This window comes from Glycine max, chromosome 7 (assembly GCF_000004515.6).
Source record: "Glycine max cultivar Williams 82 chromosome 7, Glycine_max_v4.0, whole genome shotgun sequence".
Classification (NCBI taxonomy): domain Eukaryota; kingdom Viridiplantae; phylum Streptophyta; class Magnoliopsida; order Fabales; family Fabaceae; genus Glycine; species Glycine max.
In genome coordinates this window covers 6769418-6841506 of record NC_038243.2, presented here as the reverse complement: position 1 = coordinate 6841506, position 72089 = coordinate 6769418, and the positions used below count along the sequence as shown (strand labels likewise).

The 72089-nt window shown below is 30.5% G+C and overlaps 4 protein-coding genes, 2 non-coding genes and 1 pseudogene across 7 annotated transcripts; 2 read left to right on the top strand and 5 right to left on the bottom strand.

Moving 5' to 3' along the window:
* The first annotated feature begins 3139 nt into the window (after window positions 1–3139).
* LOC100811873 (homeobox-leucine zipper protein ANTHOCYANINLESS 2) lies at window positions 3140–10978 on the top strand. Of its 2 annotated transcripts, none has more exons than XM_006583277.4 (9): window positions 3140–3984; window positions 4116–4333; window positions 4593–4710; window positions 4835–5515; window positions 5719–5820; window positions 5907–6119; window positions 8068–8242; window positions 9276–9643; window positions 10178–10978. In XM_006583277.4, exons 1-9 carry the CDS (start codon window positions 3769–3771, stop codon window positions 10571–10573), a joined length of 2487 nt encoding a protein of 828 aa, XP_006583340.1. In that variant the 5' UTR covers window positions 3140–3768; the 3' UTR covers window positions 10574–10978. The 2 variants fall into 2 exon arrangements, with proteins under 2 accessions (XP_006583340.1, XP_003528880.1); XM_003528832.5 differs by having other exon boundaries at window positions 4113–4333.
* A 21918-nt stretch (window positions 10979–32896) lies between these two features.
* Window positions 32897–37941, top strand: LOC100811346 (shaggy-related protein kinase theta). Its single transcript, XM_003528831.5, has 13 exons — window positions 32897–33249; window positions 34026–34280; window positions 34485–34577; window positions 34737–34796; window positions 34910–35182; window positions 35315–35389; window positions 35776–35832; window positions 35918–36058; window positions 36671–36721; window positions 36844–36939; window positions 37043–37126; window positions 37362–37464; window positions 37545–37941. Exons 1-13 carry the CDS (start codon window positions 33187–33189, stop codon window positions 37604–37606), a joined length of 1413 nt encoding a protein of 470 aa, XP_003528879.1. The 5' UTR covers window positions 32897–33186; the 3' UTR covers window positions 37607–37941.
* A 3301-nt stretch (window positions 37942–41242) lies between these two features.
* On the bottom strand, window positions 41243–41322 carry LOC113002218 (small nucleolar RNA snoR114). Its single transcript, XR_003267762.1, has one exon. It is a non-coding gene; the product is annotated as a small nucleolar RNA snoR114 (small nucleolar RNA).
* Window positions 41323–41331: 9 nt separating this feature from the next.
* Window positions 41332–41402, bottom strand: TRNAG-GCC (transfer RNA glycine (anticodon GCC)). Its single transcript has one exon. It is a non-coding gene; the product is annotated as a tRNA-Gly (tRNA).
* Window positions 41403–44086: 2684 nt separating this feature from the next.
* On the bottom strand, window positions 44087–44944 carry LOC100810797 (BON1-associated protein 2). Its single transcript, XM_003528830.4, has one exon. It carries the CDS (start codon window positions 44777–44779, stop codon window positions 44240–44242), a length of 540 nt encoding a protein of 179 aa, XP_003528878.1. The 5' UTR covers window positions 44780–44944; the 3' UTR covers window positions 44087–44239.
* A 5247-nt stretch (window positions 44945–50191) lies between these two features.
* LOC100795202 (BON1-associated protein 2-like) lies at window positions 50192–51422 on the bottom strand (annotated as a pseudogene).
* A 7331-nt stretch (window positions 51423–58753) lies between these two features.
* On the bottom strand, window positions 58754–59650 carry LOC100810274 (uncharacterized). Its single transcript, XM_014777547.2, has one exon. The coding sequence runs from the start codon at window positions 59558–59560 to the stop codon at window positions 58988–58990; it is 573 nt and encodes a 190-aa protein (XP_014633033.1). The 5' UTR covers window positions 59561–59650; the 3' UTR covers window positions 58754–58987.
* Between the last annotated feature and the right edge of the window lie 12439 nt (window positions 59651–72089).

Sequence of the window (72089 nt, the reverse complement as noted above, 5' to 3'; positions counted from 1 at the left end):
AACTCTTATATATGTCTAATTTCTCTCTAGATGGACTAATGGACTCAAATTATTGAAAAAAATCTGTAAGACAAATAATAATTTATATATAAAAATCAAAATCATTATTACTTAAAATGTGACACTGATGTAGATATAGACAAACTAAATTTTATAAAAGTCTAACATGTTTATATAAATTTATTACTTTCATGATAATTTAATTAAAATCTTATTTTGTAATAAGCTTTCTAAAAAGAGCATAAATTTATCATTCAATAAGATTATATATTTTTTTCCTTAGATCAACATGAATTAATTCACACAATTTTACCTTAATAAACATGAAATAATAATAGTTTATCATTTTAGAAATTTGTTACCTGTTAAGTTTAAGCTTGTTTAACTCTCTCTATAGATCGATTAATTAATATTAGCCAGCATATTTTACTTAATTTCTTTGGTTTAGTGGTACCTTCAAATGCAAAACTAATGACGACTTTTTGTGTTCACTAAAGAGTATATCATACTTAATCATTAGAAATTAATTTATATCAAAAAAATAATTATTTGAGTAAAATTTCTTTCAACAAAGTCTTTTTAACCTACATTGAACAAATTTGAAATGTTCACTGGAAAAAAAAATGTTACAAATGTAGTTCTATTCAACTTTCAAGGTGCTTAACAAACTCAACTATTTACTAATTGTATCGAAACTTGTTTAATAAAATTAATAATGAGTTGGAATGAGAACAATAACATTAAGATTTAACTAAGGGACTTTATATAAACTGTAATTCCTCAATAATGAACGTGAGTTACTGTTATTATTTATTGAACGGTTAGGTAAATAAATACAATTTATTTCACTGTCATCAACTCATCATGGATACTAATTAATAACTCTAGTAACTAAGCGTGACATAATATTAACCATACACTTCAATATTATTAATTTTTTATTTTGATGGAGAATATTTCTTCTTCTTCTTCATCAATTAGACTCGTGGGAAAAAAAGTATTCATGGCAGCATATATATATATATATATATATATATATATATATCTGCTGTGCACATAATGAATGGATGTAAATCTCCACCCCCTACGTATATTAATTAATGCCGTAAGAAAATATAATTAAAGTAAAAAAAAGCATCACATCAAATTCGTTAGTTTAAAAAGAACAAAAAAAATCATTATATATTCAATTGTAGTAACTTATATCTGTTTAAAATAATTATGACAGAAATCAATATTCTTATTATACATAAAAACCTATAATTGGATACTGGTATAATTTTTTTCACTCAATGCCTTCGAATTGAATTTATAATTTTTTTCACTCAATGCCTTCTAATTGAATTTATAATTTTTTTCACTCAATGCCTTCTAATTGAATTTATAAAATAGTACTAATTTGATTACCTAAATGATGATATTTTAGGTAATCAAGTTACTAGGCTCCCATCTTTGATGAATTTTAGTTTTAAGCTTTTAATTTTTTAAAAACCAAAATTAGTTTTCAATTTTTAGTTTGTAGTTATATTTTTTTAAAGTTTTAAAAACTTTTAAAAGTTTCTTTTAAGAAGTTTACGGGAAAATGTGGAATTTTCATATGAAGCTATGATGATATAATTTGGAGTAAAAAAATCCTTTATCGGCTTTAGTAACCTAAGCCTGGATTGGATCATAATTTAATCCGGTTAAAAAGATTTAGGTTTGATTTTAGTTCAACATTTAAAACCTAAGTTTTACATTTCATTGAGTAGGTTTGGCTAGTTAGTTATGAGTCATGTGGGTATAGTGGATTGAATCAAAAAGTTTATATTCAATTCGAGCTTTTTAAACAAGAGTCAAGCATGATAAAAGCTCAATATATATGAGATTTTGTAAGTTAAGTCCCGAATTTGGTTGTCAATGGATCAAGCTAAGAAAACTTGCATGTAATTTGTATTCAAAACTTGAAGTTTAAGTACTATATTTTGTTATTTATATTTAAATTAGTAGGTCATGTTTAAAGTAGATCGGAACAAAAAATTCATATTCAATTTAGATTTCTAGAAGGATGTTTAATTAAAGTGTAATTCTAATTTGCAAAGATTTTAGAAAAATTAGCTCAAATTATTTAAAAAGATTCATATTTAATTTGTGTTGAAAAATTTAAGTTCAAATTCAATATCTTATTGAGTGAGATTACCTCAAAAATCTCAAACTTGATACGAATTACAAACTACAATGGATTAATCTATTACAAAGTCAATTTTCAATTGTAACATCTAAAATGAGACCTATGTATGATGAAAGCCTATCTTCTACGAGTTGTTAAAACTAAAATCAAGTTAAGCTAAAATTTTCTAGGTTTAAACATCGTTAAATATAGTAAATTAAGTTCACTTAACGAAGCGACTAATATGCTTCATATTAATTATATTAGAAAACATTTTTTCCCAAAAAAAAAGTGCCTTTTATCAAAATTAATTTGGCGTGTATAAAAAAAAAATTGACAATCATTAAAAACAAAAAAACAAAGGAAAGGAAAAAGTGTAAAGTGGCGTGATGTTTGTCTCCTTAGGACTGATTAAAGCAAGCTTAGTCCAATTATTGAGAATCCCAAGGACGGTTTGGGAAGAAAGGTTGAGATTTCTGTAAAGGAGTCCCATCCCATGGATCTGATGCCGAAGCACCCTATCATTGTAACTTGGTTTACTTTCATCCTCTCACAAAAAGTCATCAAAAAGGTACTTTGCAATTTTCACAGTCATTCACAGGCTTTATAGGGTTACTGTGCAAAAAAAAAATAAAGAGCCAGAGAGCCATCACAATAAGAGTCAACCGATCCTTTTTGGATGCATCTATTTGTAAGGCTTCTAGTAGTCCACACGTTACGTTTTATCTTCACCTTTTTTCCCCACTCTCTCTCCATTGTGCCTAAATCTATAACCATTTCATTTTCCTAAATTCTAACCCTTTTCCTTAACATGCCCATAATACTAGTACTATATTGTTCTTTATAAAAGTCAAATACAATTCCTTAAATATTTTAAGTACATAGAGTTTCTTTTAATAACTTGAATATCAACAGATAGCCAAAATAAAACTCTATTAAAAAAAACAATTATTAAGAAAATTGCATTTTTTTTTTGTCCTTCTAAGCTTTACAAATTACAATAGTGAAGCATGCAGAGAACGAAAAACCAGCACACACACAAAGACAGAGAACGAAAAACCAACACACACACACACACAAAGACACTACTAGGGTTCTTGTATCCTTTTTCCATTTAACCCCAAGCGAATGGACTCTAGCTACCCCTGAACTGTGTCTGTGTGCAAAGGGATAGAGAACGAAGAGGCACAAGCTGTAGTTACAAAAGGGTTTTCTACACTAGGCTTCCCTTCTTTCTCTTTCTTTCTCTTCAAATAATAGAAGAAAAGAAAAAGACAGCATTTTTCCCCTTCCGCTACAGAGAGAAAGCTGAGACATTGGGGCTTTATCCTTTTGTCTCCTCTATCTCTCTGTCTCTATTCTTTTCCCCCTCTTTAACCTTGAAAGTTTCCTCTTTGATCGCTCTCAGGAGTATATAAGTCTGTTCCCAACCAACCCAGTTCATCTTTTGAGCCTCTCTTCGGTTTCAAACCTCTGGGGTTGGTAAATTCAACACTCAAATTGTCACAGATGAAGCAAATCAGTGCATAAGAAGAAGAAGTGGTGAGTTTAAGGGGTTTGAGTGACAAGATTTTTGGCTTGTTGGGGTGCTTTTGTTAAAGGGAAAAGTGGCTTCTTTGATGAGTTTTGGGGGTCTTTTAGACAACAAATCAGGTAGTGGCGGTGCCAGAAACAACGTTTCAGATATTCCTTACAACAACAACAACGTTACCAATACCACCACCACCAACAACGATAGAATGCCCTTTGGTGCAATCTCTCAGCCACGCCTCGTGACCACCACTCCCACTTTGGCCAAATCCATGTTCAACTCATCAGGGCTATCTCTGGCACTTGTGAGAGATCTCGTTACTTTAAAACTTGCAAAAAAAAAAAAAAGAATTGATGGTACTATGTTGTACTGTGTTTTCTTATTTCTCTCTCTTTTTTCTTTCTTTCTTGTTTGCAAAAAATGAATCAAAAGCAGCAAACCAATATAGATGGACAAGAAGATGTGAATAGAATGGCCGAGAATACCTCCGAACCGAACGGTTTGAGAAGAAGCCGAGAAGATGAACATGAAAGCAGATCTGGCAGTGACAACATGGACGGCGCTTCCGGCGACGAACACGACGCCGCCGACAACCCTCCGAGGAAAAAACGCTATCACCGACACACCCCTCAGCAGATACAAGAACTTGAAGCGTATTTCCATCTTCATCCACCATTTCACCCACTTTCTTTTCCTCTAGAACGTTTGAAATTAACTCATCAAGCACTTAAAAAATCCCATCTTTAGATGTGTAAAATTAAAACTAGCGTGTTTAGTTCAATGTAAAACATAATCTTAAGAAGTGAATTTTTTACTTCTTAATCAGTTTTTCACTAGACGTGTAACCAAACACACTCTATTATATGATTTGAATGGTGGATGATGTTTTTTTAATTTTTTGATGAATTTTAGGTTGTTCAAGGAGTGTCCTCATCCAGATGAAAAGCAAAGGCTTGAACTGAGTAGAAGGCTGTGTTTGGAAACTCGTCAAGTGAAGTTTTGGTTCCAAAATCGTCGAACCCAAATGAAGGCATAACACAGTCCAAACTCTCATCAAGTCATTTTCACACTCTTTTTTTTGAGGTTTCTCATGTAAAACTTTTTCTTTTTTCTTTTTTTCTGTGTGGTTTTGTTCGTACGATTTTGTACTACAGACCCAGTTGGAGCGACACGAGAATACGTTGCTGAGGCAAGAGAACGACAAGCTTCGAGCGGAGAACATGTCCATAAGGGACGCAATGAGGAACCCCATGTGCTCCAATTGCGGTGGCCCAGCCATCATCGGCGAGATTTCTCTGGAAGAGCAGCACCTCCGCATCGAGAACGCGCGCCTCAAGGATGAACTCGACCGCGTGTGTGTACTCGCGGGCAAGTTCTTGGGGCGCCCCGTTTCCTCATTACCGAGTTCCAGTTTGGAGCTCGGCATGAGAGGAAACGGGTTCGCAGGAATACCTGCGGCAACAACGTTGCCGCTGGGACAGGATTTTGACATGGGTATGTCTGTGTCAATGAATAATAATGCGTTGGCTATGGTGTCTCCACCGACGAGTGCTAGGGCGGCCGCGGCCGGATTCGATAGGTCGGTGGAGAGGTCGATGTTTCTTGAGCTTGCCTTGGCTGCTATGGATGAGTTGGTGAAGATAGCGCAGACTGGGGAGCCTCTTTGGATGAGGAATGTTGAAGGAGGGAGGGAAATTTTGAACAATGAGGAGTACGTGAGGACCTTCACTCCTTGCATTGGTTTAAGACCCAATGGGTTTGTGTCTGAGGCCTCTAGGGAAAATGGAATGGTCATCATTAACAGCTTGGCACTTGTTGAGACTCTTATGGACTCGGTAAACAATTGAACTTACAATTAAGCGTCTTCGTTCTCTAATTTAGGTTATCAAGTGAAACTCTAATTCTAATTAAAGAATAGTACGAGAAGCATGTAAAAAATTACATCTAAATTTCGTCCTTTGACTTAAAAGATAATGAAATATCCAAAATGTACTTAGCAATGGTATATGAAACTGAATTGTATTTTTTGCCTACACAGAATCGATGGGCAGAGATGTTTCCTTGTATCATTGCAAGAACCTCCACCACGGAAGTGATATCTAGTGGAATAAACGGAACAAGAAATGGGGCACTTCAATTAGTAAGTTTGCTACTATTTATTAGTTTTAGCAATGTAGAGACATTTGGTTTTTGATTTGACCCTTTTAAAATTTGGTGCTTGATCAGATGCATGCTGAACTTCAAGTTCTTTCCCCTTTGGTGCCGGTTCGTGAGGTGAATTTCCTGCGGTTTTGCAAGCAACACGCAGAAGGGGTGTGGGCTGTGGTGGATGTGTCCATAGATAGCATCCGAGAAAGTTCGGGAGCACCCACTTTTGTGAACTGTAGGAGGCTTCCTTCTGGTTGCGTGGTGCAAGATATGCCCAATGGTTACTCCAAGGTAAAATCCAAATACTCTTTCTAGTTTTTAGTTTGGGATTTGGCTACCTTTTCTGTCTTTAGAGAACAAGGGACAATAATAAATTAATAATTATTTCTGAAAAAAATCAAGATTATGATATAATTTACGTACTATATCTTCCGTAGCATAAAAAGGTTAGTGGAAGGACAATGGTGTAAAATTTGAGTGCGAATATAATATTTTTTAGGACAGTAAAAATAATTTACATTCTCAATATTGTGTTCCGAACATTTCTTCTATATATACGGAAGGAGAAATTGACCATGCAGCCACTAAACTCGCCAAACTATATACTACTAATCTTGCCTTCATGTTTTTCTTGAATTTATTATGATTTCCGAAGTGGGTATCTTTCACTTTGGTTTTTAATTACATTTGTTCATACAAGTAACTGGATTATATGAGCTGAGTACAGAATATTCAAGTGAAACAAAACACCATGTCAAGAAATCACGGGGCTTTGCTTTTCGAAGCTATTAAAGAGCTCCTACTTCGAAGAAACTTAGCTAGTCTAGTGACCACTTACTATATAACTATTCTGTCAGTGATAATTTCCATTTCCATAGAAAATACATTCCACTTTTCAAAGAATTTATATAATTGCATTGCACCTGAATAGGATGCTTCTCCTTGTTTCAATTAACAACCATATTCCAGCGTGGAGTTTTCAACAACTAGTCTTCAATCCCGTAAACTATTGGAATGATATTCCTAGGCATTTTTTAATTTAAATTATTTTAGAAATTCAAGACTTGTCGTTTTTTAATCATCTCTCATTCAACAATTGTGTAATTAATTCTTGTAAAACTATCTTAATTAAATGAAATATAAGGAGATTAAATATAGGGCTAAAGGTGTTTTAATCAAAATATACATCAATGAATAATTTTTTAATCTGTGTACAAATACCTTATAAGATTTTTGTTTTGGAAATAGAGTAATCCCAATGTAGTATAAAATCTAGATCAATCCATTAATTTATTCATGAAAGTCTCCATCTCTTAAATTAGATATCCATTTGTAACAAATCTGCCTTATAATCTTGCACGCACTTTTTGATTTTATAAACAATATATATGATGTTTCTATTCCAATACTGGACGCCATATTATAATCACCCTTGGCCATTATTTAATTCACGAGATCGAATGTGGCCTAGTTCCAGACCTATGATCTGATAGGGCTGTTACATATAATATTCAAGGGAGACCCTTGGAGTCAAAAATCAGAGACTGAGTACTTTGTCTGTTTCTTCTGAGTTTTTGTTTTGAGGGTAAATCTCGATGCTCATCACAGTGCCCATTGCTCCTGTAAATACTGCTTGACTTTATGTAGTACCCACCAATATTTTATGTACTTGTCGAGGTCCATGAGATACCTATGTCTGTCTCAGCCCAGTCTTCAGGCTTTTCCAAGATTTTCTATTACACATTTTTCTATCACTTGCTGATCAACTATATACTAATGAATTCTGAGCCCCAATTATTATGTAGTATTATATAATATGTATACATTTTAATTAGTCAACTTTATACATTTAATTAATCACTAGCTCACTTGTGCAAGTTACAAGTGGTAAGTTACACAAGATTGTAACACACTACAAAAGTAATAATAGTACTTTCAAGATGTTTTTTTTTTCTTCTTTTTCCTTGTATACAATAATCATACTAAGATTCGAACACAAGAACTCATACAACTATCTTAACCCATTACTCTTATACTAGTGAGTTAATTTTGGAAATGTTTTGTAACATGATAATTGATGGTGATAGACCCATAACACAATAGTAACATTTCAAAAATGTTTTTGGTAACTTGGGGAATGTGTTGCACAAAAGGGTATGGATTGAATGCAAAGTTTAGAATAGAACATAGTATATATAGCATGACATTTTGACATGGTTATGGTTTGATGAATTGGCAGGTGACATGGGTGGAGCATGCAGAATACGATGAAAGTCAAGTTCACCAGCTCTATAGACCTTTGTTGAGCTCAGGCATGGGGTTTGGTGCCCAACGTTGGGTCGCTACCCTTCAACGCCAATGCGAGTGCCTTGCCATTCTAATGTCCTCAGCAGCACCCTCTCGAGATCATTCCGGTACCATTCAAAACTAATCACACATTTTTATGCACTACGTGGTTTGGATAAGCTTACTTCAAAGTTTTAAAAAAATAATTAAAAGGTAAAGCACTTATTTCCAAAATCACGTGCAAACATAACAACAGTACTTGTTAATAATTTAACTAACTATTTTTTTTTTCATTTTGTATAAATCATTAAAAATACACTTTCTTACCAGTATTTTAGAATGTGTATTACACAAGAAAAAATATGTTTTTTATGATTAAAATTTATAATAATGAATAAATATTTTTTAAAATATAAAATATATTATAATTAAAATCTATTATAACAAATATCTTTAAATGTATAATTATATATTGTATTTCCAAAGAATAATTTAAATTATTACTGTATAAGAGTGTGAGAAAACATAGATGAAGAAGAGAAGACGAATGATAATAAGAATGACGAATTGAAATAAGGAGAAAAATAAAATATAAAACCATTCAATTGTATATTCTAATTAATTTATTAATTTATGACATACAAGTATTATTTTTTTTATTTGTCAAAGATTTATAAAGAAAAAGACTTTATCCTTACTAATATTTAGCAATATGCCAATATGTAATTTTATTTATTTATTTATTTACAAAATAAAAAACGAAAATTCAAGAAGCAAAAGCTACCAAAATATCCCTTCTTAAACATATGGTTTTGGATGTGAGTTGAGATTGATGAGTGTGTAACTGTAATTCTGAGACTAATGACATCCCCAGCGGCGAGGGCATATATACTCCACGATTAAAATTTATGAAGCACTGATACTTCAATTTTTTATTGTATGACATGCATCTGTATCAGTGTTTGACACAACACGATATTCGTATTACGTTCTATATGTTGGACATTATAAGTAAATAAGTGTTTCATAGGTTAAAATTAAAAATAAAAAAGACAAAATCTAATTTTGGCATTATTATTATTATTATTATTATTTGTTTAGATTTTTATTTTGAGAAGTAAATGAATGAGTGCATGTATGGTGTTGTGTATTATGGTGCAGCAATAACAGCAGGGGGAAGGCGGAGCATGATGAAGCTGGCGCAGCGGATGACGAACAACTTCTGCGCGGGGGTGTGCGCGTCAACGGTGCACAAGTGGAACAAGCTCAACGCCGGCAACGTCGACGAGGACGTCAGGGTCATGACTCGCAAGAGCGTCGACGATCCCGGGGAGCCACCGGGGATCGTCCTCAGCGCCGCCACCTCCGTCTGGCTACCCGTCTCCCCCCACCGCCTCTTCGATTTCCTCCGCGACGAGCGCCTCCGCAGCGAGTGGGACATCCTCTCCAACGGTGGCCCCATGCAGGAGATGGCCCACATCGCCAAGGGCCAAGACCACGGCAACGCAGTCTCTCTCCTTAGAGCCAGTGTATGTTCGCCCTTCTTATCACTATCATCATTTCTCTCTCTTTAAATAAATAAATGTTAAATGATACTATGTATATACAAATTAATTAATTAATTGAATTCTACTAAATTTCGGAATTTTGGATAGTGTTAAATCCTTAATTTGTTTTCACTTGTATTTAGATGGGAAATGTGGATGAGGTTGTTTGTCGTGTAGTGTTTGGATGAGAGCGGTTGAAACCTTGAGAAGGACAAGGATGGAAATTTTGGAAGTATCAATGAAGGCAGATTTTCATGAATCAGTAAAATAACAAGTCAAAATAAAAGGGGATTGTCACCTGCGTGGCTTTCTGACTTCATTGTTTTTTATTGAAACCTTTTTTTAAGAAAAAAAAAATGAAAAATATTTAAGCAAAACTGGGATCTGGGTTTGACTAGCTTTGCTCACTCTAACTTCACGAAAATGACAACACACTATTTTGAGTATTATTTTATTTTGTACTCAGTAGTACTATAATTAATAATTTGCGTAAAAAATTGTTTTTTTATTTCGCAGGCGATAAATTCCAACCAGAGTAGCATGCTGATACTGCAGGAGACATGCATAGACGCGGCGGGGTCGCTTGTGGTGTACGCGCCGGTGGATATCCCAGCAATGCACGTTGTAATGAACGGTGGCGATTCTGCTTACGTGGCGTTGTTACCTTCAGGGTTCGCTATCGTCCCCGATGGGCCCGGGTCTCGTGGGCCACCGAACGGGCCCACTTCCACAACAAACGGCGGCGATAACGGCGTGACGCGCGTGAGTGGGTCCCTTCTGACGGTGGCGTTTCAGATCCTTGTGAATAGTCTCCCTACGGCGAAGCTCACGGTAGAGTCGGTGGAAACCGTGAACAACCTCATCTCGTGCACGGTTCAGAAGATCAAAGCCGCGCTCCACTGCGAAAGTTAAACGTCACGTGATCGGTCACGTGAGTCTGGTTTTTTTTTGTTATTTTGTATTTATTGAGGTTCTTGTTGAAAATTTTAACGTTGTTGACGATGGATGGAAGGGTGGCGCGTGTGAAAGACGCGTGGGTTGGTTGAGTCAAGAACGAACCGCGCGTGGGGAAAAAAAGAGAAAACTCCTTGCATGGGTTATGTTCCTTAACACAAGGCAAGGGTCGTGGTTCGGGTATTGACTCGGGTCGACCTTTTTTGTTTGCTCGAGTACAAGAAAGCAATAGAGGAATGGAAAAAAAAAAAACAAGAAAAAAAAAGGTTTTGTTAGCTTTTATTAATTAAAGTGTTATAACTTGTATTGATTGGAGTCATTGGAGTTTTAGTTTGGTGTATGAAATGAAAGTCTTCTGTTAGATGTGGTTGATAGAGAAATTTTTGCATGGTTAGAAACTATCACGTGTCTATCATTTTGGTTACTTTTTACTAGTGAGGTGTGTATTTAACTTTTAACTAAAAAATAATAAATTTAACAATATATCATATAAAAATGGTGGTAGACTGTATAAGTAATTCCTTGTAGTAGATTTTAGGGTAAATTTAGTCACGAGTAAAAAACTAATCTTTTGAGATACTCTATTTAAATATAAGCAAAAAATAACTAATTTTACACTAATTCATTTAATTTTTTAATCTCAAGTAAAAAAATAAGGTTATTTTTAAAATATCATCCATTGAATCTTGTTATCATAAATAAAAATGAGTCATTGAAAATAAAATTAAAATTAAATGAATAGTATTTGAAAATAATAATATGAGAAAATTAGTTAAATTTGTTTATATTTAAGTCTAATCTATAATATCAATTTTTTCCGTTTATATTAGTCTAGAGGGAGTACTATTTAAGAAAATGATTTTTTTTTTCAGTGAATGAGTTTTTGATAATATAATCTTGTTAAATTTGATGCTTAAAATTTATTAAATATTACAAAATTATAAATAAAACTTGTTAAATATGAAGTAGAATCAATAATTTTTATAATTTCTGATAAATTTTAATCAATAGTAAAAAATATTTGAAAGAATGTATTAAAATTGTGTTACTCTATCTTTGCTCTTTTAAACAAATGTTCTTTGCTAGACAAACTTTGAAAAGGAGTGTTAAGTAACAAATTTTTTAAATACACATTAATTTATTAAAAAATATTCATTAGATAAGAAATGAAATCTATCAAGTTTATAAATTTTAATTAATAATAAAAAGTATTTCATCCATCCTATTATAATTGTCTTCTTAGAGTATTTTACACAGACAAAAATAATAACAAAATGATAATAGTAATTTTATAAAATTCATATTATTAATCATTAATTTTTTTAATTTGTATTGTTTATCATTAATATTATAAGAGATATAAGTGAAAAAATAATTAATATTATATTAAAAAACTAAAATATTAATTATTTTGAGACTTTTTTATTACACGATAGTTATTATGGGATGAAAAAAGATTAGAAAATGCATTAAAAACTATATTATTGAACTTTTATGCTCTGTTTGATAGAGATTAACAAAATAGAGTAGATAAAAATAAAAAAGAATAGTAGAAATAGATGAGAAATAAAAGTGAAAAGTAAACATGTTTGAGTGAAGATAAATAAAAAAAAAAAGATAAAGATAAGTTCAAATAAAAATAGATGAGAAATAATACAAATGAATCCTACTAATTTTTAAATTATTTTTCACTTATATCAAATATAATTAAGGCTTAATTGTAAAATTCATTCTCCTATTTTTCTTATTTACTAAATTGGTCCCCCTATTTTTTTTCACTATTTGATTTCCTTTATATTTCAAAATATAAAAACTCAAAAAAATACTTTAGGAGAGACTAAAACCATGGTCCTTAAAGTAAGAAATACATTCTTTTACTACTCTTAAAAAATAGAATTTAATCTTATATGTTATATTTTAAAAGATAATATATAAAATTATCAAAATATAATAAATTAAAAAAAAATTGAATTTTGAACTATTTTTACATAAAACTCAGATTAATATTATATTTTGTATCAAACATTCTAATGAGCATTTGGGCATAATGATATAAAAATCTATTTTTTACTTGAAGGACCATGATTCTAATCTTTCTTAAAACATTTTTTAAGTTCTTATTTTTTAAAAAAATATTGATCAATTTTCTAGTCTAATAAAAAAAATCGGATAAATTTTACAACCTATAATAAATAACCTTCACTCATTTTCATATTTACAAATTATTCCATTCTCTCAAAACAAACACAATGTCATATATAAACAAAATAATTAATTTTAAATTAATTAAGAAAATTAGTTCACGTTATTAGACTTTTATAATCTCAAATAAAAAATAAAATTATTTTAAAAATATCTTTTATTAAAATATATTATCATGAAGGAAAAAATTACTAAAAATAAAATTAAAATTAAAAAAAGATATTTAAGAATGATAAAATTAAATGAAATTAATTTTTATTTAAGTCTAATATAAAACAAATAATTTTTATTTATATATGAATATTAAGAGAGTAATACTTAGTTACTTAGCATTGTTGAAATAATGAGATTAGGGTGGTTGATAAGAGTTTTAGGAGCTGGTGTAGGGATGATGATGTTGGGTATCTGGCATAGCATTAAATGAGGGTCCAGAAGCTGTTGGGAGAAGCGTTGCGATCATTTAATGCAAAGGAGCATTATCTGACAAGGAAAGAAGAAGATAACGCCGTTTTGGCACCAAAGGAGGGCCTTGATTTGATGTTAATCCGTTAAGCTGTGTAGCATACCATTATGATAGTTGGAGCTTTGTGCTTTCCCTCATAAATTCATAATCCTACAATTTGGATCATTTCTTGCGCTTTGTACCTTCTTTTTTAGTGCTTTTCTACATTTTTTATGCTCAACTTGTTAGTTATATGCTACTAACAAAATTGTGTTCCTTCTTCGTTTGTCTATCTATCGTCATTTGCTCCTTAGAACAAATTTTAATATATCTAAGCTCATATAAATAAAATAATTATTTTTATACTGTTTTAAAAAATTAGTTAGAATTATTTAATTTTATTCATTTTGAATAAAAAATAAGATTATTTTTTCATTAAAATTTGATAGCATAAATAAGATAAAGTTTTTAAAAATAGAATTGTAATTAAATGAAGATTATTTTAAAAATAACATCATTAAATAATAATAAAATTAGTTAAATTTACTTATATTTAAGTTGTAGATATAAATCAACTTTTTTCTTAGATACAAGTTGAGAGGAAGTAAAAAAAAGTTAGCTTATGTGAAAGACTAGAAGCCTACAATATTTTTTTATATAACACATTCTATAGTTACTTAAAATTTATTAAAAATTATAAATAAAATTCATTAAATATAACATTAAGATTTAAGACCACAATATCATGTAACTTTTTAATAAATTTTAGTCAAGTCAATAATAAAAAAATATGTGGAAAAAATATTGTATTAGAAAGTATGTTGAGAGTTCTCTTAATTTGTTGATTCAATCATAAATTATAGTAGTATACATCCAATTTAATTATAGTCGTCTCTATTTCGAGTATTGGGTATTGGATATGTAGCTATAAATACCAGAACGAATTTTTTTTATCATTTATAATAGTCTTAGCTGGTTCAAATAAAATCATGAGGAGATCAATACCAAAAAAAAATATCATATACATTTATAGTTAACTTTTGGATGAGATATTTTAAATATTGAGAATAGGTGATGTAATTTGCATAAGATAAGTGTCACTTTTTTTATAATTCAAATTTCTTTTAGTTTTGTACTTTTTTTTTGGAGAGACAAGGAGAAAAAATTACAAAACGATGATAGGTTATGTAGTTTGCATAAGATAAGTGTAAAATTTATAACAAAATAAAAAAATTATATTCATTTAATATTAAAATTTATTCATGTACAAATTAAAAATAATATGTAGAATTATATTAGAATTTATTTGAAATACATGCACTTATGGTTGTCAAACTCTAGAATTAACTCGTAGACTCTTACGAGTTTAAGAGTTTACTTCAGTCCCACGAGTTGACTCGGAAGCAAACTCGTTTTTGAGTAAACTCGGAGCAGACTCGTGTAAACTCGTAAGAGTCTACGAGTTGACTCTAGAGTTTGACAACCATGCATAAGTGTTCAAAATTAAAGCATTTAAATAATTAAAAAAAGCACAAATGTCTTCAAAGAAGCATGTCCAATCCTCTAATAGGATCATCTCCATGAATATCATCACTTTCATCATCATCTCCATCTCCATTATCATCATCAAGGTCTTCCTCAGATTGTGCATCATCATTAGGTTCCACAAAAATTAAATTATCTAGATCAAAAGCTTAAAATAGATATCAAATATGCTATATTAGAAATAGTTAAAACTCAAAATAATACACAAGTAAATTTTAAATTTGAGAAAGTTCAGAAATTATACATTTTCTTGGTGTTATTAAAGTTTCATTTTATCTTCTCTTTTGCATTTTTCATCTCCTCACATATGAAAAGTATAATTCTATTGAATTTCAGTAACAAGATTGATCCAACTCCAACATTGTAGGGTCAGTTGTTGTATTTTGTAATAGACTAATATGAAGTATGAACTATGAATTATGAACTTATTGTCATCTGTTTGCAAATTGGTGCATTTTGAATATATTTACTTATTATCCATATATTTATTTTACAAAGTAGATTCTTACGAATTTACGAGTTGACTCATAGAAGCTCTCACGAGTCTGCGTAGACTCTCGATATTAATAACCTTACATGCACTTATCATTTAAAGATTTTCATACTATCATTCAATCACATATTATTATATATATGATAAAAAAGTATTTTACTTTTATATAACTGTAACAGAAACCATACCTAATATAATTTATGATTAATTGATAATGTAAATTCTTAACGAGCTGAATCAAATCAAATTCTTCTACTTATTTTCGATCCTACTTACAAATATGGTAGCCATGGACAATACACCTAATTTTCGTTCCCCATATGCATTGACTAATTGGTTGGACAAGTAAAAGCCTAACCTTAGATGCCATTTTAGGTCTAATTCATGCACATCGCAACCCATTCACTCAACATCGTCCTTAGCTTCAAAAATTATAATCGAAAAAAAATGGTAAAAGGAATCATAGGTATATATCATCTACGGTGGCTAAACCTGCTTAAAACCAGTAAAAATCACTTTTTAAAGTCTTCCAAGTATCTCTTGACAATTAAAGAATGATAAATATATATTTTCATCTTTAAAATTATTAACAGTTGACAGTTAGGTTCCTACCAAATAAAAATTTAAAATTTTATTTTTGAATTTGTAAAAAGTGTAATAAATTAATTATATCACTAGTTTCTTTTATTAACTCAAATGGTTGTTTCTACGTGTTACTTTTTCAATGATGACATGTCAATTGATTGTTGTTAGGTATCATTTATGTAGTTGTCAAATATAAAAAAGTTAATTTTTTTTAGATAGTTTATGAACTTAATAACTTTATTTCATTTTAGTCCTTGAATTTAAGTCCTTAAAATTACTTTTGACTTTTTAATTAAGTATCACACTATATATAAATTGCTAGCATAATAATAATAAATGAATTCGTTTATAGTGATAATAACTATTTATGATAATGAAAATTAAATAAAAAACAATTGTCAAATATAAAAGTTAGAAGTATTATATTTTATATTTGAAATCATTATTAATTTATTTATTATATTTTACTAAGTTAAAATTTTATCAAATAATATTATAATGGTGACAAACACCAATATAACTGAATTGAAAATAAATAAATATATGAAAATTAATTTATTTTTTCATAAGAATCAAATTAAAAAAGTGTATTATGTAAATATATGTGTGTTAATTTGTTTTCAAACGTTAGTATATTTATTTAATTAAGGACAAAATTAAAAGGTAAAGAGATATAAAACGAACCATTTTATTTGACCAAAGTTTAAGATGAAATTAAATATTTTTATTTTTCACCTTTTATTGTATTCTCTTTTATTTTGAATACTTCAACATGATTAATATAATGGATAAATTATATTTTATACTCAATTTTATATATTATATATATTGTATACTCCAACATGACGGATGACAATTACTTATTCCATTGAGAATATAATAAATGAACTATATTTTTTACTCAATTTTATAAGTGGTATATTTTTAACTTCTAATGGGTCATGTTCTTTAATACTCAATCATTGAACGATGTAAAAATTATAAAAGGGTATATAAGAAAATGATTCTTACACTTATACTTCTTATACTCAATCGTTACAATGGGTCGAGTTTTTTTCAATTGTTTTTTTTGTCATTAACATTATTTCATAAAATAGATTAATTAAATTAATTAATCTAACATTCTACATATATTAATATAGCATGTAAGATAATAACTTAATCTGGGTAGAATATCTAGATTGGTGCAACATCCCATTTTTCATAAAATAAATTTAAAAAGATTTTATTTAAAAATAAATAGAGTTTTAGGAAAATAATGAAATTTTTTGTAATTAAATAAATAAGAAGAAATGGTTTTATTAATTAAAATAATGGTTTTAAGGTAAAAAAATATTTTCTTAGAAATTAAAAAAAAAGATGTTTTATTCATTCATTTGATAGATAGTAAAATAAGATTTTTTTATAAAATAAAAAAATAAAAAAATAGAGTAAACAATAGATGTATGAGAGTATCATAACTATAAATAGAGACGTATTAGGTCAGTTTTTACATGATATGTCTTCTCTCTCTTTCTCTCAAATCCATTTTCTCTTCTCATTTTCCAAAATCCTCTATTTTTCCCGCATACATTCAAACATGTCTTAGTAAACCTATGATCCCAGACTCGTTAACCATTGGATCGTTATGAAATTTGAACACCAAATTCGAAACTTATTTTCGAACATCCAAACCGTTGGGATTTATGAAATAATATATGTTGTAAGAGAAATGTCCTTCAAACGTAGATCTTTTTCTACCACATATAACCAAACTTGTCCCAGTAAAACTATAATCTCGAACTCGTTAATTGTTGAACCGTCGTGAAATTTAAACATTATGTTTATAACTCATTTTAGAAGATTCCTACCGTTGGGATTTGTAAAATAATGTCAATAAAGAGATAAATGTCCCTCATGTGACACCCTCTACCCCTCACATATATATTAATAAAGGAATAAAAATTCAAATATTAATTAAAAGTATTTTTAAAACATTTTTAAATACAAGCTTTTCAAATGGGTAAAAGGCTCACATTCACTTTCTTCTACATCATATTCAAACTTGTCCAAATAAATAATAAAGTCATCTCGACTCAAAGAAAGTCATATAAGTCTCATACAATTAATATAGAACCTATATCCTAATGTCACATCCTATCAGAGCGTGGTGTTCCCGTGTCCTCTAGCATGAGGTTCTTCATAGTCATCCACCTATTCGTCTGCTCCCCCGAACACAAGTTCAAGATCATCACAGGATCCAAACACAACAACACACAGGGAGTGAGTTATCACATTCCTAGCTAATAGAGAAACAAGACAATTAAATATACATATTATATAAATGAGATACCACTTGCTTAAACATAGCTCACGTAACTTCACCACTTCGTCATTCAAAATTCACTTTTCAATTATCAATCACATTACACAAGAATCCCACACTTCGATCAAGATATAATAACACATCAATTAGCAAGCATATGCAATGGTTATGCTAAGACTCAATTCTATATGCAATGTGGTACCATGTCAGTGAAAAACCACCCTGGGGCGCTTAGGAGTACATAACAAGACACACCACACAATGAGTTTGTCAGGTCACTCTCACTAAGTAAGATCATAGGGAGACCAGTCAGGGTCACGATGTTTTGCGAGAATGCTCCAACCATATGAGATCAGCATAGGCTTAAAGGAGCACTCAAACCCGGTGACCCCCAAGGCCTACACTCCGAAGAGTCCGTCAGGGCCTCTCCCTCCTGATTCAGGTCCAACCCCTAAAATAATTTTTTTTACATGCAGACACTGCTCATGAATTATACAATACCCACGACCTTACACTCGTGTTTTAAACACGTTCAACACAATTGCGCTACGATTTAACACTGGTTCCTAAATAGGAAACCTACATTTTCTCTTTAACACTGCGCATCAACGCTTTTCTCAAGATAACGCTAGTCGGGTATTGTACAATTCATAGCTTACAACACAAGTAATTTCACATCAAGTGTTAACTACACACTTATCCACAACTAGAACTCATTCACAATTTCACATCTCATAGTGTCACAATCCACCATCACATGTTTACAAGTATCTCACAAATTAACACATGTTCAACTTTACACTTATACTCAATCTCAATAACAATATTATAATCTCAAAGCAACATGTTCTTCTACAATTCATCACATACTCACAATTTGAATCATCATTTCATATCCTCAATATAACAATTTATATAAAACACTATCACAACATTAGGACTAAAACCCCTTAACTAATATTACACAATTATATCAAAATCATAGGTCAAAATATACAAATATCAAGAGCACAATTTATCAAGCAATTTTCATTAGGACATCAATATTTTATTTATAATCATAAAGGAAAAATTGCAATTTAACAAACATCCCAAAATAAAATCCCAATTTAATCCTCTAAGGATCCCTACACATGTTCTCACTAATCCCCAACTGTGAATAACTCATCCCTTACCTCTAAGCGGGCTCACGTGTCTTCAGCCAGCGATAGCAACACCTCTAGCGGTTCCCGGAAATTCTTTCAATTATTCATCCGACTGCTCCGATAGAATTCCCAAACGTCAGAGAGACGGAGAAGAGATTGAAACCTCCACTTGTACTGTCTTCATACGATTCCTTTTTCTCCCTCCACGAATATTATCTTGCAAATCCCAACGGTGGAAGCGTGCGGAATCGAATTTCGAACAACATATCCAAATTTCACAATAATCCAACGGTTAACGAAAACGGGATCGTAGTTTTACCAAGACAGCTCTGGGTTTCTGCGGGAAAGAAAAAGGCTACAATGCGAAGGGTTTTTCTCTCATTTCAGACATGATATCAAAATTCCCAACGGTGAGAATGCTCGGAATTGTGTTGCGAACATGATACTCAAATTTCACGACGATCCAACGGTGAACGGGTTCGAGATCGTCGTTTTTCTGAGACTGGTTTGGTGGGCTGCGGGAAAAAGAAAGGGTTTTGAGAGGAGAAGGGGAAAAACGAAAATGAGGCCAAAAGGAGGCAGCTGACTTAACATAACTATTTATACCTAGGGTACTCAGCCTATTATTTGCTCTATATTTATTTATTTATTACTAAAAAGCTTTTTAAATTTATTTACGAAAAATTGGGATGTTACACCTCACACATAGAGAGTGAAATGGAGGCTCAAATCCTATCTCCTTCTCTCTAACCCTTGAAAATCCTAGCAGAACAACCAGAGGAAAAACTTGAGAAATCTTAGGAGTCATCAAAGATTCTGCTATCGTTCTTGAACTACACACGTGAGCTCGCTTAGAGGTAAGAGATGAGTTTATCATAATTGGGGTTATAATGAACATGTGTTAGGATCCTTAAAATATCAAATTGAGGTTTATTTTGGGATGTTTATTATATTGTAATTCTTTTTGTATGATTATAATTATGAGACTGTTGTGTTTGACGAATCAATTGATGTCTTGATGCGAATTGGTTGATAAAATTAAGTGCTTAGTGTTTTCGTGTTTTTTACCTATGACTTTGATTACTTTTTATTTTGATATGATTATGTGAAATTATTTGAGGGGTTTTACTCCCATATTGTGAGAAATATTTTTGTATAATTTGTTTGTGTTTTGGATAAGATTTACTAGATTAGCATGATAAATTATTATATTGGGATCATGAAATTGTGTGTAAGTGATAAATTGAATATGTGATCAATTGTAAGATAACATGTTGCTTTGAGATTATAACATTATTATTGAGATTGAGTATAAATGCAAAGTTAAACATGTGTTAATTTGTGAGATACGCGTAAACATGTGATGGTGGATTGTGACATTGTGAGATGTTAAATTAAGGACATGGGATATGATTGTGAATAAGTGTGTGGTTAATACTTGATGTGATAATACTTGTGTTATGAGTTGTGAATTATACAATAACTCAACTGGTATTTACCTTGAGAAAAGTGTTTATGCGCGAAGTGTTAAAAAGAAAGTGTAAAGTTCTAAGTTAAGAACCTGAAGTGTTAACTTGTAGCGCAATGTGCTAAACATGTTTGAAAACAAGTGAGGTCGTGGATATTATATAATTCATGAATAGTGTCTATATGCTAAATTTGTTTTAGGGGTTGAACCTGAATCAGGAAGGTGAGGTCCTAACGGATTCTTCGGAGTCTAGACCTTGAGGGTAAATACACTCGGCTTGAGTGCTCCTTTAAGCCTATGTTGATCCCAAATGATTAGAGCATTCTCATAAAATAGAGTGACACTATCTGGTTATTTTATGATTTTACTTAGTGAGAGTGACCTGACATACTTATTGTGTAGTGTGTCTTGTTATGTATTTCTAGGCGTCTTAGTGTGATTTTTCACTAACATGATACCACAATTGCATATAAACTTGAGTCTTAGTATAATTGTTGTATAACACCTATGAATTGTTTATTATGAAATTGGTGAGTGTTGTTACATCTTGACTCGAGTGTGTGATTTATGTGTAATGTGATTGATAATTGAAAAATGAATTTTAAATGATAAAGTGGTGAAGTGACGTGAATTGTATTAAATTGAGCTATATTATAAATATTTGATTAAATTACTCATTTGGTCCTTATAGTTTCACGATTTTTACCTTTTTAGTCCGTATAGTTTGAAAGTCATTTTTTTTAGTTCATATAATTTATATTTTAATTATCTTTTAGTCCTTATAGTTTAAAAGTGTTCTTTTTAGTCCTTGTAGTTTGTATTTTAATTCTCTTTTAGTCCCTATAGTTTGAAAGTGATCTTTTTAGTCCCTATAATTTATATTTGAATTACCTTTTAGTCCTTACTACAAAAAATACAAAAATAATTAGTTACAAATTAATTATAAATTATCAACAATTTTTTTATTACAAATTATCTTGCGATAAATTAGTTACGAACTACTTGCTAATATTTTTGTAATTAATTATAATTGATAATATTACTCATATTTAAAATATAAAGTATAGGGACTAAAAGGGAATTAAAATGCAAATTGTAAGGATTAAAAAATCACTTTCAAACTACAGGGACTAAAAGAGAATTAAAATGTAAACTATAAGGACTAAAAAAATCACTTTCAAACTATAGGGACTAATAAGGTAAGAATCTTGAAACTATAGGTACCAAATGAGTAATATAACCTAAATATTTCTATAATATATTTTGCTTATGTCTTTGTTTATCTTTATTTTATTTAGAAATATGATAACTCACTCTCTATGTGTTGTTTGTGTTTAGATCTTATGATGATCTCGAACCTTATGTTCGTGGGAACAAATGAATAGATGAATAACTTTAAATGCTAGAGGACACTATGACATAATGCTCTGATAGGATATGACATTGAGACATGAGTTTTTGTTTTAATTGCATGATGTTCCAAACATGTATTTTACTTTATTTTTTTATTCCGCTGCTTAACTTGAGTTCTTTTGTAAACTTGGACGACCTTGTTTTGAGCTGGGGATGTTTTTAATAACTTTTATTTGGTAACAGTGAAGCGAATATAAACCTACGTGAATTGGTTAAGTAATTTGAATAAAATTGATTTAATTAAATTTTAAATTTTTATATATTTTTCTTAATTATATGGATGTCTGGGTATATGGTGTCACATTTGGAACCTTACAGAATTTTATGTGAATAATGTCCTGAATTTAACACTTAACAACAGTTATTATTGTGATGTAGTCACTCATAATTAAGTTAGTTTCATATTTATAGTATAATTTAAGTGATAGAATTGCAGAAAGAAAAGAAGAGAGAATATGACAACATCTATACTAATAATTTCATGTAACATGAGACTTAATTAAAAATTTATAAGTGCTTTCTGGGATCAAAATATCAGTAAGTGATTAAGTTCAAAGACTAAAATGAAAATAAATTATTAAGTTTAGATAACAAATAAAAAAGTCACAATTTTTTGACATATGACAACCACATAGATGATACATGGCAACCGAGAACTCTCACGTCATTGCCGAAACTGTTACGTAGGCATATCTTTTTAATAGAGAAAACTAATGATAAAATTAATTTGTCACACTTTTGTAAATTCAAGAATAATATTTTAATTTTTTATCTTTTAAATACTTAATTATCAATGTCTAACAAATTCAATGATATTTACCCATTAAAGAATTAAGGAATTGAAGGTTTTAATTGAAAATTAGAAAATAGAAATGCATTTATAGCATGAAATGTTACACTACTTTGTAAAAGAATTTCATTTTTTATTTTTCTTAACCAGTATCCTTTTATATCAAAAGAGAATTAGTAGCATTTCTCCTCTAAGAATAAATGTCAGAACCAGAATTCTAATTCACATTGGTCCAAATTTATGGCAAAGTAATATAATCAGATGGGCAAGTTGAAATTTAAAGCTATATATGCTTCCAAGTTTCGAATATATGATATGATGTGATATGAATGGCTAGGATAATTATGCTTGCCCCTATTGGCTGTACAGATACTACTCTTAAGACCTAAGGTTGAAAAATGTTGCTTGAGTGATACCATATATAGTTAATAATCATCACAGATGAAATATACATGAAATTGATCTTCCACCATCAATTTCACCCATTCTTAAAAATTGCAATTATATTATAGTCATTTTCTTCTCACGGAAGCAAGAATTTTTCAGAAACAAAAATTGAACCTCATATGATGACTTAGCATAGCTAACTCTGGATAAGTTCAGAGGACATTTCCTAAGTAGTTACCAGTATATGAACTTGTTACTATTGGCAAACAGTGTCAACTTTGGAAGATTAGAATGATTTGCTAACTCGGAAAGTGACTCTTGCTTGAGGAAATTCATGTCCCATCTCCACTGATAATAACACTTCATATTTCCCAACAATGTCAATAATAGATATGAGTATCTTAACAGTCACCATGAATGTGTGGGTAAAAAGCTCTTTTGGCCACATCTAGTGCACCTACTCATTCAAGTTCCTTTGTGCAGTCAATTGCTTTCAATTGACAAATATGCATGTTACCACTCAATCAATGGCATGGACTTCATGCACGTTGCCAATATTATTGTAGACATTTCACCTTAATCCCAGAGCTCCCAAGAGTTGCAATTGTACATATTTGGACCCTCCCCCTCTGTGGAGCCCCTCCAACAAAACCCCAGAGATGTGCTTTTATATATATATATATATATATATATATATACTTTAAACATATTTGATTCTATTCCTCTCCCTATGAGGTTTAATTGTAGGACCTTTTTTGTTCATGTGTCACTGGATATATATATATAGAATCTGACCCATTTTAATATATACATGTAGTAGGACTAATAATAATAAACTAAAAATATGAGTTAGTGATATGCTGAAAGTGACAATAATGAATTTCCTCCCTCCATTTATGATTAATCTACCGGTACATATATAGGACCCCACTTTGCAATTTATAACTCAATCCAACAATTGATTGAACCCAGGTCATATATTTTTTCCCCACCAAGATATCTCTTAGACATATTATATTGGGCTAATTTCTTTTGGTGGGTAGAAATTATTGAAGCAAATTTTGTTTCTATTCCAATAAAAAAAATTATATACATGATCAGAAATCAAATTTCTAATAATATGTTTAAAAAATTTGACTATCTATCAATTATATTGGATCTTATTGATAACCAAGGTCATATATATGTATATATTCATGTATAGCTGATGATAACTATATATATATACGAATAACATTTTCTCTTTTAATTAGTTTTCATGCATGCAAATTCATAAATAACGAGGATACACGTGAGGTGTGATCCATCAAATCCCAATACTATTAGGTGTGGACGAAGGTAATAAAGTCAAGAAAATGAAAGGCTATCAGAAAGAGGGAATGGCAGTTGGCCTTTTTAGTTTTGCTGGCATTAGGACATTATCTTATGGGCTTATTTCTTTCTATGTTGGATCAGCTACCTCACCACCCTTTCTTTGGCATTCTTGTAATCCCAAAGTCCCCTTCTCCTTGTGTTATGATTTGTTCTTAGCCACCTTCTTTCTAACACATGGTGGTGGGTGCCACCATTCCCCACATCCTTGAAACATTATGTTAAGACAATGATGGCAACATTTGGATGTATTAGATGGAATTAGAAAACTACATCTTAGACATTATTAGCTCCCCCTATCTACAGAAGCCTTTGAGAAACTGTCAATGTGAAGTATGAGGTGACTTTGATGGGATTGTCCTAAAACTACAACTTGAAAGCTTTACCCATTAATTATGATGCCCTTTTAGGTGGTCCATTGATTATTATTCTAAGTAATCCAAACAGAAAAATAAAAGTCTTGCTTAACATTTTACTAACTGTAGCCTGAATTGATCTTTAAGAAGTTGGCTAAATGTTTGTGTGGATTTAGAAATACAAGAGGACAATGCTACAAAATCATGTGGCTTAGCTATAATGTTAGGTGATTGCTTACATGCTTTATCGGCCATCTATTTTTATCCATAATTTGAATAAACATTAAAGCATACAGAAAATAGCAACCGAAGAAATTCTAAGAGTAGAAAAACAGCGGAAAAAGAATTATTCAAAATTTTTAAGGTGTTCATGAGTATAAGATGCAAAGCTTTCATTGCAAAGATGGGAATTGATGAGTATAAGATGCAAAGCTAAGTAGTAAAAAGATACAAAGATTCAAAAATTTCAAGAGTAGCAACCGAAAATTATCTAAGCTAACTACTAAAAAGATGGGAATTGATGAGTATAAGATGCAAAGCTTCCATTCCAAAAAACAAAACAAAAAAATGATGAGGGAAAGGGAACGAACGGTGCCTGTAAGCAGCCTTCGTGCATTTCGCACATAAATATTTTTAATTTAATTTATTTGTTTAAAATAAAATGCTATATTAACATAAACATAATGTCTAAATAAACTCTTACTTTTTTTATTTGTTTTTATAATATTATATGACTTTTTAATCTAATTTATCCTCTGTTTCCTTTTCCTCCAAAACCTTATTACCACTCCCTTAGAGAACAACTTACATGTATATATCTTGAAAAAATAGAACTACAGATTTAATTTGTACATTCATGGGGTGTTTGGAGTTTTCTAAAATGGAATAAAGATAAAAGTACGTGTTAACCGGAAACAAAATGCTAGAGTGTTCTTGTATACAAATGATAAGCATGATATAACTAAAGGAAAATTCATTATGTCTGACTTCTATTATCATTTGCTGAATCTAATGATTATAACTTGGGTAAAAGTTATAGCTCCTAGTTGAAAGAAGGATTTAACCGGAAATAACATTTTATAGAAGTGTTCCTATATAGAATGCAGGACTTGAAATGATTAAAACAAAATTCGTAATGTTTAACTTCCTTGTACCAGTTGTTCAATTTAACATTTATAACTTTGTTTTAAAAAAGCCTGGTCAGGGTTCAATATGTACTTTGATAAATTAGTTTTAAACTTTTAAATGAGAAATGACTAAAATAATAACTTTGTTAAAAGTTACAGCTATTAATTAAACACACAAAATTCTTTTGAAATTTTCTCAATCATATATTTATATTCTTGTTTATAAACTTGCAAGTAATTGAAAATTAGTGTTACTTCCGTTAATTTTATTTTTCAGTGTTTCGAATTTCTTTTATGGGTCTTACGTTTTCAACCCACAAATACACAAATTCTAGAAGGATAGATATATCTTACTGAACATGCACATGTACAAACGGCAAAAAAGAATGTTATTACACACAACACAATCATATCAAGAGATTGGGTGGCATCCACACCCTGGTAAGAAACAAAAGACACACCCTTCTATTACAACATACACACTAGTGGAATGTGTTGCACCTTGCGGTTAGTGGAGGTTTCAACTCAGAAGAACACATTTATGGTAAAATATTAAAGATCTCACCTAAGGTTGGAAGTTAATACAATTATTACAGATGAGTTGTTTCACAACATATTGATTGATTTCATTTAATCTATATTTGAAGCTATGATTTCGGCTCTACATGGTCAAAACTAATTCTAGCATGTACAAATGACTGCATACAAACAAAGGGCAAGTAACTAATTCTAGCATCTACAAATCTGACTGCAACTGTGAATGAGAATTATTTTGAACATAATCCCTTGCTCACATAATCATTATAGGAGGTTAAATCATAAAAATCATTACTTAAAATTGTTTAATGATTCTTCAGGATAATTACCAAATGCAATTTTTTTTCAGTTCATAGTAATCATACTCAAGTCACTAAATTGTCTCCCTCGTTTTGTTAAAAAAATATTTTATTTATTTATTTATCGTTCTAAATTATTTTTTAGGACTTTTTTTTTTAAACATTGAGGACTTCTTTTTCCGTCAAGGACTTTTCTTCTAAATCAATTGCATGTGCTACTGTTTGATTTTTGTGTTGAACACATAAAAAGTAATCGAAATTGTAAAGGGCCAAGACTTTTACTGGCTGGCTAAAGTTCATGGACAATAGCCCATGAGGATAGTGGCCATAAGAAAGTTACTAATACTGAGCTCCATTCAGTGATTCAGGAATATTTTCCGCTCTATTTGGGGCATTGCTTTGTGCACCCAACATAATTGTTGGTACACCTAGCAAAGCGCAATTCCAATTTTTTTATAAAAAAATATATTTTTCGAATTAATTTAAAATTAATGATCCATACAGGAATTGAATATGTGACTTTCATATTATTAGCATGATGCTCTAACCAACTAAATTAATAGACCAGTTATGTTATAAAATAATTAATTTTACTGTATATAATACTAAAATTTTAAGTATACTTAATGCACATGTAAGCCTCATACGGATTGGGCCACTTACGGATTGACCAATCCGTAAGCCTCATACGGATTGTGTTGTTGTGATGGGTATACCAGCAATTGTGCTAATGAAACTGTTTATTAGCAAGGCCTAATTTTTGTGAGCTTAAGATACAATTGTACGTGAATTGCTATTCTCACTCCACTTTTGCTATACCACCCACATGCTTTGATTTCTTTTATTCCTAAAATATCCTTTTAATGAAAATATGTTTTCATTATATATACTATACAATGAAAACATGTTTTTTGTTGTATAAGAGGGGTGCAAAAAAATACACAATAAAAATATGTTTCCATTATATATTTTTATATAATGAAAACGTATTTTTGTTGTGTATTTTTTCGCACTCCCTCTTACAAATAAGTAAATATATTTTTATTTAAGAGAGAAAGGAAGAAGAGAAAGGTTGTAGTTCGATATCCCTAACTAAAAAAACTAACATTCTAACAAACTAACATTTACATAAAAAATATTTTATTTTGTTAATTTTTTGTGAAAAAAATTGTAATTAATTATAGATATAAGTTTTTCTTAAAACTAATAATATAAGTTACCTTCTTAATTGTTCTTGAATTTATTGTGATACAAATTATCTTAATGATGACACAGTTATCTTTGTTAATGGTAATATAATTAAATTATGCTAATAAATAGATAAAAGATAATAGTGGTTTTATAAAGTAGTGAGAATACACACTAGCGGGAATAATAGAATTGATAGATAAGTAGAGAAGTAGTGGGGTAGTGGATATTAGTAAATAGAGTATAGTAGTATTTTTACACAATAATTCAGATTCTCACCACACGGGAATCAACATTCCCACTCTTCTTTCATGAGAATCAAATCAATACAAAGACAAAATAAAAATGAAAATCTCATTTTGCTAGAAATAAAACATGTTTAAATTTCTATATTCATAGAAATTCAATAAGATTTTGTGAAATAAATGTCCCCTTAAAGGTATTAGTGGAAAAAATAATTAATGTTATATTAAAAAGTTAAATGTGTCACTTATTAGAAGTATTATTAATAAATTAATGGGTTTAAAATCATAAAATTTTATTTATTAATGATTAATGCAAATATTTCTTAATTATGCACCATTAATCACATAATAAATGTCACAATTTAAATGCACAGTTAATAATAAGTCATATATTCATAAACATTTAATAAATTATATTAATTGGTGCATTTTATTATTGGATGAAGGATAATGAATTTTAATGGTGTTATTAATAAATACTTTGTCAGTATCTAAATATAAGCAACAAAAAATTCTTACCCTATTTAATGCAGGGGGATGAATTGGCCGGCCCGGTCCTGCGAGTTACGCGAGAAAAATGGGTTAGATTGAGTTAGCTCACATTTTATATGGGCCTTATTTTTTGAACTCCAGTCAGGTCTGGTGGCCCATTGGATCGGTCCATTATTGGTCTGTTTTACTTTTTTTTTTTGTCTAAATGTATCAAATTTAAAACAAAAATATAAAATATCATGCCAAAATAGGTTTGATTATTCTAACGTATATTTCTTAAGTTCATTCTAACTCGACAAACCTATCAGGTCAACCCAAATAGACACATGTTTTTATTTAGACCAACATTTCCATAGTGGAGCTCAGTTCGATCCGACTCATTTTGTCAACTCTAATTTAATGACACTATCTCAAAAATACCTTGTAATTAATTGAGATTTTATTTCTAATGTTTTTTTGTATTTTTATATCAAATTTCAAAGGACATTTCAGAAAGTAATATTTTTTTTAAAGAGTGAAATTAAATGATATTAATTAACTTTTTTAATTAGCATACAAGTTGGTTAATTTTAGGTTAAAATATGTTTTAGCTCTTTGTTAAATAACTGAATTTTGACATCTAGAGAAACAGATCGAGAGAATAATAAATTTATAAAAGTGGATTGACAACTTTGGAGAGAAAAGATCATCGAGTTCCTTAAGATTTGTTTTTTCTTTTTCTTTTTAAACTAATTCTGGTGGTTTTAATTGACTTCACGCATTTATTAATTAGTTTTAATGTATCTATTTATTATATGATATAAAATTTTAAATAGTGTTATTAAAAAATAGAGGATTTAAAATCATATCACTCCAAATATAAATATAGCAAAAATAATTAACTTTACGTTAATTAATAAAGTTGGTTAATGTTATTTAATTCGACTAATCATATTAAAAAAAATTCCTCAAAGTGTTATTTATTGGAATTTAATATCAAAAATAAAAATGAATCATTAGAACTAAAATAACAATTAATTGAAGGGTATTTTTAAAATGGTATTATTAAAAACAGTCAAAGTAATTAAAATTTACTTATTATATTTAAGTTTAAAAATATTTTTTCTTATATTTAGGTCCAGCAGACTTCCTTTTTTATTAATGAATAATGCAAATATTTATTAATTGATCACCATTAATAACACAATAAATGTCACATTTTAAATGCACAACTAGTAATAAGTGAAATATTCATAAACATTTATTAAATCATATTAATTAGTGGAATTTATTATGGGAGAAAGGATCATTAGTTTTAATTGCATTATTAATGAATATTTGACTTCATGTATTCATTAAATAATACTTCCCTTGATCCCATTTCTTTAGTTATTTATGATTAATGCATATAGATTAAGAAATATTTAATGAAAGTAAAACATTGTTATATTTAGACAAAAATATCCTTAATTAATAACATGATCTTTGGTGTCTTAACCATTTTTAGTGAGTATTAAATATGAGTATATTTGAAAATATATATTAATTAGACTTTAAAATTCTAAATAAAAATTTGTTTTGGGAAAAATTATTATATAATTAATTGTAATTGTTTCAACTTAACATTTATAAAAGAAAAAATAGTAATATATATATATATATATATATATATATATATATATATATATATATATATATCATATCTTTTATAATATAAAGGAAGAAAGTTTGACACTTTTTCTTAAAGAAATAAGGGTATTTTAGAAAAAAATAGTTATTTTATTTTTTATTACTTAATAAATCATACTATTTTTAGGCTCGAATATAAGAAAAAAAAGACTCAAGTTTATTGGATTGAAATATAAGCAAACTAATTCAACCTATTTAATACTATTATTCCAAAAAAATCCTTGAAATTCAAATTTGAGGTCTATGTCCAACAAATTAATTAATGGTAGTTAAAAATGACACTCTCCCTGTCCTAAAATAAATGTTGTTTTAGGTTATTTTATACAAATAAAGAAAAACTAATCAATAAATAAAAGATAATAATAATTTTATAAAATTAACCCTAGTGTTAATATTATACTAAAAAGTTAAAGTAACACTTATTAGGGTACTAGTGAAAAACAATTAATATTATGTTGAAAAGTTAATGTGACACTTATTTTAAAATATTTTTTTCTTTCAAATTTGACACTTATTTTAGAATTGAGGGAGTAATTTTTTTTCCTATAAAATCAAGTAGATTAAATGAGCTTAACTGCTATCTTCATTCCTTTTTAATTGCCAGGTTTCTAGAGAATTTTTATTTCTATTTATCTGTAACTTGTAAAGTTTTTTTTTTTTTTTAAAGAGAGAGAGAAAAAGGGAGAAAGAGGTCATGGCCAGTGGGTTCTAATCCTTGTTACTAATAAAATTAACAAACTAACCATTAATATTAATATTGACTGATAAAAAACTTACTCTTTTATCAATTATATATTTACTTGTCTTTTAATCTTTAATTAATTTATACATGCATTTATTAGAAAGTGAAAAGAAAAGAGGATAAAACAGGAAACTCACAAATATTTTATTTAAATCAAGATAATTGATTGCATTTCTCCATTTTTACATAACAACCTTAAAAAATACCACTGTAACAATAGATAAAAAAGAATGAATTGAGTAACATTCTTAATTGGTGTAAAACTAGATATTTTTATTCTTGTTATATTTGAGTTTAGAGGTATTAATTGGTGAGACATTTAAGAAAAATGAATTTTAAATTTACATTTATTATTATATACTCTCTCAGAATTCATATATAGAAGTTAAAAAAGTGATATTGTAAATTGCACTTAAATATAAATAAATTTAACTAATAATTTTATGATGTTTAATGTTATTATTCCTAAAATACCATTCACTTAATTCTAATTTTAATTATTTTCATTGACTCCTTTTTATTCATGATAACAAGTTTTAATGAACGGTATTCTATAAATAACCTTATTTTTATTTGAAATTAAAAAAATTAAATGATATTTACTCACTTTTTTAATTAGTATAAAATTAATTATTTTTACTTATACATAAGTTTAAAGGAAATGTTGAAAAAATGATAATGAATTTTAATTGTATTATTAATTAACATCTGACTTTTTGCACTCATTAATTGGTTATAATGCATTTATTTATTTTTTGATATAAATAAATATTTTAAATGCACATTTACTATCAAGTATTGGAAGAATCATAATAAATTTTAACTGTATCATTAATGAATATTTGACTCATGCGCTTATTAATAAATATTTTCTTTTATGCTTTCTATATGATATTTTGTGTAATGTTTCTTAAATAATTAAAAGAGATTAATGTAATATATAAGGCGTTTGTTAAATTTTTTTTTGAAAACAATTAAAAGACTTAATATATAGATATATGGATAAGATATAAGAAAGGTATAGAAAGAAATTTGACAAAAAATTATGAGTGTCACTATAATACTCATTAAATTATTACATTTAAATTATTTGTTTTGAAAGAATTACATTGGAGTTGCTATGAAATATTTTCCTTTTATCTCATTGTTTACCCTTTGTGGTTATTGCCAAAAATGTTGCTTCCTTTTCTACATTATTGCCCCAATAAAACCTACCCATCCTAATTTAGAATTAGAACACAGTTTAACAGCTACTGGATGGATATTCCGTTTAAACTCGAACCTGCAATCCCATTTTCGTAAATAAACAACAAAGTCAAGGGCCTTTTCATACCCGCAAGCCACCAAACCCAACCTTTACTTTATCTCGAATCAGAAGATCAGGACCATGGATCTTCATCAATGGAAAAACCAACGGCCACAATTGCACGTTTGACTGAGGTACACATTTTGAAGGTGGAATGATTGGGTTTGACCATAGAAAATTCAGAATTTTTTTTCATTTTCATTAACATAAACTATAGAGACCACCTGGGAAGCTCTGTCTTTGAGTAAGAGAGAGAGAGAATCTAGAGAGAGAGAGAGATAGAGGGGTTTTTTTTTAATAAGATTGTTGTTGGGTTTGGTTCTTCATTTGTTTACTTTGAAGTGGAGGTGTGGGGAGAGAAAGTTGGGTTTCTCTCTCTCGTATCTGGAAAAAGTTTCGATTTTTGAGGTGGGGTTTGAGGGATTTAGGGTTTGGGTTGTTGGGTCGTGAGTGGAATCAGCAACTATGAATATGATGCGGAGGTTGAAGAGCATTGCTTCTGGGAGGACTTCCATTTCTTCAGATCCTGTAAGATATGCTTTTTTTTTTAGCTCAAAAAGTTTTTTTTTTTGTTTTGATCATTATTTTGTTTGGTGAACTGTTTTTGCTGGATAAATGGAAGAAGTTAAGTTAGGGAAAAAATGATCTAATTAATTGTTTTAGGTTTCTGGGATTTTTTTGGAACTATTGAGGATGCTGCTTGTCAGTTTTTTCCTCTATTTTCTTAAAAATATTTTCTGGGGTTTTCATTTTTATTTTTTTAGTTGGTTCTTATGTGATTTTATTATCTTACATGTATCCTTTATTCCGAGTACTGGTGATTGTGGATTTTTTTTTTTGTTTTTTTTGGAAGATTTAGGTGATGTTAGTAACGAGTTTTATGATCTTACCTTTTATATAGTCTACATCTGAGATATATTCTCATTTACTGTTTTTTCTATGTAACATGATCTAGACACAGGATGATTATGTGTGCCTATTTAAATGGAAGCTTTGCTTACATTTTATGCATTACCTAGATTAAGTGACAAATTGAACTTAAAGTTTGGTTGCATTGCTTGCTGGTGTTCCACCTTGAAGGAGTGAATTGGGATGTGTACCTAGTTGTTTGTTCTTGATTGGTTTTTGTAATCAAGCTTTGTATTTGATTATGATGAAACCTAAATGTAATTAACCTGACTTTTAAGTGGTTGAGTAATGAAATTTATGTGGAATATGATTTTTTTTCTCTCTTTCTCCACTAACACTCTTGGAATAATGCATGTCTGGAATATTTTAAGTGAACTTCAAGCTGTTTCTTTCAGGGAGGGGATTCTAACTCAAAAAGGGCCAAGTTTGAACCAGAAACTGAAGGGAAGGCCGATGAGAAAACAAATACCATTGAAACAATCTGCACAGATCAGGAACAACCTATAGACACATCAAAAGAAACTTCCAATGTAGGCACATCCGATGTATCTACAGTAGCTAGAACTGAGAAGTCAGGTTTCGATGAGCTTCCTAAAGAATTAAATGAAATGAAAATTAGAGATGAGAAAAGCAAAAACAACAATGAAAAGGTATTTAATGCCATTCATCTTTCCTTACTTTCCCAAGTTCAGTGCCTATTTTGGTGATTTGTTCATTGCTGTGCTACTCTATAAATGTGTAATCATTTCTAGATTTTTCTAATTTCTTATTCAATCATTATAAGTACATATATATGCAACTTCCTCTTATTAAATTCAATCAATTATTGATTTTACTAAAATTGCTGCTTGCAGGATATAGAAGCTACTGTAGTGAGTGGTAATGGAACAGAAACAGGACAAATAATTACAACTGCCATTGGTGGTCGAGATGGACAACCAAAGCAGGTGATTACTTTATTATTGTTGCATCTCTATTGGTTCCTTAACTCAACATTTTGTGCACTTTATTTGCACAAGTGCATATTAGTTTATAAACCTTAACAGTGGTTTGTTATGTAATATTGAACTTTAATAACTTATATAGTTAAATTTTGTTGGTCTCAGACAATCTCTTACATGGCTGAACGTGTGGTTGGGACTGGTTCTTTTGGTGTTGTTTTTCAGGTATTTATATTGTTTTTTGCAGTATTTTTATAAATGTAGTTGTTCTTTGCTTTACTGTTTTCAGGCTTGTTGATTACTTGTTTGCTTATTGCAATATTCTTTATTCATTCCAGGCTAAGTGCCTTGAAACTGGTGAATCTGTTGCCATAAAGAAGGTGTTGCAAGACAGGAGATATAAGAATAGGGAACTCCAGGTTATGCGCACAGTTGACCATCCTAATGTTGTCAAACTAAAGCACTACTTCTTTTCAACTACCGATAAAGATGAATTGTACCTTAACCTGGTTTTGGAGTATGTACCTGAAACTGTCTACAAAGTTTCAAAACACTATGTTAGGATGCACCAACACATGCCTATCATTTATGTGCAACTTTATACCTACCAGGTAAGTCTAGAAATTTTGAGTTGATTACAGTTTATTCTATTCAGAGTTTTCTGCAGGATTTCTATTGTTAATTGCTTTGTTCATTTTAGTTTTGTGTTTATATTGATTGGTCATGTTATGCCTATTTTGTAGATATGTCGTGCGTTAAATTATTTACATCAAGTGATTGGTGTTTGTCATCGTGACATCAAACCCCAGAACCTATTGGTAAGATTCTTTTGAACAGTTCAGCCTGAATGCTTTAAGTTACATGCTAACACTCAAGATTTTCCCTTTGGATGCTGCAATTGATCAGAATGATCTATGCATTGCTCAACTTCATTAAAATCTTTTTCTTTCTTTTGTTTTTTGGGAGGGGGGTGTTAACAATTTTGAGTGTAGACAATGTATTTTTTAGAAGGAAAGCAAGAGGCTGCTAACAGTGTTACATGCTTGTATAATATGTGATGTGATGTGATTAAGGCCACATGGGAAAGTTTATTTGATCTTTGTCTCTAGAAAAATGGACATGAGTAACTTGTAACTGTACACTGCTTAAAACTTTTCTCTATATTATGAAAGTGGATGGAACTGACTTGTGATGCATATGATAGGTAAATCCGCAGACACATCAGTTAAAGATATGTGATTTTGGGAGCGCAAAGGTGTTGGTAAGTTCCTTTACCTTCTGAATTTGAACTTTTGAAGATATTTTGATCGTATGCTCCTGCGTTTATGATATGATTGCATTTTCAGGTTCCTGGTGAACCCAACATATCGTACATTTGCTCTCGATATTATAGAGCTCCAGAACTTATATTTGGGGCTACTGAATACACAATTGCTATTGATATGTGGTCTGTTGGTTGTGTTTTAGCTGAACTACTCCTAGGACAGGTGAGCATATGCAAGACATTAAGCTGTTTCTTTTTCTTCTATCCACCCCTCTCTCTCACACACTAAATGGACTTTCTGAGGATTTGGTCCGTGGCATAATACAATGGTGTTTGATCCATGTAACTTAGGTGGAAAAGGCTTTTTTTTTTTTGTTGTTATCTCTCTTTCTCTCTCATGTTGAGGAGCTTTTATACCAGTTGTCAAAATTCAAAATTTCCATTAAGTTTGTTGTAAGATAATTTTGCATCAGTACTGCATTTATTTTGCTGATATTTTAAATTTAGCATGCTGCTCAGTTTTGGTGGAAATATATTTATGCCAAATTTGTCTCATTTTACTTTAGTAGTGAAGGACGGAAGCTGTCCAGTCTATCTTATTACTTGTACACTTTGGGTTTGATATGTTAGAGATTGACCTTGGAGAGCTGTAGCATAATAGATTTATTGTATAAGTGCTATGACTAATGACTTGCTGTTAGTTGGTCTAGACAACTTCCTTTAAGCATTTGAATTGGAATGAATTTGAAATGATTCCTATCTTTTAAGACATCTTCCTTGTTCCTATTTACTGGGTTTTTTAGATTGATAGTAATCTATGTTGTATTATTTGCAGCCATTGTTTCCTGGAGAGAGTGGGGTTGATCAGTTAGTTGAGATCATTAAGGTACATTTTTTTTGTGTTCTTCTGTATACTGTTCCCTTGTTTTGCTTTATGATCAGACTTTCCAAAGTTGTGTTCTGTCTACTTATTTCTTCAATCTGAGCTTTTATTATGTACTTCTATAGGTCTTGGGAACACCCACCAGAGAAGAAATAAGGTGCATGAATCCAAACTACAATGAATTTAAGTTTCCTCAGATTAAAGCTCACCCATGGCACAAGGTTAGCAGTTCTTTCTTCTGCTGCTATCTGCTAAAGTATTATATAATATAATCCATAAATGATAAATACTTCCATTCAGACCTGACTGAAAACTGGCTTCCAGGTTTTTCACAAGAGAATGCCGCCTGAAGCCGTGGATCTTGTGTCAAGGCTGCTGCAATATTCACCAAATCTACGTTGCACCGCTGTAAGTTGATTTGCTCTTGAAAATGTTACCTATTATATCTAGATTAAATAATACATATTCAATCAAACTACAGTTTTTGTATACACATACTCACCAAAGAAGAAAGATGAACCATTCTTAAATGTGATAGTTATTTATGTTTAAAATTATCCATTACCTACCGAAAGTACGTAGTTGGGAGAATTTTCAACACCATCATTAATTAATCTGTTGTCCTAATTGTTTGTTTTTTCAGTTGGCTGCATGTGCGCATCCCTTCTTCAATGATCTGCGGGACCCAAATGCATGCTTGCCTAATGGGCGACCTCTACCTCCTTTGTTCAACTTCACATCTCAAGGTAAGATGATTTGAACTTACATTTTGGTTAAGTGATACATTTCTTGCCTTAGGCATTGCTCATGTAAGAAAACAATGCAGAACTGGCTAATGCACCTGAAGAGTTGCGCCAACGCCTCATTCCTGAGCATGCAAGGAGTTGAATCAATTTGAAAGTTGAAACATCTCTAGGGCATTGTAAATGGGTTTTGAATGAATAGACACCCTCTCCGGCATCGCCACCCGCATGTCCAGGTCTGTTCTTCAGCCTCTTCTGCACAAGTCACAGCTGTGACTATACAAAGTGAGAAACACCTTATAAAGTTCTATCAAAGAACTTAAAAAGACCTGCAGGTGACTCAAATGGATAAAGTGGTACTACCTGGTGATAGGGTTGCAAGCCTTTTTTAAGTAGTTTATAAACTTGGTGCCTCAGTTGTGAACGATATTCTAACGATCGTGTAAGCATGTTTTCATATAGATCAAGTTCGTTTATTAATTATTACTTTATTCCTTGAAATGGACTAAGTGGAATCCTCAATTGAATAGGCTTCTTCGCTTCTCCACAATTCTTTATTCTATATTTTTCTCTATTTTTTTGTTTTAAATGAAAAAAGTCTTACATTTCTTTATTGCAAACCGCACCCAGATTTGACATAATGCACAGTAACTAAAATTACTGTTATTTAAAATAGCATGAAACTATTTGAACAATATGCGATATTATGCATGGACAAGTGGCGATTTAACAACGAAACTAACTTTATTTGATATCCACGAGCCACAAAATAAACGATGCCGATATTTAAGGCTCATTCATTGATCGCACTGGCTCATAACTGGGCAATAAAGCCTCTTGAATGTTGTTGTTCAGTGATTATTGTCATGTAATAAGTTGAATTGTCCATATCTACCTTCGCTGGTTCTAATTGAATTTAATGAAATGAAAACAATTTCCCTAGTCTAATGAGAAAAATGGTTGACAGTTGACACTTTTCTTTCCAATAATTTGTTGGGAAATCAATGGTTTCACAAATAAAATTATTCACATCTATAAAGGATCGTGAGAACATAAAAAAGATTATATCGTATGAAAACTAATAACAAACATAAAGAATTTAAGTGATTTGACCTTTTTTGTTTATGTCCACGAAATCGTTTCAAACAATATGTCACTACAATATGTCACTATCGCAAAAATGGTTACAAGATTGTAACCTATCCCAAAATAGTGTATCACTCTAGAAATCCAAGTATTTCACTCAATAGTTACAAGAAATGATAATACTCTCACACAAAGACACTTTTCTCCCAATAAAATGACTTTGTTTCATAATCTCTCTTCTCACACATTTTCTATTCATGGTTTCTCCACTAATTTTTTTCTCTATTTTATAGTGAACATGGTCACCAACTATAATAAATAAGCTCTCTTGAAAGTTGAAATAAAAATAACTTTCAATGCATCTATTCAACTAATATTCATCTAGTAAAATACAATATTTCACTTTGCATTTAAGCCACCTAAACCTTAGTGATAAAAATACAATTCTCAATATACATGCACCTTATTTTTTGACTTGAAACTCTACATAATTTTAGTGTCAATTGGTAAGATGCATTATCTCTTTTTGGAGGAATTTGTCATCCTTAAATCTTTTAAGGTTGTTGGTCATTCCAGCAAGGCTTCCAACATCAAGGAGGTTCGTTGGGATCTTCCTCTTTCAGGTTGGGTTAAATGTAACACGATGGTGTGGCGAGCAGCTCCCTCGGTGTTGCAGCTGGTGGAGGTATGTTTGGAGACTCAAGGTCAATGGGTAGCTCTATGGATTGTTTTTCTACTCATTTAGGTGTAACCATGATTTTCTGTACGGTACAAGCGGCTATGGAGGCACTAGAAATTGCTAAAGGAAGAGGATGGGATCAATTATGGTTGGAATGTTGATTCTTCTGTGGTTCCTTGGTGGCTAAGGACTCTTTGGCTTAATATTTCCCACATATTTCGCGAAGGAAACGAGTGTGTTGACCCACTTACAAACTTTGGTGTGGCATGTATCTTCTCATGGTGGGATACTCTTTTAGCTTTTGTCAGAGCCCTTTAGCATGGATAGATTTGGTTACCGAATTACAGATTTGGTTCATTTGTTTCTTGTTTTCTAGACCATTCTATTATACTTTTTTTCCTTTTTTTTTTTTAATATGTGGCTTGCCACAAATGTGAGGTTGAGCTTGGGGTGTCAACGTTGTTGGAATGTTAAGTTTCAACTTTGATGTTCGTTTGCCAGTGGTTTATTTTTTTAAATTATCCCTTTGTATTTAAATATAAGAAAAAATATATTTCATATTAAGAAAGTTAATTAATAACATTTAACTTCACCAATCTCAATTAAAAAAAATATAAAAATAAGTATTGCACTTTTTAAAAAGATTATCTCAAAATAAATGTTATATTAGCTTTTTAATGTTATTTTTTCACTAATATTTTTAATAAGTTTTACTTTAAATTTTTAATGTAATATTAATACTAAGGTTAATTTTGTAAGAATTATTATTCTTTTTTTATCTATTTATTAATTTTTTTAGTTTGTAAGTAAGTTATTTTTTATTAACATTTGATATCAAGAAGTAATTGAAATTAAGAACCCTGTTAAATAAAGAATATTATAGACATGATGTCATTAAATCAAATAAAATTAGTTAAAAATTATTTATATTATAAGTCAACCCTCAATGCACTTTTTTGCTTATATTTAAAATTGGAGTTGTAACTTCTAAATGTGGAACATAATAAGAGACAAAAAACATATGAATGGAGAATGGAGCTCAGACACACTTGTGTTTCATCCTATGGAATCAGGAGGGTGATGGACCCACCATCACAGTTTCTTTCCTCAAGGCTCACACATACAGCAGTGGCCCAGAATCGAACCTGGGTCTACAACGTGCTAGCATATATACTATTCTGCCACTAAACCACTGGTACTAGATATTTGTATTTTCCTAATTATTTTGTACATTTGTTCATATTTTTTAATGGTTGTGTTTAATGTGTATGCTTTCAATTCTATGCGCAACACAATTTTTATATTAAATCATAAGCATCCCAAGTGATGATGAATAACTAGCAAGATTCCTTATTAGCATAGAATCTCCTCTCCTTTAAGGTGTGCCTGGAACTATTTTTATCAACTTATCTCTAGAGGTAGTTTAATTGAATTGTAAATTGATAAAAGTTTACACTTTAATTAGTTATAATTGTTTAAACTAGGGACTAAAATTGGTGTTTCTCTGTCTGTATATACATGAAAAAAAGTTGAAGATATTTTTACTTGATTTGGAGCATGAGTGCATATGTTTTGGAAGTCATTTAAATTGGAAAAGACATTGCAGAAAATGGACTTGTTGGCTAATGTGTGTTTAAATGCTTAGTAGTGCATTTTAACATTGTTGAAAAGATGTAGCTACTCTTAACATTATGACAATAACTATATCTGCTAAGCAATTGAAGAAATCATCGGCTTGTTAAAACATGCATTTTCATAGAAAATCTCAAGTAATAACTAAGTAAAATGCAAGCAAAAAAGAAAAGTAAAAGAGAAAGTACTTAAAGTGATATACATGTGTAAGATGATTGACTACTGATTAACTCATCAATCAGACAAATTTTTCATCACAGCTCCCTGGAACAACAAATACTTAATATGAATATAACAGCACATTGACATAAATAAAATTTATAGAACTCATGATATTATCAAAGGATAAAGGAAGTACAAAATAGAAAGAAAAAAAAATAAAGAGATCTCAGATGCACATTTCATCTAACTTAAGAGATGATAGTGATTGACCCTACAATCACTGGCAATTATCATCACAGTTCCCTAAGAAATGCACCAGCCGGGAATCGAACCCGGGTCTGTACCGTGGCAGGGTACTATTCTACCACTAGACCACTGGTGCTTGTTGGTAGGTTTCTCTGACGTAACATATTTATATCTAATTTTTGCTTACATCTACCCTTGCATTTTTTATGACGTGGGTGTGAGAGAGATTTTGCTATGTTTTTATAGAATATCTTCTCAAATAACACACATTTTTTCTTTTAGTTTTTAAGCAAATATTTTCTTTCTTTTGTGTTTAGTAAAGTAAGACATTTTTATTTATTTAATAAGATGACATATACACTTAGGGATGAGAATAGGTCATGTCGGCTTACAGGGACCTACGACTTGACCTATTTAATTAAAAGATTAGGCTCATATTTTTTTAAAAGCTTAAGCTTGATAGGCCGACTTATATATATATATTTTAGGTACAATTAATTTTTTTTAAAACTTTGATTACTGCTTCATAACTTCTATTCCTATAATCAAGTAAGACTTTAATTATAATTTAGCTATGTGAGTCATGTGTCCCTTTATATTTCTCATTATTTTTATTGGTTTTCCTATTTCTGTTAACGTTTCTTTTTCCTTTAACTTTTCTATCAGAGAGGCTAAACTTTTAAAAAGGTCAGGCCGAACCAAAATAAAAGCTTTTGATAGACTATAAGCTAGGCCTAGGCATAAAAAATTCATCGTAGGCTAGACTGAGGCCTTTCAAAGCCTGGCTTGGCCTATTCCCACCCTTGTATACACTCCTCTTCTTTTTATGCTATTCAGGGAAGGTGAGAATTTTTTTAAAAGGAAAAAGAGCATTAGTCACCTTAAATTTTATCTCTTTATAAATAAATATATTAAACTTTAATTTGGTCTTAATTAATCCTGAAATTTTGTCTATTTTACAGATAGACACCATAAACTTTAATTTCATTTCAATCAATCTAGCCTTAAATTTTATCTCTTTTGTACCTAATTTCATTTTCATCTCAATTAATTCTTAAAATTGATCCCTCTCATAAACAATATCTTGTATTAAATTGGAGTTAAATTACTAACAAAAAAATCTCAATTATTTATTTATTTAATCTCAATTGTTTATTAATTTTATTTTTATAAATCATTTTTCAAACATATTAACATTTAGAATAAAAAATTAAATAATTTTTTTATTAATGCTATTATTTTCCCTTTATATATATATATATATATTCTAAATTTATATTCTTTATTATATTTTAAATATGAAAAAAATGAGCTGTAACAAAAAAAAATGAATGATTACCATTTAATATTAGTAAAGAGATAAATTTGAAATATCAATTGAAATCAAAATAAAGTTCAAGGTGTTTATTCAAAAAAAAGTTAAATTTTAAATATCACATAAATTTAAATTTCATGGTGTCCATATGCAATAGAGGTAAAATTTAAGGATTAATTGAGACAAAATTAAAGTTTAAGGGAACTTATTGCTGTTTTTTCTAAAATAAATAGAGAAGGTACGAGTGTCATGTGAAAAGATTTCAGTAGAGATAAGTGTCATTTTTTCTTTTAATATATCTATTACCACTTTTATTTTAATTTTTTATCCGAAATATTTTTTATAAAAAAAATTAATTGTAAAAATATATAAGATGGTACTAACAAACATTATCGTAATCTGGGAAGGAAGCAATTAAAGTTTTAAATATCAACCAACAGTAATCAGAAACACTAATGATCTTAATTGCACTTTTTTTTTATTTTAATAAATATGACAAGTTCTTTCATGAGAAAATAAACAATTAAGCAAATACCTAAACTGAGTCTGAGCCAAGTAACACATGACAAATCAGCTAAAACAAACTGAAGACAAACCCTGAAAGATTTATATATAATAAGTCACAATTAATATCTATTCAATTAATTAAATTAAATCTCTTAAATTGAATAAGTTAGTAAGGATATGAGAGATTATCCACATTTGGTTCTGCTTTGAGAAGCAATTACAATTAATAATATTAAAAGTGTGAAAGGTGATTCATTCCCACCGCCTCATTAGCTTCTGAGAAAATGTAGAATGTAGAAGCCAAACATATCGTTGAACCCTTGTTTAACAAGTCAAACAAATATCCGTACTTATGAACGTGTCTACAACTTTCCTGGTCAAATGGTCATAATGTTAATCGGTCTCACCAACGCGCTTTCTTAACGGCTCTACCAACAACTTTTCCAACTCAAGCTTACGTTAAGGATTCTCTTTTATTTTATTTTAAACAAAATGTTTATGGATTCTTGTTCATACTTCATACTCTTTCTTTCTTGAAACTTTATAGTGCATGGTAGCAAAACTAATTAACACGTTTCCACCACGTGGAACTTCAACCTATTTTGCTTCTGAAAATCAAACTAATGAAAAAGACAGACAGATCTTTCGCTACTTGTATAAACAACTTTAATTTTAACAGTGAAAAATGACAATGAACATATTGAACACGCGTTTTTGCATAAGGATGTGTATGCAGAAATCTACGTTGATATTCCATTATCAAATATATGTAGATATCTACGTCGATACTCAATTATTATAATAAAATATATAATTATCAATAACTCATTAGTTTAAGTGTGGAATTAAATTTATTTTTTTAAAACAAGATTTCAATTCTTTGATAAAAATATGTAATTAAAAAATTCATCAAAAATAATTTATCGGATTTGTCGATAAAGGATAATCAATAAAACAAATAAATATTTTACATAAATACCATGAATAAAAAAAACAAATTAAAAAAAGACAAGGATGACATTCAAGCTTTTTAGCAAAGTGTGTCAACTTTCTCACAATATCTATAATCTATAATTGAATTAAAACTGAACTTCTTCTATGATGCTTGACCGTTATAAAAAATAAATAATGTAAATTTAAAAAATTAATCTCTAAATAATGTTGGGGTAGTTCCACCATATCGGAACACCAACAGCAACTTCATCGGACTTATTGCCACCGACATTGATTCGATCACCGCAACCCTTTCTCGGCACCACCGGTTCCACGGCGGGCTTCGAATTCAAACACTCCTCCGTCGACGACGACGTCGCCGCCACCCTCACGGCAAAATGAATGACCCCGTTCCGCCTCCCTTCCCAGTCCCTCAGCCCGTAACTCAGCACCTGCAAGCCATTTTCCGGCACGGCGCCGCCGAGGAAATCGGAGGCGGCGATTCGGGCCACCCCGAGCGGCCGAAAGCCCTTGAACCTGTTACATTGCACTTCGAAGGTTATGGACCTTGCATGCATGGGCATGTCCAAGAGGAACTTCTCGTTCCACGAGAGGAGTTTGGTGCCGTCGTCCTTGGCGGTTCTCGTGGTGCAGCAGTTTAAGGACTCCGCCCGAACGACGACGTACGCGTCCTCCGTTACGCGGAGGTTTTCGCCGGAGATAACGGTGATTTCTAGTGTACGTGTGTTTATTCCCATGTTTATGTTGTTCAAGGTTCGAATTCTCGTGCAGAAATAAACAAATAAGATTGTCTTTAAAAGAAGATTTGAGAAAAAGAAAAAGAACAAAGTAATGTATGTTCCTTGTGGGGAATTGTTTGGTTTGTTTTGGTTGTTGGGTTTTTGTGAAGTAGAAGAGAAGTGCTTATTGTGGTTATATATAGGATTTGTTTGGGTTTTGGAAAGGAGTGCGAAGGAGGGAAAGTGAAATTGGTTTGCAGTTTCAGTTTTTTGGGTTTGTAAATCTATCTTGACTTTTGACTTTGAAGTTTGAACTTCTCTCTACGCGAATGCGCGCTGTTTGGTTTCATATATTTTTCAGAAGAAGTTTTATGGAAACGAGGACGGATATCAATTATATGGTGTACGCGCGAAGGACGCGTGTTACCTTCTAGCAGGAAATAATAATGGAAGTTGCAATTTTATTTATTTATTTGGATTCAATTTTCAGTTTTCATTTTTAATATCCAATTAAACTGAAATGAACTGCAAACATTAATTCTGAATTTGTATTGGTTAATTTTCTTATTCTACCCTTCAGTAAAGTTGAGATTATTTTAACTTGAAATGTATAGTTTAGGCCGCCAAGTTATATTTTATCAAGAGACTTAATACTTTAAACTTTGAACAACAAGCTTTTTCATTTTTTCGTGTATTTGGTTTTTTATTTAATAATGTTGTTCTTTATGAAAAAATCTGCCATTAAAAATTAATGTATTGGTTTGAGACTAACTCTATTCTTTCTTTAGTTTATAAAGTTTCATATGTTGTTGGCTAACTAAATTATAAACTGTACGTTGTTCATGAAATTAAGATGCAAATAAAAACTAAAATAACCATTTAATCAAAATGCCAAAAGATCAGATCAGATTAGTTTGATCGAATTAGATACTATATATTTTAAGATTGATTCAAACGAAACTAAAAATAGCCGTAGCCTTTAAAATTTATCATTTACAAGTAGGGATCCTTATGGGTACGAGTCTTCTGTGAATTTGAATTGACTAGATTTATAAATTTGATTAAAATCAAATTGAACTAATCGAACTGATCAAAATAAATCAAAATATATAAGATTGTTTGATTTGAGTTTAAACACTATAAATATTGAAATTATAAGTGTTGAATCTATTAGTGTTAAATTTTTTTAAGATATTACTTTAAGATATATTATTATTTGTTTTTTTTTTTATATTTATTTTTTCTGTTATGTTTGTAATATTAATGGATCCTATTTTGTTCATTTGTTTCAACAAATTTGGTTGTAACAAAATTTATTTTAAAAAATTAGTTTGTAAGAAATAATTGTACTATTCATATTACTACAATAAAATTTGTTGAAGAAAATTTTATTTTAATCTGTATTAATTTATTTTAGAATAATATGTTGAAGATATTAAATGAATCAATTCTATTACTTTTAGACATTTGATAATATTATGTTAAGTGTCTTGCATGTTTGGATAAATTATGATATAAAATAGTAGTTTTAATAAAAAAGAGATTAAATTTATATGGATAACTCATTGGTCCAAATCAAACCAAACCATTTATGAATAGTTTGAGTTTAAAAAAATTATAAAAATCAAACCGTATCAAACCAAACAAATTTGATTGGATGAGTTTTGAATTTGACCAAAACCAATCTTCACACTCCTATTTTCAATAGTAGAAACTTTTTGGTGCAAATCAAATTTTACAATCCCATACACCAAAAATATACAAGTCATATAACTATTTTTTTTTATAGACAATGATGATAATAAGGTTTTAATTTAGAATTTTATACAAATTATCCAAAATTCTATCACCAGACCAAAAGAAAGCATTTATAAAAGAACCTAATTCGTCCCTACCAAGTAAGCAGGGGCAGTGCTAACCCCTAAAGAATTTTATTTTTTCTTTAAGTATAATACATAAATAGCTGAAGATTAAAAAGGAAAATGCAGGACCTAAGCTTTGCTCAGGTTAATTTTTTGTACGATGCTAAGTAATTTCTAATTTTCTAACAGAAAAGTAAACAAAAAACAAGTGCGCGTAATTATTTAAACAAGTTGAACGATTTAATTACAAAAGGAGGTTGCAAATCACAGAAGAACATACACTAGCAGCCAATCGTCATTACCCCTCAATTTACGTTTTGGAAAATTTCACTGACCCGCACCGTCTCATTTACTCAACACAAAATGAATACTGTGTGAATGAAAAATAAGGATGATATGTGCACGTTACCAAACCATTAGAAATTAGCTTCCCCCTAAATAATTAATTTTTCAAAGAATTCAATTGCAAAGTCACAGAAACTTTGTTTTATACTATAAGTCCAGTAGTCCACTGTAAAAATACAAAAAATACAAACTAAAATCATTAAATTTCCTGAAGGTAACGATGTTTTATATTTTAATTAATATACTGTTATGGTCTTTTTATATAGTTTAAGTTGGGAGTATAAGAAATTCTTTATTCAACCAGTCGATTTCTCATATGCCATTATGTCAAGCTAAATTGAAATATATGGGTGAAAATTACTCGTAATTTACAGAGAAACTTTTAGGTGGAGACCATCGACCAAACTCGGAATCAAGAAAGCTGATAATTAAAGAAACTTGGCATTAAAAATAGATTTTTAATATAAACAAAAATGTGTGAAGAGTATATGCGGGTTTTAACTCGAAAACAATGCATAAAGCTATCTTCAATACTGTGACCACTAAAAAATAATAATGCATGAATGCAGTGTAATTATTTGACAACAAAAATATACTGATAATTTATTTGTTAATTATGTAGTTTTTCATATTATCATAGCATATATTTTACAATTTTTAATGGCTTATTATATATATATATATATATATATATATATATATATATATATATATATATATATATATATAAAAAATAAGTTTTAACGCATATTATTTATTCTCATTTCAAGTAGATCGAGGACTAATTCCTTCAATTCTAGGTCTCCCTGTGTTAAAAAATAAATTATTTTTGAACAACAATACACTAATACATAGCTGCACAAAATTACATAATATATATTCGGATTATATATGATATTATACTAATTTAAAATATATTAATATATAAATATAAATATCTTTTTAGTCCTTATAATTTAATATTTTTTTTACTTTTCATCATTATAAAATTATTTTTTGTTTTTAATTATCATAAATTATGTTTATTTTATTTTTTTGTTTTTAAAACACTTTAAACAATATTTTGAACAGTAAAAAAACGCTATCTAAATTTTTATAAAAATAAAAAATAAGACAAACATAACTTGTAAGAACCAAAAATAAAAAAAAAATTTACAAGAAAAAAAACTAAATTATATAAATAAAAATATATTTAAATCTAATAGATATTTAGATTACATATGATATTAATAATTCAAATACATATTTAACTTACATATTCTACACTATTTTATGCGTACAGCCAATATTCGTTTTCTTTTTCTTCAAAAATAATTTGCATAAAAAGTAGGGCATGAGATCATATAATCAAAAGGATGATATATCCACGTTGTGGACTATAGCTAACGGGAATATATGTCTCTAATAAGCAGGACGGTGCGGCGGTGCCGACCACCAATAAAATTCATTTTATTTTTAAGTCCTATACGCGCGTATATATAATAATAATAATAACAATAATAATAATAATAATAATTGCGCCTTCAGGTATCTTGATGTACAAATCTGCAATTCTTTTTAAAAATATTTAGTGAACATGTAAATGAGCATGGTGCATGCAGTCAGTTTATTTATCCTGCTAAAGCCTAAACTAATTAAGGAATTTTTATCTTAAAACCTATTAGGGTTGTCAATAGAAGGGTTTAGATAGTTAAGCTCTAACTTTAATTAATGCTATTGTTGTAAAGGAAATATATATTTTTATATTTATATATAAAGAAAGATTTTTCGGTTATACCATACAAAGACAAAAAAAGAACTTCGCAAACTGTGCGATGTATTTACAAAAGGAAGCTGCAGAGAGGGACATGTAGCAGCAGCATCCTCACTTTTTCGTCATTTCGCGCGTGTTCGTAAACTTCACCAACCCGCACCGTTTCATCTAGGCAACGAAGCTTGAATGTTCAGAATTATGGAAAATGAAGATGATTTGCACGAATTAAAATGGATTCGTTTGTTTCTTTAAAATTATGATATTAAATAACATAAGAAGAATATAATAAGACAAAAAATACAAGTTATGAAACAATTTTTTTATTATCATTTGACAAATAATAAATAACACAAGTAAAATAATATAAAATTTATTAAAATATTTAATGTTAATTATCTTAATGATTAATATCAAATTTAATAAGTTTACTGAAATAAGAAAAAAGAAAAAGATTAGAATAAAAAAATTGATGTTTCCTTTTTAAGATGATAACATTAGTTAATTATTATTTTTTTCCTTTATTAAAGAGATATAAATAAATATATATGTATCTTTTTAATACTTTATATTTAAGATAAAAAAAATTATTCTATATCGTTTCCTGTTTCTATTTGTTTGATTTGTAATATTTTTTAATTTTTCAAATCAAACATAAAATAAAAATATTTATTTTATTCGGTATGATAATTTTTAACCAATCAAACCGAATTATAGAATTAAGTAGGAACACCTACCAAGTGTCCACGACTCACATTTATAAAAATACATGTAAGAGGATTGGATTTTCTTCACTTTTTTACTACATTTATAAAAAGTAGGATAAGAGGCGTGCAGGTACTGAACACAAAATAATTTCAAGAGACATGTTTTAAGGAGTCTGTGTGTGGATAGAGGCATGCTTCTGCTACATATACACTAGACTTTCACTTGCTATTCATATTTCCACTATCAACAGTAACTTACGTCAAAACATCAACTTTAACTAAAATCTTTTTGACAAAACTAGAATAACAGAGAAATTATACTTTCAAGAATCTTTTCTAATTGTGAGTATTACATGTCACAATCATATATAGTTATTCACTAGGCAGTCGAATTCTGTTGAATATTACATTCTTTTTATTTCACTATTTTTTTCATTTCTTATTAAATAAATATTTATTGCGTTATATCATTTGGCTAGTCATTTAAATAATACTACACTAGTTCCTATTTGTAAAACTCAATTGACTAATTCAAGATTAAGAAAAATAATTAATTTAGTTTATAACAACAAATTTATATATTTATTTAAAAATATCATTGTCATTAATATTTTTTTCTCTTTTCTAAATGTATGTTAATATAATATCTCTTTTATTTAATTAAAAATATTTTTAATTTAAAAATAATTAATGTATAAAATAATATGAATTAGGTCTTATATAAATGAATAAACAAATTTAAAAAGTTTAATTTTATAAATAAAAATAAAGTAATAATTATTTTTAGCTTATCCAAAAAAAATATATTATACAAACTATCCTTCACCTTCACCCTTAAACTATCATGACAATATTTCCATGAAATAACACGAACCTTATTTTGTCACAATATATAAGTGAATTCAACTTGACTTTCGAGTTTCCACGTACACTCCCTTGACCAACATACAACAAATAAATAAAATTAACAAAAAACAACACATATCTTTAAAGTTCCATCAAAATGGAACACCGCGAACCTTCATGGCTGTGAGAATATGTATTTATACCTTCTTATTTTTTAAAATTCATTAAATTTATAAATAAAATTTTATATTTTTATATTTTATTTTATTTATATTTATATAATTGAACCCAATCACTAGCTCTTTGATCCGTCACTCAAACACCAACAACAACTTCGTTACACTGGTCACCAACTTTGATTCCCACGAAACCATCACCAGAACCTTACTGACCACCGTCCCCTTCACCGGCGCCACCTCCACCCTCACCGCGAAATGAATCACCCCGTTTTCTTTCCCTTCCCAGTCCTTCAACCGGTAACTCCACGTGCATGAAATTTCCCGACACGCCGCCGCCGAGAAAATCCGACACGGCGATTCTGGCCACCCCAACCGATCGAAAACCCTTGAACCTTTTGCATTGCACCTCGAACGTGTGGACCATGCATGCATGGGCATGTTCAGCATCAACTTCTCGTTCCACGAAAACAAACTCGTTTTGTTGCTCCCACTATCCTTCGCCATCTTCGTGGTGCAACAGTTTAACGACTCTGCCCTAACGACAACGTACGGATCCTCCATCACACGAAGGTTTTCGCATGATATAACTGTGATCTCAAGTACTATACCCGAGCTTGCCCCCATATTAGAAAAAACTCAAAAAGTGTGATAGTGATTAGTGAAAGTGTTCAACTATGATGATTCTGTAAGTGTGCTTAAGTGTTTTGGTTTGTTTGTAAGGGGAGAAGAGCGGGTGAAGGGGTTTAGAAGAGCGAGAAAACGATGAGTTTGTTTCTGATTTTTCAGTGTTTTTCGTAACGTGTGTGTGGACTTTTTGACTTTGACTTACTATCAGAATGGATTACACCAGAGAATACGCTACTACGTGTTTGGTTAATTGGTATCTTTGGGAGGAAACTGCTATATAATTATTGGATGGTGTTTTGCTTGGAGAGTGCATTAACCTTTGGGAGCAAGTTTCCTATATGCATTTGTATACGTCATTTTTCTTATTTATTTGATAAGAAAATATATTAATAGAATAAATTGTTTTCAATAATAATTTTCACGTTATTAATATATCATACGATTTTTTCAGAACATAAATTATTGAGAAGGAAAAATTGATTATTTTAGAAAAAATTATGAGATGTAAAATAGATCATTTCACCACAAGGTAAACCTCCGAGTTTTTATAATTATTCATGATTAAAAAAATGAAAAGATATATATTTTTTCCTCAAAATTTAGTTAAAATTAATTTTAGTCGCCCTTATATTTTAAGTGATGGTTTTTGTTCTTGTATTTATAAACTATGGAGAATTTCATCTCTAGTCAAGTTGAAGTGAAGTATAATGCGAAAATTTTCACATTTCAAAAATATAAAAATCAAAATCACTATTTCAAAATATAGAAGCTAAAATCAACTTTGCATGAGCCTTCTGGCGCCAACGGTATGCTAGATTGCTAGTGATGTGAAAGCTTAATTACGCTCAACTACTACCAACCGATCACGTTCTATGCTTGTTTCAAATGAATTCTCAATTACAAAAATAAGATTTTATAACACTGAACCAACAACGATTTTATAAACCAGTCTTTGAAAAAAATACCGTGATAGTTTTGTAAATAATTGTAAATATTTAAAGATGATTTTATTTAAATTTCAAAGATAATTTCTTTAAAGCCGTCTTTGAAAATAATATTTGAAAGTGAATTTTTAAAAATCGTCTTTGAATATGATTTAATATTATGCTCCCTCTCTCTCACGCCCTCACACAGTCTCACTCGCTCTATCATTGCTTCTCTCTCGAACCCTAAACCCTTGACATTCTGCAGTTGCCTTCGTCTGCCATCGCCACCTTCGTCCGCCGTCGATGCTTCAAAGACAGCCAAGTCGTTGTAAGCAGCGGTGTAGGCATCGAGTGATAGTCTGGAGAAGAATTAATCGAGACTGACACCGTCGCCTTGAAAGTCATGTTGTGTGGGGTGCACAGTGGAATCATGGCGGTGTCTCATGTGTAAGTCTTCTTCCTCGCAATAGCATTGTTAGTTGAGGTGTGTGAGGCAATTGATGAGTCCATGGCTTGCTCTTGTTGCTTAATTTGTTTTTGTTTAATCACACAATTAGCCTTTGAAAATGTCTTAGTAAGTGGTTAGTATTTGTTGGAATTGTTGTGTATTTTATATTTATTTTTGTGAGCAACTTGTTTCTTATTGTAGGTGTTCCTGTATCTATATATGCATCTAGTTTTATAATTCATTAATTTGAGTTTGTATGCCTATTAGTGATGTTAATCATATCTAGTGTGCTTAACTACTGAAAATTTAAGTTCATGTGCTTGTTGAAACTAATGGTTTGTTGAATCTATTGTTGTTTACGCTCTCATAGCTTCAATGACTTTTATGTGATCTAGAATATTCTTTTGTGTGTGCCTTTTGATTTTGCATAGATCAATGACTCGTGTAACTTTTAAAGTCAAAATCGTGTAGTGGCAGCTGAAAGTGAATCAAACGGGTAAAAAGGATGATGCACTATTGTACTTACAAACTCTCAAAGTGATAACTGATAACTAATAATACAGTAATACTGTAGTCAGTTAATTTATTTATTTATTTATTTATTTTTAAGTCTCTTAGTCTCTGTACTGTTGTTAATTCAGTTAGTGAGTTAGTTACTCTTTCTATTCCTTGTCAGTAATGAGAGGAAACCCTTTCTTCTTCCATTGATGCTTTGTGCTTCTCTCATAATTCAAGTTCTGAAAGTTCTCATTCTGTGAAGGTTTCACCTTCTCGATTCAATTTTCACATGGTATCAGAGTTCCTTTCCTAGGGACTAGGGAGCTCTGCTACTGCTACAAAAGATTGTTAGTATCAGATTCTCAATGTTTTTTATTTGTTGTTTGATTATTGTATTCTTCATAATCAAGTGACCATGGTGAATCCAAATCCGATTCTGGATCCTTCAAGCCCTTTCTACATGCATTCAAACAAAAATATTATTACTCACTACATTTGTTCTTTATCTTAATGTGCCACTTGTCCATTGATAACACATTCTAAGTGGAGTTTCTGTCTATTCTTGATGTAGGTTAAGCTATTTATGGTAGAGAGGTGGTAATTGGAGTTTCATACATTGGGATGCCTATCCATATTGAAAGAACTGATCATTATCAAGAAGTAATAGCGAGAAATTTGAAATCCCCAATCTTATATTTATTTGGGTGTACTTGTATATCAAATTAGAAACATGGAGTTTTTTTTTCAATTTATTTTTTTAGATCACAATAGTGAATTTCATATACAAGGTGGTGTATATTTCATACTTTATTTAATTTTCTCTTCCTGTATACAATTAGAAACATGTATATTTCATAGTGTATACTGGGTAGTCACAATAGAGGGATTGACAAGACAACTATTGCCAAAGCCTTATGTTTGTGTTCTTCACTCTTTTGCAAACAATATTCCTACTATTAAATCACTCTGAATGATATTCTTATGAAATTAAATAGTCCTGCTATTTAATTAACCAGAATTTAAGCATGATATAGTGCTTAACTTATAGTTATATTTATAGTGTGATCGATGTAATATATTCCTTAATTTGTCAATTGTAATATATAACATTTTGGTATAAAGCCTTGACCATTTTTTGAATGAGCTTAACACTATAATTTAATATACTAGTTTACCCCTTCACTTGATCTTTGGGCTCTAAATGAAAATAACAGGAGATGTTCATTTATGTGAATGTTCACCCAGCCTTCATTAGCAGTTCTGCCAGTTAAATTACTTAAAAAGTCGTTAGCTTTTGCTTTTACTATGCTTATGATATGGTAGCCTTGGCAATTGGCATATGAATTATTAATTAATACATATAATATGCCAATCTTTTAATGGGCTTGGCAGCTATACTTATATTCTGTGGTCAAATAGTAAAAGAAAAATTGTTGTTGGAATCCCTCTTTTCCCAATTATACATTGTTCTAATTACAATAAAGAATAGACTTTTTATTAGATAATATCTTTTTTTCTCAATTTTGATAGTTGAGACTTAAGACTGAGGTCTCAGGATGGATTTTACCTTGTAGAATTCAGATTGTAAAAGAGATTTTTCACATTTCATCGAACTGTAATTAATGGGATTATAACTATTATCATGTTGAAGTGTGGACTTATTTCATGTGTGCATTAATTATCAACACTCAACTTCAACATCTTTGCTTTAAGAAAACCTATGCAGTAAAGGAAGTTGATGAACCTTTTGCCAGTACTAGTGTGAGCACAAAAAAAAAGTTGTGTAGTGACGGTTGCTTATCCCTCAGAGAAGGAGCCTTACACTGATGATATGAACCATCATGGGTTGTACATTGAAGATGAACATTGTACTGGCACGGTGACATTGGCAAAAATATATGAGGGGTCATTAACTATACATCACATAATTTTGACCAATGATGTGGTGAGTGTCTCAAAAGTTCTAAATGATGATGCATCAATTTCTTTTCCAACTTCAAAGGTTCAGTTTGTGAGGTAGGCCAAGAACACCTTTATTGCATGGCTTCGACGTCTTGTGAGACCTATTTCATAAGAGCTATTTGCTTGAGTTGTGTGTATTTGTAACAAAATGAATTTTACACAAATTACTAATATTAACTTATGTTTATTAATTGCATAGGATTTACATAGACCTCCAAAGAAATCAATCGTTGAACTTGTTGATAAGTTGATGTCGATTGATGATCCTTTAGTTGATTTGATTAAAGTTTCCTTTGACCTTTACTAACAGCTTTATTAGGTGGTGTGGGATGCAACTTTGTTTGGGGTAGACAATGATGATTTCTCCTTGTTCTTAGATTACAATGATGCACAACAAATAATCTTAGACAATCACTGTCTAAGCATCACTATTTTACAGTTTTGGACAACATAAGTATAATTTAGTATTATAGTTTCATTAAGTTGTATAGTTATAATATGATTAATAATTTATGTTTTTGTAAACAAAAATAGGGCAATGAATGACTTCAGTATAGAATTTGGCCATGGTTTTGTGTATGGGTTCTTTGAGTCTCAATCCATACACACACTACTACAAAAGGTTGTTTTTACGACGTCATTTTTAAGGCGGTTATAAAGGACCGTCTTAGATAAAAATGCGGTGGCATTTTTGTAATTCGGGGACCAAATATTCAAATTTACGAAGCACATTCTAAGACGGTTATAAATAACCATCTTAGAATGTAAAGGTCAAACAAGTCAACGATGGATAGCAAAATAGACCGTCTTTGTATTTTGGTTAATATTTTCGTCTCTCGCGTGCGCCCCTTAAATGTAGTTGCGAACATTTTCGAAGCCCAACCAGTCTACCCCGCTGTGCCCTAGCTGAAACCCCAAACACTCTACCTCGCCCCAAAAAGCAGTAACTCGTGAACCTTGTGGATCTCGCGCCGTGAAGATTGTTGGTGTGGAGCTCGCGCATTGAAGATTCCTCATACTAAGCTGCCGCCGTTTGGTCGTGGAAAGTGCGTCTGTGCAAGTCGTACAGGTAAGTCATTAAACAACTACACACATCTATTGATATTTATTTATTTGCTTCATAAGTGCGTCTGTTTCTGCTTTGTGTTGTGACTGGTGTCCCAACATTGGAGAGTCTTAACAGAGAAGATGAAAGGGTTTCATCACCTCTTTTACATTGGAGAGTCCCAACATTGTACAATGCAAAGGATAGACGTGATGAATGTCAAGGTTACATTACAAGATGATTGAATTAGTCACAAATAGAGATCTACCAAGGAACTTACGTGAATAAGGAAGTAAAAATTTACAAATAAATTTAGCTTATGTTTGTATTATAACTATTTATTTTTCAATGCAGTCAACATTGACAACTCCATGTTATTTGTCTTAAGAACAATGTTATTGTATGATTTTGTTCTTTGCATATGAAGGTCAACAAGGACATCAAAAGCATAGCTAACAAGTTAAGTCTCAATTTGTAACACATTTACTCTATTTTTAGTATTATACATCAATTTTTTGATCTTACAATGTACATGTATGCAACTTTCTTTTAACTAGTGCTTTGAAGGAATTCCATGGCAAGTCCCTTAAGAATAAATCTGATGTTGATTGGATTGAATTAAAAGTAAGTAATTTAACCAACAATATTTTAATATGATCAATGACATTTTGTGCATTTGTAAGTATGAAATATAACTAAATTTCATATTGAATTTAAAACCATTTTCAAGTCTAAGTCTCTGGGCGTGATTATTATCTAATGGATTGGATGCAGAACATAGTTGAGGGGACTTTGAAGAATCAATGAGACATGATAAACAACTTTATATATTCTATCAAGAATAATTTATCACACTTCTAATTATTTAATAAGTATTTTGTTGTTTTTAAAAAATATATGCTACTTTACTTTAACATGCTTCATTTATTAGAATTTTTCTTATCTAATATGTTTAACTTTAATGTGTGTTTATTATATGTTGTAGTGAGTTAGTGATGAAACATTATTAGAACCAGAGAGAATGGAAACAATTTGGACAAAATGGGTAAAATAGTTTTTAAAAGTTAGAAATGAAGCACTTAAGAATATTTGAGAATATTTAGGATAATTAAACTTAAATTTTAGAATATTTTTAGGTTGCATTTACATTGTGAACATGATAAATGTTGAATTTTCTTGTTTAATGTAGTTAATTTGATTATGTAGAATAATTTTATTATCATTTATTAGTATTTTTAAATTTATTATTTTCATTGATAATTAAATTTATTTGTTAAAAATTGACTGAGATTGGTTCTGCTTGAAATTACCGGTTGAATTTGTTATCAAAACAAAATGAATATTAAAAAATGATTAAAAGGCATAGATCTTTAACGATATTTATTTTAAAGATGATTAAAAACTGTCACATTTCAAAACCATGGTTAAAAAACATTTTTGTAGTAATGATTTGACCTACTTGCCCAATAAGTTTACTGTTTTAAACCCATAAAAGACGAAAAAGAGCTAATTAAACAATTTTAAGATATTCTTTAATCATGACCGTATTTTTGTTTGTAGAGTACTGCTAGGGAATTTTGGGCTTTACAACCATAAATGAATAAAATGAGTTAATTATAATATGTAAACTTGGAAGTCGAAGATGCAGCAATCAAACGAATTAATTTGAACGATGCACTTCCAAAGCAAAAAGGAGAACATATATAATAGGGGCCAGTTCGTCAGCTCAAAACTTACTTTACCTGTTAGAAAACTTCACTGACACGCGGACATGCATATATATGAATGCATGCACGTCATAAGCCACTAGGTACCATTTACAAATTAAAGAGCTTAGTAATTACGAAAGAACTAAGTGTCAAGATCAGAGAAACTTTGTTTTATATATAGACTCGGTCCATTAACAAAAATAATTAAAACCTTAACTTAATGAACATAAGGTAACTAGGTTTATTTTTTAATGCCGTGTAGTACGAGACTTTTTAGTTCAAGTTTGGAGAACAAAAATTATGTTCATAAATTAACTAGTCAACTTTTCATCATATGTCAAACTGAAATGAAAAATTATAGGGTAATTACTCATAATTTGCAAAGAAACTTTTAGGTGGAAATCATACAACTACCTAGAAATCAGATGCTATGACCTCAGCTGGGTCATTAAACATAGATCGCAAGTAACTTGCTTCACACTTACATTCGCATGGAACAGTACGTAGAAAGAGTAGATGGTTCCCATAGTTTTTAGAATCACCTCATTTTGGACAGAAAGGTTGGAGCTTGCTTTTGTAAGATAAAAATATCATATTTTCTTATATACATTAATATTGCTAAATGTCACAAAACGTTCAGTCAATCTTTTATTAATAATATATAAAAGGTTAGAAATGACCTTCAACCAAAAATAATTTATAAACAAAGATATAGTATATAAATAAAAAAATGTTTAGCAACTAATAAATTAAAAAAAAACATATATTTTCACGAAAGATTTTCTTAAAAAAAAATATTGTTTGATAAAAAAATATTAACATTTTCAAAGAAAATATAAAAATGGGGAAAAGTGTGGGAAAGAATAATATTTTAAATCTCTGAATGTAGGAAAGTAAGAGGATTTTTTTTTCTTAGTAATAACTTCTTTTAACAGATTTTTTTTATACGCGGATGAAAATCATGATCCCATGTTCAAGAAATAAAATCATCTACACTATGTTAATAAAGAATGTAGATTTTATTTTTAACATAAAAGGAGAAGAGTAATACTTGTATCATAGTGCAAAGAATTTATCGTAGTTACGTATTTAATTATCAGAAACTAGTAGCATTTTATTGGAAAATTTAAAAATGGAATAAAATGCTATATAGTCAATACTATTCTATCATAAGATACAATCACAAAAGATATTTAATTTAAAAGGCCATACATATTGTTCCCAACTTTTATAGCTGTATCAATTAAGCAACCATTATTCTTTTGGATACAAAGGGGAGGGGAATTCAATGAGAATTCAACCTCCATATAAAAAAAACCCCTTTAAATAACGTTTTGGTAACTCCACCAAACTGGAATGCCAATGGCAACATGAGTTGAATTTTTTGCTTCCACTTGAATCCCCATGACCTCATGCTCAATTCCTCTATAATTCACCGTCGTTATTTCCTTTTCTTGTTTTGTTTCTGAACACAAATTATCACCTGGTGCCACCATTCTCACGGAGAAATGAATAACCCCATTTCGTCGACCTTCCCAATTCCTCAACCCGTAACACAACATTTGAGGCACACTTTCGGACACAATCTTAGTATTGTTACTAAGTAAATCCGAAAGTGCTATCCTTGCTACCCCAATAGGGCGAACCCCTTTATAATTCATGCATTGCACCTCAAATGTAACTGACCTTGCATACGAAGGAATGCCTAACAAGAATTTCTCGTTCCATGCATGCACTCCCCCATCTCCATTCACCATTTTGGTTGTGCAAGAATTAAGAGATTCAGCACGAACAACAACGTACACGTTCGCCGCCACTGAACTTCGATCCACGCTAATGTTTTCTCCCGACATAACCGTGATTTCTAGGATTCGTGAATGTGATTTTGCCTCCATATCTATGAGAATTTTTTGTATACGTAATTGTAGATATGCACACAACTATGTAACAATTTTGTGTTTGTACGTGAAGGAAAGATTGTTTGAGACAATAGGGTAGGAAGAGCGTGAGGGGTTTAAGTAGAAGAATTTGGACATGAAAAGATTAGGAAAGAAAGGAAGAAACAACACGTAAATTGTTAAGTTTTTTGAATAGAGTATAGGCAGAAGAAGAATAAGAGGTGTATTGACGTTGACCATGTTATGTTTACATGGCATACTGGAAATTGACCTAATGGAAATTTAATTTTCGCTTGGATTTCATATGACGGTTCCGCGAAAAGATTTGCATGTTTAGGACGACTCGTTCGATGCGGAACTTTTAATGCACGCAATTACGTGTCCCTTGCTGCATGTGAACTACTTTAATTTCTAAACAAGTTTTCTTAAGTTTGAATAATTTGTGTAAATTAATGCATTGGAAAGTTTGATGCAACTGTAATTATGAGTTTATATTTTTTTAAGTAAAATGATCATTTTTACCCATATTTGCTTTTCATCTAAACTTTCTCATAATTATATTTTTTATTTTCAATTTGTAACAACTGTTTTAATTAAAAGGGAAGAGCATTGCCAAGAATAAACAAACCCAGATTCCTTATTTGATGGGTTTCTTTCACGTACTTCCAGTGTTTTAGCAGAACCAAGCAAAAGAAACAACGAAGCTACAGGAGAACAGAACATTTGTCACTTCAATCAAGCTCTGTTATGAGCATTGAACCCTAAAAAATGAAGAGAAGATGCCAAATCAGAATCTGGACGAATTTTGATAAATCTAAGTTAAGGTTGGAAATATTAGGGAGATTTTTTTTTTCCTCGTGCTGTCGCGCATATATTGTCATTTGAATAAAACCCCGTTAAAGGATATGAAATGTGTCAACAAATATAATTACTCATTAAATAACTGATTTAATTGAAGTATGGTGATCGATCTAATTTAAGTGGGATACATCATACTTTAAATTAAATTTTCTGCATAATGCTCTAGGACCTCTGCTACTAATTCAGTGTCACTTGACATTATAGAAATCTTTGATAGGCTACTTTCGGAACTACTTGTGCATTATTAGTCATTTTCAATAAATTTGTTTCTCCTTTTCCGATAAAAAAAATTGGTAGTAAATTGATGATTTTTTGCATGCGTTAATTGCATCACTTATTCACTTCATAAAATTTAAATTATTTATAAAAATAAAAGTGGAAACTAGTAGTAAAATACTTGAAAAGTGCATATTGTATGAGGAATTTTGTGTAGTTTTTTTCTTTTTTAAAAAATAGCAAGTAATGTGGCTTTTGGAGATTTTCCTGCGGATTCAAATCCGCTGGTAAAACCTTCCTGGATTACATGCTCCTACCGATTAAAAAATTTTCAGGAAATTAATTACAGATTTTATGCAGGAAATTTTCCTGCCAAAAAAAATTGCACGAAAATCTGCAGGTAATTTCCTGCAGATTTTAAATCTACAAAAAAATCCGCATGTAAATTTTTTAAGAGATTTTAAAAAATTATAAATTAAATTATAAATAATTTTTAAAAATTTCAAAATATTTACATAAATTAATTTTTGTTTATCTTGAAATATCCCGAGCCTCTCTATATAATTTATAGTGTTAATTAGATTATAAATTATATTATTATATTAATATAATAAACTATAACCATATTACTACATATTATATAAAAAAAAACTAACCAGTAAGAAGTATGGTAACATAATAAAAATAATTCCAGTATCACTTCTTGATAGATTTATGTTCTAATAAGTCCAAAGAGACTAAAAAAAGTTATCCAATTAACTCAAATTGATTTTAAATAATATGAAACTCAAACCAAACAATAACAGAAGAAATGAAACAAGCAACAAAACTCTCATCTTAACATCATCTAGAAATATTTGGCCTCAAACAATTTAGTAACATCTTAAGTCGAAACACAACTTCAAAGAGCTAGTGATTGGAGCTTCTTGAGGACACCAAAACTTGAGGGAATGTTTCTAATGAGACCAGGGTCTGATATAAAATCCAGTGATTTAAGCTGCTAGCTAAATTCTTCCAGTTTGCGGTGGGGATGCTAGTTTGAAACCTGTTTTGTGATTGAAAGTAATTTAAAAAGGATAGAGATTTAGATGCTTGAGCTCAACTAACTATGGTAGAAATTCCAAATCTTGAGCACAACTCAGAATTTTCACGGACAGGTAACATACCAAAATTCATTAAACAGGTCACAAGAGACCCCCGGCAGAAGAAAACAACACGAAAATCACAAATTAGCAAATAATTGATCACTATTTATAACTTTTGTATTGAATTAGAATTAAAATTACATGATTGAAGGTGCAATAAAGCAATTTTTATAATATAACAATTCCACTGATGCATTTGGAAGCTATTTTAAAAGCAAAAGGTTGAGATTCTGAACCCTTTCTGACTATTGATACATTTTCAAAATTAAAGCACATTTTTGAACCCTTTTGCTTTTATGAATTAATTCCTCTGCACTTTTAGAAACCTGCGCATGGAGGCCCAAAAATAAGGTTGATATCTGAATTCACAGGCAAGCCATTTATATAGAAGGGTGATTGTATGCAATATATATGTTTAGCCTAATATTGTCTAGAGTTCTGAACTTAATAAGCAAGAAGCTAATTTTCTTTTGAGATTAGAATCTCAATACTAAAATCGACCCTGGTGTTAACAAAAGCCAATTATAATTCAGCATACAACACATCCACCTTATTTAATTAACCTCTGAGAGTGAGAGAGCATTTAGTGCAACAAAATGAAATAGTAGATCAACATGTACGACAGAAAGCTGGGAACAGATGGGGGGAACTGAATAGAAACAACAGAGTAAAATTCAAAATTATTACCTTAGAATAATTGTTCATTCACATCTAATTGTAGCCCAATAGAAAAAGGCACGCAGGAAGGTAAACATCTACCAAAAGTGAAAATTGGGCATAAGTTCCAGAGAAATTAAAAAAAAAATAGAATGTGCCAAACTTAAAGATAAAAAATCATTTTAAAATAAAATTTTCCCTCAAGGATCCCTTGCACACAAAGTTTGCAAGACAAATTCACATATATCATCTTAGCTCTCACATTAACACCACATTCAAAAGTTGAATTCACTAACTAATTGGATGATCATCAATCTAGATTGAAACACGTTCACATTCAATTCACAAGCCATTCATAATGGCTCAGAATGCACTTCAAAGACAACATTAGTTCTTCTAGATAATGTCACACATATAGAGGGCACATAAGAAGACTAAGGTTGAAAGCATCTCACTTTTTATACGTTGTCACACACATAAAGGGCACATCAAAAAGTGAATGATAACTACATTAGAAGATGCACAAGTAGAAAGCTCAAAATGTCCTTAAGAAGACCTAGTGTGCAACATTAGAATGAAAACTAAAAAAGAGACTTTGTGAAATTTGAACCGAAGACAGAAAACTAACACAATAACAACAACTACAACCTTCACATGTTACTTATGCTGAAGTATGCTACTTCAGAATAATTTGTGCTATGATGAAGTGTTTGGATTGATAGAGTTGAACTATCTATAGTGTCATGTCATTTTATCTTAATCTACATCAGAATATGTCCTTTTTTCAAAACATGTCCTCTCAAAACATCTTAACGTGATTGTCAAGGACGAAGTCTCTCTTTATTCGTAATAGAAATAACAACAAGAAAGATTATCAAGCAGTTTAACTAGACATGATTGGAAGATGAGCAACTAATAACAAGATGAACACTCGATTGATTAGGAGATAATAATTTTTTAATAAAAAAATGATCACTTATTCAGAATCAACAACAATATTTCAATGAATTCTAGAAACAAAAACATGACCACAATGTACACCCATATGAAGACATTAACAATCACTTGATTGTGATAGAAACATCAATAATCCAATTGTTTGACATAGTCTCATAACACAAAGAATTAATTATACTCAGGCTTTCAAGTGAAATCAATTTATTTGACTTAAGCATGCAACACAAAAAAATAGGTTGCACTAGAATTAGAAGGTACGATCAAAAGAGTATTCCTTATGAAATATAACTTGATATGAGTCATCCAACTATAGAGTATTAGCATCACTAAGAACAAGAAATCACAAACAACCATACTATCTATGCAATTAAGGCAGAACACCATACTACAACTATATATAATTAGAATTATAAGGTTCCTATAACAAGTATATAACGTACATTTAAGAAGTAAGAATTAAACAATTAATAAGGATGTATTGAGGAATCACAAGCTTCAATAACTACATTCACAACTACACACAAAATAAGGGAGTTAAGTAGTCATGCGTTTACACATCAAGAAAGACACACTCATCCAAGATCTATATATGGTCCAAAAGGTTCTTGCAACACTAATCCACGCATCAAAGGAGAAATAAGCTAACTAACAACATACACACAGAATGATAGAGGTTCGTTAACACATTATCAATCAATATCAAGTCTACTTGCATCACCCAATGGCTTGCCATAATGTCCAACCGCACTTCGCAAATTATAGAGATGGCCAGTCTCGTAACTCATGACTCAACAGTGGATTTATGGTATAGTAGACATTAAGGATGCAAGGCACATACAAGCATTATTATTAAGTCTTATTTAATCATGTAGGAGAAAATACAAATAAAAATTCAAGCATGCTCAACAAAAGTACTCATAAGTAACCACACAGAGTGCACACCAGAATATGGTAAGCACATAACACACTGGCCGAAAGGTTCGACCTGCTCTGATACCACTAAATGTGACACCCTCTACCCCTCACATATATACTAATAAGGAATAAAAAATTCAAATATTAATTAAAAGTATTTTTAAAACATTTTTTTTTAAACAAGTCTTTCAAAGGGGAAAAAGGTTCACATTCATTTTCTTCTACATCATATTCAAACTTGTCCAAATAAATAATAAAGTATTCTCGACTCAACAAGATCGTCTAAGCTTCATACAATTAATATAGAACCTATATCCTAATGTTACATCCTATCAGAGCGTTGTGTTCTCGTGTCCTCTAGGATGAGGTTCTTCATAGTCATCCACCTATTCATCTGCTCCCCCGAACACAAAGTTCAAGATCATCACAGGATCCAAACACAAACAACACACGGGAGTGAGTTATTACATTCCTAACTAATAGAGAAACAAGACAACTAGATATACATATCATATAAACCAAATAAAACTTAGTTACACGAAATTCATGTAATTCCACCACTTTGTCATTCAAAGTTCACTTTTCAATCATCAATTACATTACACTAGAATCACACGCTCTGATCAAGACATAATAACACATCAATTTCATAATAAACAATTAGCAAGCGCATGAGACAGTTATGCTAAGACTCAAGCCTATATGCAATGTGGTACCATGTCAGTGAAAAACCACCCTGGGGCGCTTAGGAGTACATAACAAGACACACCACACAATGGGTTTGTCAGGTCACTCTCACTAAGTAAAATCATAGGGAGACCAGTCAGGGTCACGATGTTTTGCAAGAATACTCCAACCATATGGGATCAACATAGACTTAAAGGAGTACTCAAACCCGGTGACCCCCAAGGCCTACATTCCGAAGAGTCCGTCAGGGCCTCTCCCTCCTGATTCAGGTCCAACCCCTAAAATAATTTTTTTTACATGCAAACACTGCTCATGAATTATACAATACCCATGACCTTACACTCGTGTTTTAAACACGTTCAACACAATTGCGCTACGATTTAACACTGGTTCCTAAATAGGAAACCTACATTTTCTCTTTAACACTGCGCATCAACGCTTTTCTCAAGATAACGCTGGTCGGGTTATTGTACAATTCATAGCTTACAACACAAATAATTTCACATCAAGTGTTAACTACACACTTATCCACAACTAGAACTCATTCACAATTTCACATCTCATAGTATCACAATTCACCATCACATGTTTACACGTATCTCACAAATTAACACATGTTGAACTTTACACTTATACTCAATCTCAATAACAAGATTATAATCTCAAAGCAACATGTTCTTCTACAATTCATCACATACTCATAATTTGAATCATCATTTCATATCCTCAATATAACAATTTATATAAAAGACTATCACAACATTAGGACTAAAACCCCTTAAATAATATTACACAATTATATCAAAATCATAGGTCGAAATATACAAATATCAAGAGCACAATTTATCAAGCAATTTTCATTAGGACATCAATATTTTATTTATAATCATAAAGGAAAAATTGTAATTTAATAAACATCTCAAAATAAAACCCCAATTTAATCCTCTAAGGATCCCTATACATGTTCTCACTAATCCCCAACTATGAATAACTCATCCCTTACCTCTGAGCGGACTCACGTGTCTTCAGCCAGTGATAGCAACATCTCTAGCAGTTCCCTGAAATTCTTTCAATTATTCCTCCGACTGCTCCGATAGAATTCCCAAACGTCAGAGAGACGGAGAAGAGATTGAAACCTCCACTTATACTATCTTCATGCGATTCCTTTTTCTCCCTCCAAGAATATTATTTCGCAAATCTCAACGGTGTAAGCGTGCGGAATTGAATTTCGAACAACATATCCAAATTTCATGAAAATCCAACGGCTAACGAAACCGGGATCGTAGTTTTACCGAGACAGTTTTGGGTTTCTGCGGGAAATTAAAATGCTACCATGCGAAGGGTTTTCCTCTAAGCTCAAATATGATTTTGAAATTACCAACGGTGAGAATGTTTGGAATTGGGTTGCGAACATGATACTCAAATTTCACGACGATCCAACGGTGAACGGGTTCGAGATCATCGTTTTTCTGAGACTAGTTTGGTGGGCTGCGGGAAAAAGAAGGGTTTTGAGAGAAGGGGAAAAACGAAAATGAGGCCAAAAGGAGACAGCTGACTTAACATAACTATTTATACCTAGGGTACTCAGCCTATTATTTGCTCTATATTTATTTATTTATTTATTTTTACTAAAAAGCTTTTTAAATTTATTTACGAAAAATTGGGATGTTACATTGTGGTTCAGACCAGTTATCTCCAAGCCAAGACCAGGTGTGGTGTTATGGTGAGGGAAATGTTATGAAGTCTAACAAGTGGTTGACAGTTGTAAAAATCCAATAGGTTATTGATTGTGTTAGTGAAAAATCTCATCTTGAAGGGTAAGGATTGGACCTAGCCCAAGGTTAAAGTGAATCAGTATAAAAATTCATGTGTTGAATTATTTTTCCCTTCTTCTTTGCATTATGTTATTTGTTGTCATATATATTGCATCTGTATCAGAACATTCTAAGCATAAGAATGAATTTCATTAGAATGCATACATAAGAAGGTTTTCATAACAAGCTTACCTATTTTGTAAAATGACATATCTAAACTTAATCATGTTAATTTGTAATAACAAGATTTGTCTTAGATCAGTTCAATCATATGCATCAAAGTATGAAAGCTTTCATAAAATGTGAAAATGATTTTGTGCATGAAAAGTTGGAAACGACATTCTAAGTATTGCATCTACATAACATAAAGTGAGTTTTTCATAATAATAGTGTTTTGAGAAATGTTTTTATTTAAGTAATGAACCTTTGAATATAAGCAAATGTGCATTGACATTAGGTTCTCATAATCACATCAAACATTTCATAATGATTGTTGTGACTAACCACTTAGAGAGAGAGCTTAGCTATCTAAGTACTTGAACTTTTATGTCAAGACTTTCTAAATATTAAGGTAATTTTGAGTAAAGGTTCGAAAATGTTAAAGTTTTATAAAAAAATTGGCAAAATCACAATTCAATCCCTCTTCTTGTGACGTTCTGATCACTTCACCCTTCAATGACTATTATTTGCCACCATCGGAAATTATTTTTGGCAACATCAGCAAACCCTAATGCATACAAAGGAGATCTAGAAAGAGGAAAAATGCATATGTTGCGAACACATATCTGTCAATGCCACCACGTTCTTAGCACAAACAAATTTTGTTACTTTGTAAGAGGAACCAATCATGAATTTTTAGAGTTAAACAAATAGATTTGCATCATAAAAATTAAAGAAATAAAAAAACTTGAGCGAATTTGCTATTTGTTCCCAAATTCCATGAAAAGGGATGATGCATGCTATGGTTGGCCACATTTGGGTTCGTTGCTTCCCACTACTTTTTCTAATTAAACTTGCATTTTCGACAACAAATTGCCAACTTAACAATTTTTAGGAAAATAATGAATAAAAAAACTTCAAGTGATTTGTAGGCAGAGAGCATGTTCTCGGCGAACTCTTTGTGATTAGCGAAGGAAACGAGGGGCAAGTGGAAGAGCTTGATGATTCCTTCACAGATGTTGAAGAGTTTAGCCTCGGCCTTAATTAGATCGGTAGTCATGGATGACAGCAATGTGGTATTTGTTGCCTCTAATCTCCTCCTTCTTGTAGGCGACAAAGAAGAGGTTGTGTTCCTACACATGAGTTCCTCTTTCTCCATGGCATGAAAACATGAGAAAAAAATTAAACTCAAAGATCATTGCTGGAAATCGTCTCCAATGACAGCAAACAATTGTCGATGGTGGAGATTACCGGGGAGAAGAAGAAATATAATGATATATAGTGTGAATAGTGCATCATAATATTGTGAACATGAGATTGATCTAAGAATCAATATTTATGGTCCATAATGGATCACTATTAAAGTGATCTACGATAGTCTTTGCCTCTAAACGATACAATATTTTCTATATTGCTCTTTTATTTCTATTCTTATTCTTTTCTTTTTAATTAATGTCTTTCCTCTAAAAAGATTAGTCTTATGGAGACTCCAAACAAAGAATACTTTAACAGAATTCATATTATATAGTTTAATAATAAGTTGTTGTACTGTGTTCTGAAAAATTGAAGTGGCGCAATCAGTTTTTTTTTTCCTTTTTCTTTTATTAAAAAAACTCTCTAATGAAAAACCGTAAAGTGACTGAGTGAAATGATAAAAAATAAACTGGAAACTGGACCAATCAGTTTGATCAAGAAATTGGTGAATTAATCTAATGTCTAACTCAAATAATCCACATAATCGACCTTTAAAAAGTCAGTCAAAAAACCAGCAAATCAGTTAAAAATTGATAAAATTAAAGAATTACCAGTTCAGAATTGTTAAAAAGATTAGATGAAACTAACCTGGGGGTTGGAGGACGAGCTCATTGACCTCACTTTACCTGTTCGTGAATTTCCCCAACCCACACGTCTCACCTGCGCACGTAAATTAAAGAACTAATTGGTTGCAACTACTGACTAGAAATTAAATTAATTTAGATTTAATTAAATTTTTTATACTTACAAGATTGTTTTATAAATGACCTAAAAATTTTACCAGAAAAAAAAAATTTGTCATCACTTGAGCTCATACTCGGAAGGACATTGAAGGTTGAAGTGTCACAACCAAATGCGAAAAAACAAACTAATCATTATAATTAATGCAAATTAATGAATTCGATTTTTGACAAAAATATTTTTTTTTAGTTAAATTTTATTTATCTCTTGATTAAATTTTAAATTAGCCAAAGTTTCTTTTTCTTGATAAATTGAAGAGTTAAGATTAAAAAAAAAACCAAACATATGTTTCAATGAGGAAATTTTAAATTTTAAGAATTTCAAATACTTCAATTGAGATTCTTTTATTTTCAAAATTTTGTGTTTGGATAAAAAAAAATTAAAATTGTGAGGGTGAAAGAAAATGAATGCAAAGAGAAGAGAAAATAAAGTTGGTGTGCTTCCAAAGAGAAGAATACTAATGCGGCATGGGAAGTCGCAGGGGATCTGGGACACGACGGTATACACCAACACACATTCAATCAATGGTGCACGCATTCAATCAATGGTGCAAGACATGGTCAGGTCCTTCGCGCTAGCGAGCACCTCCGCTGCATGATGGGTAGCGACGGCTGCTCCCCTGACTGGCGGGTGTAGTTTTACGTGTTCCCCTATGCCCACAACCGATCGATGTTCCACGAGCTCAAATGATGTTTCTTGAAGAAGAGAATCATCAGCGTGAGGGAAGAGTGACGGGTTCGAGAACGAGATTTCGGGAATTTTCAGGTGAAAGAGAAGATGAAGGTTATAAAGGAAATACGTGAATGTTTTGGAAGATTCTTCTATCAAGAAGAGAATTTCAATTTCTCTCCTTTTATAAGAAAATTGAAATTTCACATTTGTAATTTAAAATTCTGATTTAAAATTTAAAAAATTTAAATTATTCATAAAAAAATATTCAAACAATAAATTTTAAATTACATAAATTTAAATTTTCTGATAATTTACTTTCCTCAACTAAATTCTCTATCTAAACGCGCTTTTAGTAAAGATCATACCATATCATGTCCAAGTATAGGATATATGTCTAAGTACATATCAAGCATATGACTTGTACGGTACAAGACATCATCTAAAAAATATCGCTAATATTTGTGTGATGTGAAAATTTTTTTATTGATAGATAAAAGTCAAAGCTAATATTAAAATATTTATAATAATTAATGTATATAGTTCAATCATTGAACTAAATTTCTTGTAACGGTTTAACGTGATGTGTAAAATTGAACCGTTGAAACCTTTAAATTTAATGATTGTTAATTATATTAAAAATAGTTATCTTTCAGTTGCTTTGATATTGAAAAAATTCAGGGTATAGTGTGTGTGATGATAGTAACAGTCCAGAGTTGGATTGTTTCAGTTTTAACTTGTTCAAATCTTATTGGGATATTCTTCATGGGGCCAGAACGAAGAAACAAAGCCACTGTCGACAGCCGACAGCCGACAGCCGACAGCCAACAGCCGAAAGCCTTACCGACCGGAGTTTATGCATGCATGAATTCTCATCCTCTCTCGTCTAGATACGCGTGGTGTAAAATGGTTCGTTTCCAAAGTCAAAATTAGGGAAGTGTTACCTCTTTTTGAGGTGTATGGGAGAGAAGGAAAGAGATTGGGAAAAAAACAAAAAACAAATGCAAACCAGTAAAAGAATATGAAAAATGCTACTTTAATAACGAAAAGTTATAACATACACTTCATGTTTGGAATGTATTGTTGGAATGAGTGTATTGGGAAGAAAGATATAGAGAGAAAAAAAAAAAGATGAGAGAAAAATTAATGAGACAAATAATGTGATTACTGCAACTCTTTAATAATATATTTATATGATACTTTTTATAATTTGTTTTTATAAAATTAATTATCTTATTTTACTTTTTTTCTATAATTTCTTATTTTTATCCTTTATTCAAAAATATGCTCTGCTTTTTTATTTTTGTTTAATGAATAGCATTATCCTATGAACAAAATAATTTTGGCGTAGAGGCCAGGGAATTTTTTTTACAAGTTCTCAATTTGTCTAGGAATGAAATTTTAAAGGAAAAAAAATCAAAACATCAAATTTACACAACTGAAAAATACTTATTAAAATAGAAAATATAAAATTTTATTGACACGAACCTTCGAGTTTAGGTTAATACTTTCTTTTCTTTAGCGCGCGTGCCAGGGTTTAGAATTAATACTTCGTTTTACTAAAATATGAAGTTGACGTACAAGACAAGATTTCTCTCAAATAACAAGCTTTCGCCTCTGTGACAATATATTAGTGAAATTAAACTTCACATTCCACACCTCCTTGATCAATATTCAAGAAATTAAAAAAACAATAAAAAATACAAATCTTCAAATAACGTTAGGGTAGTTCCACCGAAACGGGACACCAACAGCAACTTCATTAGAACTGTAATCTCTAGTACTATACCCGAGCTTGCCCCCATAGTAGAAAAAAGGGTGTTACTATATGATTGTGTAAGTGTGTTTTGGTTAAATTTGTTGTAATTAAGAGGAGAATTAGGGTGAAATGAGTTTAATTTATACAGTAGTTTAATACATGTAGGGTGTGTAAAATAGAATAATTTTTTTAAAATTGAAAATGAAGTGTATGAATTGTGAGATCAGTAAGAGATGCTTCACATAATTTTTAACCTATTTTTCTCTCCCTCCTCCTCCTGACCAAACACATTAGTAATCATATGATTTGGAATGGGAGAGAGAAAACGAGGAAAAGAGAGAGAAAATTATCAATTTGTTTCGATGTTTTCAGTAACGTGTTAATGGTCTTTTTTTTACTTTTGACTTTGACTAGTGATTTGCACGGCAGGATTCTTGGAAGATATTGAGTACACCAGAGAGTGCGTTGTTTGGTTGGTAACGTGGTATCTTTGAGAAGATTAATTGTATAGTTATATAGTTATTGAAATTGAATGATGTTTTGTGTGGACAATGCATGTGCATGTGCCTTTCAGGGCCGGCTCTGGATCTGTTTAGAGGTGGCACCAAACAGGATCCACAGCTAAAAGAGATTTAAATATTTTTATTTAAAAATATAGTCATATAACAAATTGTTTTATATTATTTATATTG

Coding starts and splice junctions, on each gene's coding strand:
- LOC100811346 (XM_003528831.5), top strand. CDS start 33,187: ATGAATATGATGCGGAGGTTGAAGAGCATTGCTTCTGGGAGGACTTCC. Junction 34,797..34,909: donor CTTTTGGTGTTGTTTTTCAG/GTATTTATATTG, acceptor TATTCATTCCAG/GCTAAGTGCCTTGAAACTGG. Junction 37,465..37,544: donor GTTCAACTTCACATCTCAAG/GTAAGATGATTT, acceptor AAAACAATGCAG/AACTGGCTAATGCACCTGAA.
- LOC100810274 (XM_014777547.2), bottom strand. CDS start 59,560: ATGGAGGCAAAATCACATTCACGAATCCTAGAAATCACGGTTATGTCG.
- LOC100810797 (XM_003528830.4), bottom strand. CDS start 44,779: ATGGGAATAAACACACGTACACTAGAAATCACCGTTATCTCCGGCGAA.
- LOC100811873 (XM_003528832.5), top strand. CDS start 3,769: ATGAGTTTTGGGGGTCTTTTAGACAACAAATCAGGTAGTGGCGGTGCC. Junction 3,985..4,112: donor CAGGGCTATCTCTGGCACTT/GTGAGAGATCTC, acceptor ATGAATCAAAAG/CAGCAAACCAATATAGATGG. Junction 6,120..8,067: donor TGCCCAATGGTTACTCCAAG/GTAAAATCCAAA, acceptor ATGAATTGGCAG/GTGACATGGGTGGAGCATGC.